The following is a 71,289-nucleotide window of genomic DNA, read 5'->3' on the forward strand; positions in this document are numbered from 1 at the left end:
CCCCTTTCGCTACTGGAATGGATATGTGCAGTCAGGATGGTGAACGTCTCTGGTTTTAAGATCTATCGTGCTCGACAGGTATTTTAAATGAACGGCGGGACTGAGTGAGATTGTGTGTGCGTGTCTGAACCGTGTTGTGGGACTGTGTAAGTTTGTGTGTGGCTTTGCAGCGTGTTGTGGGACGGTGTGAGTTTAATGTGTCTCTGAACGGTGTTCTAGGACTGTGTGAGTTTGTCTGCGGGTTTCTGAACCGTTTTGTCGGACTGTGTGAGTTTGTGTGCATGTTTCTGAACCGTGTTGTGGCATTGTGTGAGTTTATGTGTACTTTCTGCTTATTTATTGCTCTCTTACTTTGCTTTGACACATAGAAAAATGTATACACAACACAGATACACACAAATACATTGAGAAGTAACACACGCACACACACACACAAATTTATTCAGAATGATCACACTGATACACCCATAATACTCAAGTGCACAATATTTATATATTTAGAACCTGATATATATTATCAAAATAAAAGGAGATTTACAACTGACACACTCACAATGCATCGCCCTCATAACATCAAGACTCTCAGTTTCGGTAGAACCATCACAGCCACAGCCACAGACACACACACACGCTTTATATTGCCATATGGTCCAGTTTGAAGTTTTAAGAAAAGTCTGCACAACAAAAATTGAAAGAGTTTTCACAAGTTGCCCGTCCTGTTGAGTATTTGCAGCGAATTCCCACTCTCACAGCAGTGATTCTGAGTCACGATGTGTGGAATTGGATTTGAAAACTGAAGAAAATTCAGCGCTTGGTGCTCAGCTGTCACGAGCAATTCCACACCTGCTTTGATCAGCTGTCAGCAGTGGACTGGAACAATGTCAGCCAGGGACTTTTAGTGTACATCAATAAAAGTGAACTTATTTGATGCAGGTAAAATATCATTAAAATGGTCCACCGCATTCAACTTGTTTTCCCTAATCCCAGCGGTGGAACAGTCCCAGATTGTGCAGCCATTGAATGAATTTGCATTGCTTTTTTCGAAGCCCGACCGTCCTTAATATATGGGTTCGACGTCTGTGCATGGTTTTTGCTCATTTCATTGAAAATTGCTTATCATGAATGCATGGAAACAGTCAGGTAATGGATCAGAGCAGCGTTGTTAAATAATCAGGAAAACAAGACACCAATGCAAACACAGAGAGTAGAACAAGCACGTCCAGGGGCGCTAAGTAAAACGCTCAATAATGGCCGACGTCCCTGGGTGGGTTTGAACCACCAACTTTTCAATTAACAGCCGAACGCGCGAGCCAATTCCGCCACAGAGACGACCACAGCAAAATCTCCCAAGACACTGCAAACCAGTGTTTCAATGAATTCGAGTCTCAAGTCGTGTGAGCTGGAGAATCCTGCCAGTCATCAGCTTTTCCAGATCGACGCTGCGGGATGGTATCTGTTTATCTCTGCCATCTGGTGGTACAAATCAAAATTTCTCCCCAGCACTTTTTCCGTCAGTCGGAGAACCATTTCACAAGGGGACAATGTCAAAACGGTTGCGGCAATTCAACAATTGTACGAAGCACAAAACAGAGCTCATTTAACAATGTCACACTGTTCTGCTGCGGAAATCTTTCCCCTGACAGACAAACTCTCCAGGCCACAGTTCCACCCTATCCCACACCTTGCCCCTTCGCCTTTCCCTCTGCCTCTGCACTCGCTTTATACCTGTTCAATCTCTAACCTTTATCCAGTTGTGAAGAAAGGCTACCCACCAGAAAGTCTAACACTGTTTGTCTTTCCAGATGTGCTGCCTGAGTTGCTGCGCATTTCCTGCATTTTCTCTTTTCATTTCAGATTTCCAGCATCCAGCATTCGTTTGCTTTTGCACTCACAATGTTGACGGTTCGTCTCCAGGTAGCTACCGTTAGACCCGGTTTCCCAGGCAAAGAGGCTTTTTTTGAGGATACTGCCACATGGCAAAAGGCCAATCTGCCCCCATGCCCTTTTAACCGACAGACTAAGCTTGGAATCTCCCACACCTGAGGGGCAGGTTCTGACACACAGTAAACTGCGACCTGGTAGGTGACTCAATCTGGGATGGGTGGAGCATGACTTGATTGACAAGCCTCGTGCTATATCAGAACTGGCCGGAGCCAGTGCTCCCCCTTTCGCTACTGGAATGGATATGTGCAGTCAGGATGGTGAACGTCTCTGGTTTTAAGATCTATCGTGCTCGACAGGTATTTTAAATGAACGGCGGGACTGAGTGAGATTGTGTGTGCGTGTCTGAACCGTGTTGTGGGACTGTGTAAGTTTGTGTATGTCTCTGAACCGTGCTGTGGGACCGTGTGAGTTTGTGTGTGGCTTTGCAGCGTGTTGTGGGACGGTGTGAGTTTAATGTGTCTCTGAACGGTGTTCTAGGACTGTGTGAGTTTGTCTGCGGGTTTCTGAACCGTTTTGTCGGACTGTGTGAGTTTGTGTGCATGTTTCTGAACCGTGTTGTGGCATTGTGTGAGTTTATGTGTACTTTCTGCTTATTTATTGCTCTCTTACTTTGCTTTGACACATAGAAAAATGTATACACAACACAGATACACACAAATACATTGAGAAGTAACACACACACACACACACACATTTATTCAGAATGAGCACACTGATACACCCATAATACTCAAGTGCACAATATTTATATATTTAGAACCTGATATATATTATCAAAATAAAAGGAGATTTACAACTGACACACTCACAATGCATCGCCCTCATAACATCAAGACTCTCAGTTTCGATAGAACCATCACAGCCACAGCCACAGACACACACACACGCTTTATATTGCCATATGGTCCAGTTTGAAGTTTTAAGAAAAGTCTGGACAACAAAAATTGAAAGAGTTTTCACAAGTTGCCCGTCCTGTTGAGTATTTGCAGCGATTTCCCACTCTCACAGCAGTGATTCTGAGTCACGATGTGTGGAATTGGATTTGAAAACTGAAGAAAATTCAGCGCTTGGTGCTCAGCTGTCACGAGCAATTCCACACCTGCTTTGATCAGCTGTTAGCAGTGGACTGGAACAATGTCAGCCAGGGACTTTTAGTGTACATCAATAAAAGTGAACTTATTTGATGCAGGTAAAATATCATTAAAATGGTCCACCGCATTCAACTTGTTTTCCCTAATCCCAGCGGTGGAACAGTCCCAGATTGTGCAGCCATTGAATGAATTTGCATTGCTTTTTTCGAAGCCCGACCGACCTTAATCTCTGGGTTCGACGTCTGTGCATAGTTTTTGCTCATTTCATTGAAAATTGCTTATCATGAATGCATGGAAACAGTCAGGAAATGGATCAGAGCAGCGTTGTTAAATAATCAGGAAAAGCAGACACCAATGCAAACACAGAGAGTAGAACAAGCACGTCCAGGGCCGCTAAGTGAAACGCTCAATAAGGGCCGACGTCCCTGGGTGGGCTTGCACCACCAACTTTTCGGTTAATAGCCAAACGCGCTAGCCAATTGCGCCACAGAGATGACCACAGCAAAATCACGCAAGACACTGCAAACCAGTGTTTCAATGAATTCGAGTCTCAGGTCGTGTGAGCTGGAGAATCCTGCCAGTCATCAGCTTTTCCAGATCGACGCTGCGGGATGGTATCTGTTTATCTCTGCCATCTGGTGGTACAAATCAAAATTTCTCCCCAGCACTTTTTCCGTCAGTCGGAGAACCATTTCACAAGGGGACAATGTCAAAACGGTTGCGGCAATTCAACAATTGTACGAAGCACAAAACAGAGCTCATTTAACAATGTCACACTGTTCTGCTGCGGAAATCTTTCCCCTGACAGACAAACTCTCCAGGCCACAGTTCCACCCTATCCCACACCTTGCCCCTTCGCCTTTCCCTCTGCCTCTGCACTCGCTTTATACCTGTTCAATCTCTAACCTTTATCCAGTTGTGAAGAAAGGCTACCCACCAGAAAGTCTAACACTGTTTGTCTTTCCAGATGTGCTGCCTGAGTTGCTGCGCATTTTCTGCATTTTCTCTTTTCATTTCAGATTTCCAGCATCCACCATTCGTTTGCTTTTGCACTCACAATGTTGACGGTTCGTCTCCAGGTAGCTACCGTTAGACCCGGTTTCCCAGGCAAAGAGGCTTTTATTGAGGATACTGCCACATGGCAAAAGGCCAATCAACCCCCATGCCCTTTTAACCGACAGACTAAGCTTGGAATCTCCCACACCTGAGGGGCAGGTACTGACACACAGTAAACTGCGACCTGGTAGGTGACTCAATCTGGGCTGGGTGGAGCATGACTTGATTGACAAGCCTCGTGCTATATCAGAACTGGCCGGAGCCAGTGCTCCCCCTTTCGCGACTGGAATGGATATGTGCAGTCAGGATGGTGAACGTCTCTGGTTTTAAGATCTATCGTGCTCGATAGGTATTTTAAATGAACGGCGGGACTGAGTGAGATTGTGTGTGCGTGTCTGAACCGTGTTGTGGGACTGTGTAAGTTTGTGTATGTCTCTGAACCGTGCTGTGGGACCGTGTGAGTTTGTGTGTGGCTTTCAGCGTGTTGTGGGACGGTGTGAGTTTAATGTGTCTCTGAACGGTGTTCTAGGACTGTGTGAGTTTGTCTGCGGGTTTCTGAACCGTTTTGTCGGACTGTGTGAGTTTGTGTGCATGTTTCTGAACCGTGTTGTGGCATTGTGTGAGTTTATGTGTACTTTCTGCTTATTTATTGCTCTCTTACTTTGCTTTGACACATAGAAAAATGTATACACAACACAGATACACACAAATACATTGAGAAGTAAGACACGCACACACACACATTTATTCAGAATGAGCACACTGATACACCCATAATACTCAAGTGCACAATATTTATATATTTAGAACCTGATATATATTATCAAAATAAAAGGAGATTTACAACTGACACACTCACAATGCATCGCCCTCATAACATCAAGACTCTCAGTTTCGATAGAACCATGACAGCCACAGCCACAGACACACACACACGCTTTATATTGCCATATGGTCCAGTTTGAAGTTTTAAGAAAAGTCTGTACAACAAAAATTGAAAGAGTTTTCACAGGTTGCCCGTCCTGTTGAGTATTTGCAGCGATTTCCCACTCTCACAGCAGTGATTCTGAGTCACGATGTGTGGAATTGGATTTGAAAACTGATGAAAATTCAGCGCTTGGTGCTCAGCTGTCACGAGTAATTCCACACCTGCTTTGATCAGCTGTTAGCAGTGGACTGCAACAATGTCAGCCAGGGACTTTTAGTGTACATCAATAAAAGTGAACTTATTTGATGCAGGTAAAATATCATTAAAATGGTCCACCGCATTCAACTTGTTTTCCCTAATCCCAGCGGTGGAACAGTCCCAGATTGTGCAGCCATTGATTGAATTTGCATTGCTTTTTTCGAAGCCCGACCGTCCTTAATATATGGGTTCGACGTCTGTGCATGGTTTTTGCTCATTTCATTGAAAATTGCTTATCATGAATGCATGGAAACAGTCAGGTAATGGATCAGAGCAGCGTTGTTAAATAATCAGGAAAAGAAGACACCAATGCAAACACAGAGAGTAGAACAAGCACGTCCAGGGGCGCTAAGTAAAACGCTCAATAAGGGTCGACGTCCGTGGGGGGTCTTGAACCACCAACGTTTCGGTTAACAGCCGAACGCGCTAGCCAATTGCGCCACAGAGACGACCACAGCAAAATCACCCAAGACACTGCAAACCAGTGTTTCAATGAATTCGAGTCTCAGGTCGTGTGAGCTGGAGAATCCTGCCAGTCATCAGCTTTTCCAGATCGACGCTGCGGGATGGTATCTGTTTATCTCTGCCATCTGGTGGTACAAATCAAAATTTCTCCCCAGCACTTTTTCCGTCAGTCGGAGAACCATTTCACAAGGGGACAATGTCAAAACGGTTGCGGCAATTCAACAATTGTACGAAGCACAAAACAGAGCTCATTTAACAATGTCACACTGTTCTGCTGCGGAAATCTTTCCCCTGACAGACAAACTCTCCAGGCCACAGTTCCACCCTATCCCAGTCCTAGCCCCTTCGCCTTTCCCTCTGCCTCTGCACTCGCTTTATACCTGTTCAATCTCTAACCTTTATCCAGTTGTGAAGAAAGGCTACCCACCAGAAAGTCTAACACTGTTTGTCTTTCCAGATGTGCTGCCTGAGTTGCTGCGCATTTCCTGCATTTTCTCTTTTCATTTCAGATTTCCAGCATCCACCATTCGTTTGCTTTTGCACTCACAATGTTGACGGTTCGTCTCCAGGTAGCTACCGTTAGACCCGGTTTCCCAGGAAAAGAGGCTTTTATTGAGGATACTGCCACATGGCAAAAGGCCAATCTGCCCCCATGCCCTTTTAACCGACAGACTAAGCTTGGAATCTCCCACACCTGAGGGGCAGGTTCTGACACACAGTAAACTGCGACCTGGCAGGTGACTCAATCTGGGCTGGGTGGAGCATGACTTGATTGACAAGCCTCGTGCTCGATCAGAACTGGCCGGAGCCAGTGCTCCCCCTTTCGCTACTGGAATGGATATGTGCAGTCAGGATGGTGAACGTCTCTGGTTTTAAGATCTATCGTGCTCGACAGGTATTTTAAATGAACGGCGGGACTGAGTGAGATTGTGTGTGCGTGTCTGAACCGTGTTGTGGGACTGTGTAAGTTTGTGTATGTCTCTGAACCGTGCTGTGGGACCGTGTGAGTTTGTATGTGGCTTTGCAGCGTGTTGTGGGACGGTGTGAGTTTAATGTGTCTCTGAAGGGTGTTCTAGGACTGTGTGAGTTTGTCTGCGGGTTTCTGAACCGTTTTGTCGGACTGTGTGAGTTTGTGTGCATGTTTCTGAACCGTGTTGTGGCATTGTGTGAGTTTATGTGTACTTTCTGCTTATTTATTGCTCTCTTACTTTGCTTTGACACATAGAAAAATGTATACACAACACAGATACACACAAATACATTGAGAAGTAACACACGCACACACACACACAAATTTATTCAGAATGATCACACTGATACACCCATAATACTCAAGTGCACAATATTTATATATTTAGAACCTGATATATATTATCAAAATAAAAGGAGATTTACAACTGACACACTCACAATGCATCGCCCTCATAACATCAAGACTCTCAGTTTCGGTAGAACCATCACAGCCACAGCCACAGACACACACACACGCTTTATATTGCCATATGGTCCAGTTTGAAGTTTTAAGAAAAGTCTGCACAACAAAAATTGAAAGAGTTTTCACAAGTTGCCCGTCCTGTTGAGTATTTGCAGCGATTTCCCACTCTCACAGCAGTGATTCTGAGTCACGATGTGTGGAATTGGATTTGAAAACTGAAGAAAATTCAGCGCTTGGTGCTCAGCTGTCACGAGCAATTCCACACCTGCTTTGATCAGCTGTCAGCAGTGGACTGGAACAATGTCAGCCAGGGACTTTTAGTGTACATCAATAAAAGTGAACTTATTTGATGCAGGTAAAATATCATTAAAATGGTCCACCGCATTCAACTTGTTTTCCCTAATCCCAGCGGTGGAACAGTCCCAGATTGTGCAGCCATTGAATGAATTTGCATTGCTTTTTTCGAAGCCCGACCGTCCTTAAGATATGGGTTCGACGTCTGTGCATGGTTTTTGCTCATTTCATTGAAAATTGCTTATCATGAATGCATGGAAACAGTCAGGTAATGGATCAGAGCAGCGTTGTTAAATAATCAGGAAAAGAAGACACCAATGCAAACACAGAGAGTAGAACAAGCACGTCCAGGGGCGCTAAGAGAAACGCTCAATAAGGGCCGACGTCCCTGGGTGGGCTTGAACCACCAACCTTTCGATTAACAGCCGAACGCGCTAGCCAATTGCGCCACAGAGACGACCACAGCAAAATCACGCAAGACACTGCAAACCAGTGTTTCAATGAATTCGAGTCTCAGGTCGTGTGAGCTGGAGAATCCTCCAGTCATCAGCTTTTCCAGATCGACGCTGCGGGATGGTATCTGTTTATCTCTGCCATCTGGTGGTACAAATCAAAATTTCTCCCCAGCACTTTTTCCGTCAGTCGGAGAACCATTTCACAAGGGGACAATGTCAAAACGGTTGCGGCAATTCAACAATTGTACGAAGCACAAAACAGAGCTCATTTAACAATGTCACACTGTTCTGCTGCGGAAATCTTTCCCCTGACAGACAAACTCTCCAGGCCACAGTTCCACCCTATCCCACACCTTGCCCCTTCGCCTTTCCCTCTGCCTCTGCACTCGCTTTATACCTGTTCAATCTCTAACCTTTATCCAGTTGTGAAGAAAGGCTACCCACCAGAAAGTCTAACACTGTTTGTCTTTCCAGATGTGCTGCCTGAGTTGCTGCGCATTTCCTGCATTTTCTCTTTTCATTTCAGATTTCCAGCATCCACCATTCGTTTGCTTTTGCACTCACAATGTTGACGGTTCGTCTCCAGGTAGCTACCGTTAGACCCGGTTTCCCAGGCAAAGAGGCTTTTATTGAGGATACTGCCACATGGCAAAAGGCCAATCTGCCCCCATGCCCTTTTAACCGACAGACTAAGCTTGGAATCTCCCACACCTGAGGGGCAGGTACTGACACACAGTAAACTGCGACCTGGTAGGTGACTCAATCTGGGCTGGGTGGAGCATGACTTGATTGACAAGCCTCGTGCTATATCAGAACTGGCCGGAGGCAGTGCTCCCCCTTTAGCTACTGGAATGGATATGTGCAGTCAGGATGGTGAACGTCTCTGGTTTTAAGATCTATCGTGCTCGATAGGTATTTTCAATGAACGGCGGGACTGAGTGAGATTGTGTGTGCGTGTCTGAACCGTGTTGTGGGACTGTGTAAGTTTGTGTATGTCTCTGAACCGTGCTGTGGGACCGTGTGAGTTTGTGTGTGGCTTTGCAGCGTGTTGTGGGACGGTGTGAGTTTAATGTGTCTCTGAACGGTGTTCTTGGACTGTGTGAGTTTGTCTGAGGGTTTCTGAACCGTTTTGTCGGACTGTGTGAGTTTGTGTGCATGTTTCTGAACCGTGTTGTGGCATTGTGTGAGTTTATGTGTACTTTCTGCTTATTTATTGCTCTCTTACTTTGCTTTGACACATAGAAAAATGTATACACAACACAGATACACACAAATACATTGAGAAGGAACACACGCACACACACACACACATTTATTCAGAATGAGCACACTGATACACCCATAATACTCAAGTGCACAATATTTATATATTTAGAACCTGATATATATTATCAAAATAAAAGGAGATTTACAACTGACACACTCACAATGCATCGCCATCATAACATCAAGACTCTCAGTTTCGATAGAACCATCACAGCCACAGCCACAGACACACACACACGCGTTATATTGCCGTATGGTCCAGTTTGAAGTTTTAAGAAAAGTCTGGACAACAAAAATTGAAAGCGTTTTCACAGGTTGCCCGTCCTGTTGAGTATTTGCAGCGATTTCCCACTCTCACAGCAGTGATTCTGAGTCACGATGTGTGGAATTGGATTTGAAAACTGAAGAAAATTCAGCGCTTGGTGCTCAGCTGTCACGAGTAATTCCACACCTGCTTTGATCAGCTGTTAGCAGTGGACTGCAACAATGTCAGCCAGGGACTTTTAGTGTACATCAATAAAAGTGAACTTATTTGATGCAGGTAAAATATCATTAAAATGGTCCACCGCATTCAACTTGTTTTCCCTAATCCCAGCGGTGGAACAGTCCCAGATTGTGCAGCCATTGAATGAATTTGCATTGCTTTTTTCGAAGCCCGACCGACCTTAATATATGGGTTCGACGTCTGTGCATGGTTTTTGCTCATTTCATTGAAAATTGCTTATCATGAATGCATGGAAACAGTCAGGTAATGGATCAGAGCAGCGTTGTTAAATAATCAGGAAAAGAAGACACCAATGCAAACACAGAGAGTAGAACAAGCACGTCCAGGGGCGCTAAGTAAAACGCTCAATAATGGCCGACGTCCCTGGGTGGGTTTGAACCACCAACTTTTCAATTAACTGCCGAACGCGCGAGCCAATTCCGCCACAGAGACGACCACAGCAAAATCTCCCAAGACACTGCAAACCAGTGTTTCAATGAATTCGAGTCTCAGGTCGTGTGAGCTGGAGAATCCTGCCAGTCATCAGCTTTTCCAGATCGACGCTGCGGGATGGTATCTGTTTATCTCTGCCATCTGGTGGTACAAATCAAAATTTCTCCCCAGCACTTTTTCCGTCAGTCGGAGAACCATTTCACAAGGGGACAATGTCAAAACGGTTGAGGCAATTCAACAATTGTACGAAGCACAAAACAGAGCTCATTTAACAATGTCACACTGTTCTGTTGGGGAAATCTTTCCCCTGACAGACAAACTCTCCAGGCCACAGTTCCACCCTATCCCACACCTTGCCCCTTCGCCTTTCCCTCTGCCTCTGCACTCGCTTTATACCTGTTCAATCTCTAACCTTTATCCAGTTGTGAAGAAAGGCTACCCACCAGAAAGTCTAACACTGTTTGTCTTTCCAGATGTGCTGCCTGAGTTGCTGCGCATTTCCTGCATTTTCTCTTTTCATTTCAGATTTCCAGCATCCAGCATTCGTTTGCTTTTGCACTCACAATGTTGACGGTTCGTCTCCAGGTAGCTACCGTTAGACCCGGTTTCCCAGGCAAAGAGGCTTTTTTTGAGGATACTGCCACATGGCAAAAGGCCAATCTGCCCCCATGCCCTTTTAACCGACAGACTAAGCTTGGAATCTCCCACACCTGAGGGGCAGGTTCTGACACACAGTAAACTGCGACCTGGTAGGTGACTCAATCTGGGATGGGTGGAGCATGACTTGATTGACAAGCCTCGTGCTATATCAGAACTGGCCGGAGCCAGTGCTCCCCCTTTCGCTACTGGAATGGATATGTGCAGTCAGGATGGTGAACGTCTCTGGTTTTAAGATCTATCGTGCTCGACAGGTATTTTAAATGAACGGCGGGACTGAGTGAGATTGTGTGTGCGTGTCTGAACCGTGTTGTGGGACTGTGTAAGTTTGTGTATGTCTCTGAACCGTGCTGTGGGACCGTGTGAGTTTGTGTGTGGCTTTGCAGCGTGTTGTGGGACGGTGTGAGTTTAATGTGTCTCTGAACGGTGTTCTAGGACTGTGTGAGTTTGTCTGCGGGTTTCTGAACCGTTTTGTCGGACTGTGTGAGTTTGTGTGCATGTTTCTGAACCGTGTTGTGGCATTGTGTGAGTTTATGTGTACTTTCTGCTTATTTATTGCTCTCTTACTTTGCTTTGACACATAGAAAAATGTATACACAACACAGATACACACAAATACATTGAGAAGTAACACACGCACACACACACACACATTTATTCAGAATGAGCACACTGATACACCCATAATACTCAAGTGCACAATATTTATATATTTAGAACCTGATATATATTATCAAAATAAAAGGAGATTTACAACTGACACACTCACAATGCATCGCCCTCATAACATCAAGACTCTCAGTTTCGATAGAACCATCACAGCCACAGCCACAGACACACACACACGCTTTATATTGCCATATGGTCCAGTTTGAAGTTTTAAGAAAAGTCTAGACAACAAAAATTGAAAGAGTTTTCACAAGTTGCCCGTCCTGTTGAGTATTTGCAGCGATTTCCCACTCTCACAGCAGTGATTCTGAGTCACGATGTGTGGAATTGGATTTGAAAACTGAAGAAAATTCAGCGCTTGGTGCTCAGCTGTCACGAGCAATTCCACACCTGCTTTGATCAGCTGTTAGCAGTGGACTGGAACAATGTCAGCCAGGGACTTTTAGTGTACATCAATAAAAGTGAACTTATTTGATGCAGGTAAAATATCATTAAAATGGTCCACCGCATTCAACTTGTTTTCCCTAATCCCAGCGGTGGAACAGTCCCAGATTGTGCAGCCATTGAATGAATTTGCATTGCTTTTTTCGAAGCCCGACCGACCTTAATCTCTGGGTTCGACGTCTGTGCATAGTTTTTGCTCATTTCATTGAAAATTGCTTATCATGAATGCATGGAAACAGTCAGGAAATGGATCAGAGCAGCGTTGTTAAATAATCAGGAAAAGCAGACACCAATGCAAACACAGAGAGTAGAACAAGCACGTCCAGGGGCGCTAAGTGAAACGCTCAATAAGGGCCGACGTCCCTGGGTGGGCTTGAACCACCAACTTTTCGGTTAATAGCCAAACGCGCTAGCCAATTGAGCCACAGAGATGACCACAGCAAAATCACGCAAGACACTGCAAACCAGTGTTTCAATGAATTCGAGTCTCAGGTCGTGTGAGCTGGAGAATCCTGCCAGTCATCAGCTTTTCCAGATCGACGCTGCGGGATGGTATCTGTTTATCTCTGCCATCTGGTGGTACAAATCAAAATTTCTCCCCAGCACTTTTTCCGTCAGTCGGAGAACCATTTCACAAGGGGACAATGTCAAAACGGTTGCGGCAATTCAACAATTGTACGAAGCACAAAACAGAGCTCATTTAACAATGTCACACTGTTCTGCTGCGGAAATCTTTCCCCTGACAGACAAACTCTCCAGGCCACAGTTCCACCCTATCCCAGACCTTGCCCCTTCGCCTTTCCCTCTGCCTCTGCACTCGCTTTATACCTGTTCAATCTCTAACCTTTATCCAGTTGTGAAGAAAGGCTACCCACCAGAAAGTCTAACACTGTTTGTCTTTCCAGATGTGCTGCCTGAGTTGCTGCGCATTTCCTGCATTTTCTCTTTTCATTTCAGATTTCCAGCATCCACCATTCGTTTGCTTTTGCACTCACAATGTTGACGGTTCGTCTCCAGGTAGCTACCGTTAGACCCGGTTTCCCAGGCAAAGAGGCTTTTATTGAGGATACTGCCACATGGCAAAAGGCCAATCAACCCCCATGCCCTTTTAACCGACAGACTAAGCTTGGAATCTCCCACACCTGAGGGGCAGGTACTGACACACAGTAAACTGCGACCTGGTAGGTGACTCAATCTGGGCTGGGTGGAGCATGACTTGATTGACAAGCCTCGTGCTATATCAGAACTGGCCGGAGCCAGTGCTCCCCCTTTCGCTACTGGAATGGATATGTGCAGTCAGGATGGTGAACGTCTCTGGTTTTAAGATCTATCGTGCTCGATAGGTATTTTAAATGAACGGCGGGACTGAGTGAGATTGTGTGTGCGTGTCTGAACCGTGTTGTGGGACTGTGTAAGTTTGTGTATGTCTCTGAACCGTGCTGTGGGACCGTGTGAGTTTGTGTGTGGCTTTCAGCGTGTTGTGGGACGGTGTGAGTTTAATGTGTCTCTGAACGGTGTTCTAGGACTGTGTGAGTTTGTCTGCGGGTTTCTGAACCGTTTTGTCGGACTGTGTGAGTTTGTGTGCATGTTTCTGAACCGTGTTGTGGCATTGTGTGAGTTTATGTGTACTTTCTGCTTATTTATTGCTCTCTTACTTTGCTTTGACACATAGAAAAATGTATACACAACACAGATACACACAAATACATTGAGAAGTAAGACACGCACACACACACACACATTTATTCAGAATGAGCACACTGATACACCCATAATACTCAAGTGCACAATATTTATATATTTAGAACCTGATATATATTATCAAAATAAAAGGAGATTTACAACTGACACACTCACAATGCATCGCCCTCATAACATCAAGACTCTCAGTTTCGATAGAACCATCACAGCCACAGCCACAGACACACACACACGCTTTATATTGCCATATGGTCCAGTTTGAAGTTTTAAGAAAAGTCTGTACAACAAAAATTGAAAGAGTTTTCACAGGTTGCCCGTCCTGTTGAGTATTTGCAGCGATTTCCCACTCTCACAGCAGTGATTCTGAGTCACGATGTGTGGAATTGGATTTGAAAACTGATGAAAATTCAGCGCTTGGTGCTCAGCTGTCACGAGTAATTCCACACCTGCTTTGATCAGCTGTTAGCAGTGGACTGCAACAATGTCAGCCAGGGACTTTTATTGTACATCAATAAAAGTGAACTTATTTGATGCAGGTAAAATATCATTAAAATGGTCCACCGCATTCAACTTGTTTTCCCTAATCCCAGCGGTGGAACAGTCCCAGATTGTGCAGCCATTGATTGAATTTGCATTGCTTTTTTCAAAGCCCGACCGTCCTTAATATATGGGTTCGACGTCTGTGCATGGTTTTTGCTCATTTCATTGAAAATTGCTTATCATGAATGCATGGAAACAGTCAGGTAATGGATCAGAGCAGCGTTGTTAAATAATCAGGAAACGAAGACACCAATGCAAACACAGAGAGTAGAACAAGCACGTCCAGGGGCGCTAAGTAAAACGCTCAATAAGGGCCGACGTCCGTGGGGGGTCTTGAACCACCAACCTTTCGGTTAACAGCCGAACGCGCTAGCCAATTGCGCCACAGAGACGACCACAGCAAAATCACCCAAGACACTGCAAACCAGTGTTTCAATGAATTCGAGTCTCAGGTCGTGTGAGCTGGAGAATCCTGCCTGTCATCAGCTTTTCCAGATCGACGCTGCGGGATGGTATCTGTTTATCTCTGCCATCTGGTGGTACAAATCAAAATTTCTCCCCAGCACTTTTTCCGTCAGTCGGAGAACCATTTCACAAGGGGACAATGTCAAAACGGTTGCGGCAATTCAACAATTGTACGAAGCACAAAACAGAGCTCATTTAACAATGTCACACTGTTCTGCTGCGGAAATCTTTCCCCTGACAGACAAACTCTCCAGGCCACAGTTCCACCCTATCCCAGTCCTAGCCCCTTCGCCTTTCCCTCTGCCTCTGCACTCGCTTTATACCTGTTCAATCTCTAACCTTTATCCAGTTGTGAAGAAAGGCTACCCACCAGAAAGTCTAACACTGTTTGTCTTTCCAGATGTGCTGCCTGAGTTGCTGCGCATTTCCTGCATTTTCTCTTTTCATTTCAGATTTCCAGCATCCACCATTCGTTTGCTTTTGCACTCACAATGTTGACGGTTCGTCTCCAGGTAGCTACCGTTAGACCCGGTTTCCCAGGAAAAGAGGCTTTTATTGAGGATACTGCCACATGGCAAAAGGCCAATCTGCCCCCATGCCCTTTTAACCGACAGACTAAGCTTGGAATCTCCCACACCTGAGGGGCAGGTTCTGACACACAGTAAACTGCGACCTGGCAGGTGACTCAATCTGGGCTGGGTGGAGCATGACTTGATTGACAAGCCTCGTGCTCGATCAGAACTGGCCGGAGCCAGTGCTCCCCCTTTCGCTACTGGAATGGATATGTGCAGTCAGGATGGTGAACGTCTCTGGTTTTAAGATCTATCGTGCTCGACAGGTATTTTAAATGAACGGCGGGACTGAGTGAGATTGTGTGTGCGTGTCTGAACCGTGTTGTGGGACTGTGTAAGTTTGTGTATGTCTCTGAACCGTGCTGTGGGACCGTGTGAGTTTGTATGTGGCTTTGCAGCGTGTTGTGGGACGGTGTGAGTTTAATGTGTCTCTGAAGGGTGTTCTAGGACTGTGTGAGTTTGTCTGCGGGTTTCTGAACCGTTTTGTCGGACTGTGTGAGTTTGTGTGCATGTTTCTGAACCGTGTTGTGGCATTGTGTGAGTTTATGTGTACTTTCTGCTTATTTATTGCTCTCTTACTTTGCTTTGACACATAGAAAAATGTATACACAACACAGATACACACAAATACATTGAGAAGTAACACACGCACACACACACACAAATTTATTCAGAATGATCACACTGATACACCCATAATACTCAAGTGCACAATATTTATATATTTAGAACCTGATATATATTATCAAAATAAAAGGAGATTTACAACTGACACACTCACAATGCATCGCCCTCATAACATCAAGACTCTCAGTTTCGGTAGAACCATCACAGCCACAGCCACAGACACACACACACGCTTTATATTGCCATATGGTCCAGTTTGAAGTTTTAAGAAAAGTCTGCACAACAAAAATTGAAAGAGTTTTCACAAGTTGCCCGTCCTGTTGAGTATTTGCAGCGATTTCCCACTCTCACAGCAGTGATTCTGAGTCACGATGTGTGGAATTGGATTTGAAAACTGAAGAAAATTCAGCGCTTGGTGCTCAGCTGTCACGAGCAATTCCACACCTGCTTTGATCAGCTGTCAGCAGTGGACTGGAACAATGTCAGCCAGGGACTTTTAGTGTACATCAATAAAAGTGAACTTATTTGATGCAGGTAAAATATCATTAAAATGGTCCACCGCATTCAACTTGTTTTCCCTAATCCCAGCGGTGGAACAGTCCCAGATTGTGCAGCCATTGAATGAATTTGCATTGCTTTTTTCGAAGCCCGACCGTCCTTAAGATATGGGTTCGACGTCTGTGCATGGTTTTTGCTCATTTCATTGAAAATTGCTTATCATGAATGCATGGAAACAGTCAGGTAATGGATCAGAGCAGCGTTGTTAAATAATCAGGAAAAGAAGACACCAATGCAAACACAGAGAGTAGAACAAGCACGTCCAGGGGCGCTAAGTAAAACGCTCAATAATGGCCGACGTCCCTGGGTGGGTTTGAACCACCAACCTTTCAATTAACAGCCGAACGCGCGAGCCAATTCCGCCACAGAGACGACCACAGCAAAATCTCCCAAGACACTGCAAACCAGTGTTTCAATGAATTCGAGTCTCAGGTCGTGTGAGCTGGAGAATCCTGCCAGTCATCAGCTTTTCCAGATCGACGCTGCGGGATGGTATCTGTTTATCTCTGCCATCTGGTGGTACAAATCAAAATTTCTCCCCAGCACTTTTTCCGTCAGTCGGAGAACCATTTCACAAGGGGACAATGTCAAAACGGTTGAGGCAATTCAACAATTGTACGAAGCACAAAACAGAGCTCATTTAACAATGTCACACTGTTCTGTTGGGGAAATCTTTCCCCTGACAGACAAACTCTCCAGGCCACAGTTCCACCCTATCCCAGACCTTGCCCCTTCGCCTTTCCCTCTGCCTCTGCACTCGCTTTATACCTGTTCAATCTCTAACCTTTATCCAGTTGTGAAGAAAGGCTACCCACCAGAAAGTCTAACACTGTTTGTCTTTCCAGATGTGCTGCCTGAGTTGCTGCGCATTTCCTGCATTTTCTCTTTTCATTTCAGATTTCCAGCATCCAGCATTCGTTTGCTTTTGCACTCACAATGTTGACGGTTCGTCTCCAGGTAGCTACCGTTAGACCCGGTTTCCCAGGCAAAGAGGCTTTTTTTGAGGATACTGCCACATGGCAAAAGGCCAATCTGCCCCCATGCCCTTTTAACCGACAGACTAAGCTTGGAATCTCCCACACCTGAGGGGCAGGTTCTGACACACAGTAAACTGCGACCTGGTAGATGACTCAATCTGGGCTGGGTGGAGCATGACTTGATTGACAAGCCTCGTGCGATATCAGAACTGGCCGGAGCCAGTGCTCCCCCTTTCGCGACTGGAATGGATATGTGCAGTCAGGATGGTGAACGTCTCTGGTTTTAAGATCTATCGTGCTCGACAGGTATTTTAAATGAACGGCGGGACTGAGTGAGATTGTGTGTGCGTGTCTGAACCGTGCTGTGGGACTGTGTAAGTTTGTGTATGTCTCTGAACCGTGCTGTGGGACCGTGTGAGTTTGTGTGTGGCTTTGCAGCGTGTTGTGGGACGGTGTGAGTTTAATGTGTCTCTGAACGGTGTTCTAGGACTGTGTGAGTTTGTCTGCGGGTTTCTGAACCGTTTTGTCGGACTGTGTGAGTTTGTGTGCATGTTTCTGAACCGTGTTGTGGCATTGTGTGAGTTTATGTGTACTTTCTGCTTATTTATTGCTCTCTTACTTTGCTTTGACACATAGAAAAATGTATACACAACACAGATACACACAAATACATTGAGAAGTAACACACGCACACACACACACACATTTATTCAGAATGAGCACACTGATACACCCATAATACTCAAGTGCACAATATTTATATATTTAGAACCTGATATATATTATCAAAATAAAAGGAGATTTACAACTGACACACACAATGCATCGCCCTCATAACATCAAGACTCTCAGTTTCGATAGAACCATCACAGCCACAGCCACAGACACACACACACGCTTTATATTGCCATATGGTCCAGTTTGAAGTTTTAAGAAAAGTCTGGACAACAAAAATTGAAAGAGTTTTCACAAGTTGCCCGTCCTGTTGAGTATTTGCAGCGATTTCCCACTCTCACAGCAGTGATTCTGAGTCACGATGTGTGGAATTGGATTTGAAAACTGAAGAAAATTCAGCGCTTGGTGCTCAGCTGTCACGAGCAATTCCACACCTGCTTTGATCAGCTGTTAGCAGTGGACTGGAACAATGTCAGCCAGGGACTTTTAGTGTACATCAATAAAAGTGAACTTATTTGATGCAGGTAAAATATCATTAAAATGGTCCACCGCATTCAACTTGTTTTCCCTAATCCCAGCGGTGGAACAGTCCCAGATTGTGCAGCCATTGAATGAATTTGCATTGCTTTTTTCGAAGCCCGACCGACCTTAATATATGGGTTCGACGTCTGTGCATAGTTTTTGCTCATTTCATTGAAAATTGCTTATCATGAATGCATGGAAACAGTCAGGAAATGGATCAGAGCAGCGTTGTTAAATAATCAGGAAAAGCAGACACCAATGCAAACATAGAGAGTGGAACAAGCACGTCCAGGGGCGCTAAGTGAAACGCTCAATAAGGGCCGACGTCCCTGGGTGGGCTTGAACCACCAACCTTTCGGTTAACAGCCGAACGCGCTAGCCAATTGCGCCACAGAGACGACCACAGCAAAATCACGCAAGACACTGCAAACCAGTGTTTCAATGAATTCGAGTCTCAGGTCGTGTGAGCTGGAGAATCCTCCAGTCATCAGCTTTTCCAGATCGACGCTGCGGGATGGTATCTGTTTATCTCTGCCATCTGGTGGTACAAATCAAAATTTCTCCCCAGCACTTTTTCCGTCAGTCGGAGAACCATTTCACAAGGGGACAATGTCAAAACGGTTGCGGCAATTCAACAATTGTACGAAGCACAAAACAGAGCTCATTTAACAATGTCACACTGTTCTGCTGCGGAAATCTTTCCCCTGACAGACAAACACTCCAGGCCACAGTTCCACCCTATCCCACACCTTGCCCCTTCGCCTTTCCCTCTGCCTCTGCACTCGCTTTATACCTGTTCAATCTCTAACCTTTATCCAGTTGTGAAGAAAGGCTACCCACCAGAAAGTCTAACACTGTTTGTCTTTCCAGATGTGCTGCCTGAGTTGCTGCGCATTTCCTGCATTTTCTCTTTTCATTTCAGATTTCCAGCATCCACCATTCGTTTGCTTTTGCACTCACAATGTTGACGGTTCGTCTCCAGGTAGCTACCGTTAGACCCGGTTTCCCAGGCAAAGAGGCTTTTATTGAGGATACTGCCACATGGCAAAAGGCCAATCTGCCCCCATGCCCTTTTAACCGACAGACTAAGCTTGGAATCTCCCACACCTGAGGGGCAGGTACTGACACACAGTAAACTGCGACCTGGTAGGTGACTCAATCTGGGCTGGGTGGAGCATGACTTGATTGACAAGCCTCGTGCTATATCAGAACTGGCCGGAGGCAGTGCTCCCCCTTTAGCTACTGGAATGGATATGTGCAGTCAGGATGGTGAACGTCTCTGGTTTTAAGATCTATCGTGCTCGATAGGTATTTTCAATGAACGGCGGGACTGAGTGAGATTGTGTGTGCGTGTCTGAACCGTGTTGTGGGACTGTGTAAGTTTGTGTATGTCTCTGAACCGTGCTGTGGGACCGTGTGAGTTTGTGTGTGGCTTTGCAGCGTGTTGTGGGACGGTGTGAGTTTAATGTGTCTCTGAACGGTGTTCTAGGACTGTGTGAGTTTGTCTGCGGGTTTCTGAACCGATTTGTCGGACTGTGTGAGTTTGTGTGCATGTTTCTGAACCGTGTTGTGGCATTGTGTGAGTTTATGTGTACTTTCTGCTTATTTATTGCTCTCTTACTTTGCTTTGACACATAGAAAAATGTATACACAACACAGATACACACAAATACATTGAGAAGGAACACACGCACACACACACACACATTTATTCAGAATGAGCACACTGATACACCCATAATACTCAAGTGCACAATATTTATATATTTAGAACCTGATATATATTATCAAAATAAAAGGAGATTTACAACTGACACACTCACAATGCATCGCCCTCATAACATCAAGACTCTCAGTTTCGATAGAACCATCACAGCCACAGCCACAGACACACACACACGCTTTATATTGCCATATGGTCCAGTTTGAAGTTTTAAGAAAAGTCTGGACAACAAAAATTGAAAGCGTTTTCACAGGTTGCCCGTCCTGTTGAGTATTTGCAGCGATTTCCCACTCTCACAGCAGTGATTCTGAGTCACGATGTGTGGAATTGGATTTGAAAACTGAAGAAAATTCAGCGCTTGGTGCTCAGCTGTCACGAGCAATTCCACACCTGCTTTGATCAGCTGTCAGCAGTGGACTGGAACAATGTCAGCCAGGGACTTTCAGTGTACATCAATAAAAGTGAACATATTTGATGCAGGTAAAATTTCATTAAAATGGTCCCCCGCATTCAACTTGTTTTCCCTCATCCCAGCGGTGGAACAGTCCCAGATTGTGCAGCCATTGAATGAATTTGCATTGCTTTTTTCGAAGCCCGACCGACCTTAATATATTTAGCATGGGTTCGACGTCTGTGCATGGTTTTTGCTCATTTCATTGAAAATTGCTTATCATGAATGCATGGAAACAGTCAGGTAATGGATCAGAGCAGCGTTGTTAAATAATCAGGAAAAGAAGACACCAATGCAAACACAGAGAGTGGAACAAGCACGTCCAGGGGCGCTAAGTAAAACGCTCAATAATAGCCGACGTCCCTGGGTGGGCTTGAACCACCAACCTTTCGGTTAACAGCCGAACGCGCTTGCCAATTGCGCCACAGAGACGACCACAGCCAAATCACGCAAGACACTGCAAACCAGTGTTTCAATGAATTCGAGTCTCAGGTCGTGTGAGCTGGAGAATCCTGCCAGTCATCAGCTTTTCCAGATCGACGCTGCGGGATGGTATCTGTTTATCTCTGCCATCTGGTGGTACAAATCAAAATTTCTCCCCAGCACTTTTTCCGTCAGTCGGAGAACCATTTCACAAGGGGACAATGTCAAAACGGTTGCGGCAATTCAACAATTGTACGAAGCACAAAACAGAGCTCATTTAACAATGTCACACTGTTCTGCTGCGGAAATCTTTCCCCTGACAGACAAACTCTCCAGGCCACAGTTCCACCCTATCCCACACCTTGCCCCTTCGCCTTTCCCTCTTCCTCTGCACTCGCTTTATACCTGTTCAATCTCTAACCTTTATCCAGTTGTGAAGAAAGGCTACCCACCAGAAAGTCGAACACTGTTTGTCTTTCCAGATGTGCTGCCTGAGTTGCTGCGCATTTCCTGCATTTTCTCTTTTCATTTCAGATTTCCAGCATCCACCATTCGTTTGCTTTTGCACTCACAATGTTGACGGTTCGTCTCCAGGTAGCTACCGTTAGACCCGGTTTCCCAGGCAAAGAGGCTTTTATTGAGGATACTGCCACATGGCAAAAGGCCAATCTGCCCCCATGCCCTTTTAACCGACAGACTAAGCTTGGAATCTCCCACACCTGAGGGGCAGGTTCTGACACACAGCAAACTGCGACCTGGTAGGTGACTCAATCTGGGCTGGGTGGAGCATGACTTGATTGACAAGCCTCGTGCTATATCAGAACTGGCCGGAGCCAGTGCTCCCCCTTTCGCTACTGGAATGGATATGTGCAGTCAGGATGGTGAACGTCTCTGGTTTTAAGATCTATCGTGCTCGACAGGTATTTTAAATGAACAGCGAGACTGAGTGAGATTGTGTGTGCGTGTCTGAACCGTGTTGTGGGACTGTGTAAGTTTGTGTATGTCTCTGAACCGTGCTGTGGGACCGTGTGAGTTTGTGTGTGGCTTTGCAGCGTGTTGTGGGACGCTGTGAGTTTAATGTGTCTCTCAACGGTGTTCTAGGACTGTGTGAGTTTGTCTGCGGGTTTCTGAACCGTTTTGTCGGACTGTGTGAGTTTGTGTGCGTGTTTCTGAACCGTCTTGTGGCATTGTGTGAGTTTATGTGTACTTTCTGCTTATTTATTGCTCTCTTACTTTGCTTTGACACATAGAAAAATGTATACACAACACAGATACACACAAATACATTGAGAAGTAACACACGCACACACACACACATTTATTCAGAATGAGCACACTGATACACCCATAATACTCAAGTGCACAATATTTATATATTTAGAACCTGATATATATTATCAAAATAAAAGGAGATTTACAACTGACACACTCACAATGCATCGCCCTCATCACATCAAGACTCACAGTTTCGATAGAACCATGACAGCCACAGCCACAGACACACACACACGCTTTATATTGCCATATGGTCCAGTTTGAAGTTTTAAGAAAAGTCTGTACAACAAATATTGAAAGAGTTTTCACAAGTTGCCCGTCCTGTTGAGTATTTGCAGCGATATCCCACCCTCACAGCAGTGATTCTGAGTCACGATTTGTGGAATTGGATTTGAAAACTGAAGAAAATTCAGCGCTTGGTGCTCAGCTGTCCCGAGCAATTCCACACCTGCTTTGATCAGCTGTTAGCAGTGGACTGGAACAATGTCAGCCAGGGACTTTTAGTGTACATCAATAAAAGTGAACTTATTTGATGCAGGTAAAATATCATTAAAATGGTCCACCGCATTCAATTTGTTTTCCCTAATCCCAGCGGTGGAACAGTCCCAGATTGTGCAGCCATTGAATGAATTTGCATTGCTTTTTTCGAAGCCCGACCGACCTCAATATATTTAGCATGGGTCCGACGTCTGTGCATGGTTTTTGCTCATTTCATTGAAAATTGCTTATCATGAATGCATGGAAACAGTCAGGTAATGGATCAGAGCAGCGTTGTTAAATAATCAGGAAAAGAAGGCACCAATGCAAACACAGAGAGCAGAACAAGCACGTCCAGAGGCGCTAAGTGAAACGCTCCACAAGGGCCGACGTTCCTGGGTGGGTTTGAACCACCAACCTTTCAATTAACAGCCGAACGCGCTAGCCAATTGCGCCACAGAGACAACCACAGCAAAATCACGCAAGACACTGCAAACCAGTGTTTCAATGAATTCGAGTCTCAGGTCGTGTGAGCTGGAGAATCCTGCCAGTCATCAGCTTTTCCAGATCGACGCTGCGGGATGGTATCTGTTTATCTCTGCCATCTGGTGGTACAAATCAAAATTTCTCCCCAGCACTTTTTCCGTCAGTCGGAGAACCATTTCACAAGGGGACAATGTCAAAACGGTTGCGGCGATTCAACAATTGTACGAAGCACAAAACAGAGCTCATTTAACAATGTCACACTGTTCTGCTGCGGAAATCTTTCCCCTGACAGACAAACTCTCCAGGCCACAGTTCCACCCTATCCCTGACCTTGCCCCTTCGCCTTTCCCTCTGCCTCTGCACTCGCTTTATACCTGTTCAATCTCTAACCTTTATCCAGTTGTGAAGAAAGGCTACCCACCAGAAAGTCGAACACTGTTTGTCTTTCCAGATGTGCTGCCTGAGTTGCTGCGCATTTCCTGCATTTTCTCTTTTCATTTCAGATTTCCAGCATCCACCATTCGTTTGCTTTTGCACTCACAATGTTGACGGTTCGTCTCCAGGTAGCTACCGTTAGACCCGGTTTCCCAGGCAAAGAGGCTTTTATTGAGGATACTGCCACATGGCAAAAGGCCAATCTGCCCCCATGCCCTTTTAACCGACAGACTAAGCTTGGAATCTCCCACACCTGAGGGGCAGGTTCTGACACACAGCAAACTGCGACCTGGTAGGTGACTCAATCTGGGCTGGGTGGAGCATGACTTGATTGACAAGCCTCGTGCTATATCAGAACTGGCCGGAGCCAGTGCTCCCCCTTTCGCTACTGGAATGGATATGTGCAGTCAGGATGGTGAACGTCTCTGGTTTTAAGATCTATCGTGCTCGACAGGTATTTTAAATGAACAGCGGGACTGAGTGAGATTGTGTGTGCGTGTCTGAACCGTGTTGTGGGACTGTGTAAGTTTGTGTATGTCTCTGAACCGTGCTGTGGGACCGTGTGAGTTTGTGTGTGGCTTTGCAGCGTGTTGTGGGACGCTGTGAGTTTAATGTGTCTCTCAGCGGTGTTCTAGGACTGTGTGAGTTTGTCTGCGGGTTTCTGAACCGTTTTGTCGGACTGTGTGAGTTTGTGTGCGTGTTTCTGAACCGTCTTGTGGCATTGTGTGAGTTTATGTGTACTTTCTGCTTATTTATTGCTCTCTTACTTTGCTTTGACACATAGAAAAATGTATACACAACACAGATACACACAAATACATTGAGAAGTAACACACGCACACACACACACATTTATTCAGAATGAGCACACTGATACACCCATAATACTCAAGTGCACAATATTTATATATTTAGAACCTGATATATATTATCAAAATAAAAGGAGATTTACAACTGACACACTCACAATGCATCGCCCTCATCACATCAAGACTCACAGTTTCGATAGAACCATGACAGCCACAGCCACAGACACACACACACGCTTTATATTGCCATATGGTCCAGTTTGAAGTTTTAAGAAAAGTCTGTACAACAAAAATTGAAAGAGTTTTCACAAGTTGCCCGTCCTGTTGAGTATTTGCAGCGATATCCCACCCTCACAGCAGTGATTCTGAGTCACGATTTGTGGAATTGGATTTGAAAACTGAAGAAAATTCAGCGCTTGGTGCTCAGCTGTCCCGAGCAATTCCACACCTGCTTTGATCAGCTGTTAGCAGTGGACTGGAACAATGTCAGCCAGGGACTTTTAGTGTACATCAATAAAAGTGAACTTATTTGATGCAGGTAAAATATCATTAAAATGGTCCACCGCATTCAATTTGTTTTCCCTAATCCCAGCGGTGGAACAGTCCCAGATTGTGCAGCCATTGAATGAATTTGCATTGCTTTTTTCGAAGCCCGACCGACCTCAATATATTTAGCATGGGTCCGACGTCTGTGCATGGTTTTTGCTCATTTCATTGAAAATTGCTTATCATGAATGCATGGAAACAGTCAGGTAATGGATCAGAGCAGCGTTGTTAAATAATCAGGAAAAGAAGGCACCAATGCAAACACAGAGAGCAGAACAAGCACGTCCAGAGGCGCTAAGTGAAACGCTCCACAAGGGCCGACGTTCCTGGGTGGGCTCAAACCACCAACCTTTCAATTAACAGCCGAACGCGCTAGCCAATTGCGCCACAGAGACAACCACAGCAAAATCACGCAAGACACTGCAAACCAGTGTTTCAATGAATTCGAGTCTCAGGTCGTGTGAGCTGGAGAATCCTGCCAGTCATCAGCTTTTCCAGATCGACGCTGCGGGATGGTATCTGTTTATCTCTGCCATCTGGTGGTACAAATCAAAATTTCTCCCCAGCACTTTTTCCGTCAGTCGGAGAACCATTTCACAAGGGGACAATGTCAAAACGGTTGCGGCGATTCAACAATTGTACGAAGCACAAAACAGAGCTCATTTAACAATGTCACACTGTTCTGCTGCGGAAATCTTTCCCCTGACAGACAAACTCTCCAGGCCACAGTTCCACCCTATCCCTGACCTTGCCCCTTCGCCTTTCCCTCTGCCTCTGCACTCGCTTTATACCTGTTCAATCTCTAACCTTTATCCAGTTGTGAAGAAAGGCTACCCACCAGAAAGTCGAACACTGTTTGTCTTTCCAGATGTGCTGCCTGAGTTGCTGCGCATTTCCTGCATTTTCTCTTTTCATTTCAGATTTCCAGCATCCGCCATTCGTTTGCTTTTGCACTCACAATGTTGACTGTTCGTCTCCAGGTAGCTACCGTTAGACCCGGTTTCCCAGGCAAAGAGGCTTTTATTGAGGATACTGCCACATGGCAAAAGGCCAATCTGCCCCCATGCCCTTTTAACCGACAGACTAAGCTTGGAATCTTCCACACCTGAGGGGCAGGTTCTGACACACAGCAAACTGCGACCTGGTAGGTGACTCAATCTGGGCTGGGTGGAGCATGACTTGATTGACAAGCCTCGTGCTATATCAGAACTGGCCGGAGCCAGTGCTCCCCCTTTCGCTACTGGAATGGATATGTGCAGTCAGGATGGTGAACGTCTCTGGTTTTAAGATCTATCGTGCTCGACAGGTATTTTAAATGAACAGCGGGACTGAGTGAGATTGTGTGTGCGTGTCTGAACCGTGTTGTGGGACTGTGTAAGTTTGTGTATGTCTCTGAACCGTGCTGTGGGACCGTGTGAGTTTGTGTGTGGCTTTGCAGCGTGTTGTGGGACGCTGTGAGTTTAATGTGTCTCTCAGCGGTGTTCTAGGACTGTGTGAGTTTGTCTGCGGGTTTCTGAACCGTTTTGTCGGACTGTGTGAGTTTGTGTGCGTGTTTCTGAACCGTCTTGTGGCATTGTGTGAGTTTATGTGTACTTTCTGCTTATTTATTGCTCTCTTACTTTGCTTTGACACATAGAAAAATGTATACACAACACAGATACACACAAATACATTGAGAAGTAACACACGCACACACACACACATTTATTCAGAATGAGCACACTGATACACCCATAATACTCAAGTGCACAATATTTATATATTTAGAACCTGATATATATTATCAAAATAAAAGGAGATTTACAACTGACACACTCACAATGCATCGCCCTCATCACATCAAGACTCACAGTTTCGATAGAACCATGACAGCCACAGCCACAGACACACACACACGCTTTATATTGCCATATGGTCCAGTTTGAAGTTTTAAGAAAAGTCTGTACAACAAAAATTGAAAGAGTTTTCACAAGTTGCCCGTCCTGTTGAGTATTTGCAGCGATATCCCACCCTCACAGCAGTGATTCTGAGTCACGATTTGTGGAATTGGATTTGAAAACTGAAGAAAATTCAGCGCTTGGTGCTCAGCTGTCCCGAGCAATTCCACACCTGCTTTGATCAGCTGTTAGCAGTGGACTGGAACAATGTCAGCCAGGGACTTTTAGTGTACATCAATAAAAGTGAACTTATTTGATGCAGGTAAAATATCATTAAAATGGTCCACCGCATTCAATTTGTTTTCCCTAATCCCAGCGGTGGAACAGTCCCAGATTGTGCAGCCATTGAATGAATTTGCATTGCTTTTTTCGAAGCCCGACCGACCTCAATATATTTAGCATGGGTCCGACGTCTGTGCATGGTTTTTGCTCATTTCATTGAAAATTGCTTATCATGAATGCATGGAAACAGTCAGGTAATGGATCAGAGCAGCGTTGTTAAATAATCAGGAAAAGAAGGCACCAATGCAAACACAGAGAGCAGAACAAGCACGTCCAGAGGCGCTAAGTGAAACGCTCCACAAGGGCCGACGTTCCTGGGTGGGCTCAAACCACCAACCTTTCAATTAACAGCCGAACGCGCTAGCCAATTGCGCCACAGAGACAACCACAGCAAAATCACGCAAGACACTGCAAACCAGTGTTTCAATGAATTCGAGTCTCAGGTCGTGTGAGCTGGAGAATCCTGCCAGTCATCAGCTTTTCCAGATCGACGCTGCGGGATGGTATCTGTTTATCTCTGCCATCTGGTGGTACAAATCAAAATTTCTCCCCAGCACTTTTTCCGTCAGTCGGAGAACCATTTCACAAGGGGACAATGTCAAAACGGTTGCGGCGATTCAACAATTGTACGAAGCACAAAACAGAGCTCATTTAACAATGTCACACTGTTCTGCTGCGGAAATCTTTCCCCTGACAGACAAACTCTCCAGGCCACAGTTCCACCCTATCCCTGACCTTGCCCCTTCGCCTTTCCCTCTGCCTCTGCACTCGCTTTATACCTGTTCAATCTCTAACCTTTATCCAGTTGTGAAGAAAGGCTACCCACCAGAAAGTCGAACACTGTTTGTCTTTCCAGATGTGCTGCCTGAGTTGCTGCGCATTTCCTGCATTTTCTCTTTTCATTTCAGATTTCCAGCATCCGCCATTCGTTTGCTTTTGCACTCACAATGTTGACTGTTCGTCTCCAGGTAGCTACCGTTAGACCCGGTTTCCCAGGCAAAGAGGCTTTTATTGAGGATACTGCCACATGGCAAAAGGCCAATCTGCCCCCATGCCCTTTTAACCGACAGACTAAGCTTGGAATCTTCCACACCTGAGGGGCAGGTTCTGACACACAGTAAACTGCGACCTGGTCGGTGACTCAATCTGGGCTGGGTGGAGCATGACTTGATTGACAAGCCTCGTGCTATATTAGAACTGGCCGGAGCCAGTGCTCCCCCTTTCGCTACTGGAATGGATATGTGCAGTCAGGATGGTGAACCTCTCTGGTATTAAGATCTATCGTGCTCGACAGGTATTTTAAATGAACGGCGGGACTGAGTGAGATTGTGTGTGCGTGTCTGAACCGTGTTGTGGGACTGTGTAAGTTTGTGTATGTCTCTGAACCGTGCTGTGGGACCGTGTGAGTTTGTGTGTGGCTTTGCAGCGTGTTGTGGGACGCTGTGAGTTTAATGTGTCTCTGAACGGTGTTCTAGGACTGTGTGAGTTTGTCTGCGGGTTTCTGAACCGTTTTGTCGGACTGTGTGAGTTTGTGTGCGTGTTTCTGAACCGTGTTGTGGCATTGTGTGAGTTTATGTGTACTTTCTGCTTATTTATTGCTCTCTTACTTTGCTTTGACACATAGAAAAATGTATACACAACACAGATACACACAAATACATTGAGAAGTAACACACGCACACACACACACACATTTATTCAGAATGAGCACACTGATACACCCATAATACTCAAGTGCACAATATTTATATATTTAGAACCTGATATATATTATCAAAATAAAAGGAGATTTACAACTGACACACTCACAATGCATCGCCCTCATCACATCAAGACTCACAGTTTCGATAGAACCATGACAGCCACAGCCACAGACACACACACACGCTTTATATTGCCATATGGTCCAGTTTGAAGTTTTAAGAAAAGTCTGTACAACAAAAATTGAAAGAGTTTTCACAAGTTGCCCGTCCTGTTGAGTATTTGCAGCGATATCCCACCCTCACAGCAGTGATTCTGAGTCACGATTTGTGGAATTGGATTTGAAAACTGAAGAAAATTCAGCGCTTGGTGCTCAGCTGTCCCGAGCAATTCCACACCTGCTTTGATCAGCTGTTAGCAGTGGACTGGAACAATGTCAGCCAGGGACTTTTAGTGTACATCAATAAAAGTGAACTTATTTGATGCAGGTAAAATATCATTAAAATGGTCCACCGCATTCAATTTGTTTTCCCTAATCCCAGCGGTGGAACAGTCCCAGATTGTGCAGCCATTGAATGAATTTGCATTGCTTTTTTCGAAGCCCGACCGACCTCAATATATTTAGCATGGGTCCGACGTCTGTGCATGGTTTTTGCTCATTTCATTGAAAATTGCTTATCATGAATGCATGGAAACAGTCAGGTAATGGATCAGAGCAGCGTTGTTAAATAATCAGGAAAAGAAGGCACCAATGCAAACACAGAGAGCAGAACAAGCACGTCCAGAGGCGCTAAGTGAAACGCTCCACAAGGGCCGACGTTCCTGGGTGGGCTCAAACCACCAACCTTTCAATTAACAGCCGAACGCGCTAGCCAATTGCGCCACAGAGACAACCACAGCAAAATCACGCAAGACACTGCAAACCAGTGTTTCAATGAATTCGAGTCTCAGGTCGTGTGAGCTGGAGAATCCTGCCAGTCATCAGCTTTTCCAGATCGACGCTGCGGGATGGTATCTGTTTATCTCTGCCATCTGGTGGTACAAATCAAAATTTCTCCCCAGCACTTTTTCCGTCAGTCGGAGAACCATTTCACAAGGGGACAATGTCAAAACGGTTGCGGCGATTCAACAATTGTACGAAGCACAAAACAGAGCTCATTTAACAATGTCACACTGTTCTGCTGCGGAAATCTTTCCCCTGACAGACAAACTCTCCAGGCCACAGTTCCACCCTATCCCTGACCTTGCCCCTTCGCCTTTCCCTCTGCCTCTGCACTCGCTTTATACCTGTTCAATCTCTAACCTTTATCCAGTTGTGAAGAAAGGCTACCCACCAGAAAGTCGAACACTGTTTGTCTTTCCAGATGTGCTGCCTGAGTTGCTGCGCATTTCCTGCATTTTCTCTTTTCATTTCAGATTTCCAGCATCCACCATTCGTTTGCTTTTGCACTCACAATGTTGACGGTTCGTCTCCAGGTAGCTACCGTTAGACCCGGTTTCCCAGGCAAAGAGGCTTTTATTGAGGATACTGCCACATGGCAAAAGGCCAATCTGCCCCCATGCCCTTTTAACCGACAGACTAAGCTTGGAATCTCCCACACCTGAGGGGCAGGTTCTGACACACAGCAAACTGCGACCTGGTAGGTGACTCAATCTGGGCTGGGTGGAGCATGACTTGATTGACAAGCCTCGTGCTATATCAGAACTGGCCGGAGCCAGTGCTCCCCCTTTCGCTACTGGAATGGATATGTGCAGTCAGGATGGTGAACGTCTCTGGTTTTAAGATCTATCGTGCTCGACAGGTATTTTAAATGAACAGCGGGACTGAGTGAGATTGTGTGTGCGTGTCTGAACCGTGTTGTGGGACTGTGTAAGTTTGTGTATGTCTCTGAACCGTGCTGTGGGACCGTGTGAGTTTGTGTGTGGCTTTGCAGCGTGTTGTGGGACGCTGTGAGTTTAATGTGTCTCTCAGCGGTGTTCTAGGACTGTGTGAGTTTGTCTGCGGGTTTCTGAACCGTTTTGTCGGACTGTGTGAGTTTGTGTGCGTGTTTCTGAACCGTCTTGTGGCATTGTGTGAGTTTATGTGTACTTTCTGCTTATTTATTGCTCTCTTACTTTGCTTTGACACATAGAAAAATGTATACACAACACAGATACACACAAATACATTGAGAAGTAACACACGCACACACACACACATTTATTCAGAATGAGCACACTGATACACCCATAATACTCAAGTGCACAATATTTATATATTTAGAACCTGATATATATTATCAAAATAAAAGGAGATTTACAACTGACACACTCACAATGCATCGCCCTCATCACATCAAGACTCACAGTTTCGATAGAACCATGACAGCCACAGCCACAGACACACACACACGCTTTATATTGCCATATGGTCCAGTTTGAAGTTTTAAGAAAAGTCTGTACAACAAAAATTGAAAGAGTTTTCACAAGTTGCCCGTCCTGTTGAGTATTTGCAGCGATATCCCACCCTCACAGCAGTGATTCTGAGTCACGATTTGTGGAATTGGATTTGAAAACTGAAGAAAATTCAGCGCTTGGTGCTCAGCTGTCCCGAGCAATTCCACACCTGCTTTGATCAGCTGTTAGCAGTGGACTGGAACAATGTCAGCCAGGGACTTTTAGTGTACATCAATAAAAGTGAACTTATTTGATGCAGGTAAAATATCATTAAAATGGTCCACCGCATTCAATTTGTTTTCCCTAATCCCAGCGGTGGAACAGTCCCAGATTGTGCAGCCATTGAATGAATTTGCATTGCTTTTTTCGAAGCCCGACCGACCTCAATATATTTAGCATGGGTCCGACGTCTGTGCATGGTTTTTGCTCATTTCATTGAAAATTGCTTATCATGAATGCATGGAAACAGTCAGGTAATGGATCAGAGCAGCGTTGTTAAATAATCAGGAAAAGAAGGCACCAATGCAAACACAGAGAGCAGAACAAGCACGTCCAGAGGCGCTAAGTGAAACGCTCCACAAGGGCCGACGTTCCTGGGTGGGCTCAAACCACCAACCTTTCAATTAACAGCCGAACGCGCTAGCCAATTGCGCCACAGAGACAACCACAGCAAAATCACGCAAGACACTGCAAACCAGTGTTTCAATGAATTCGAGTCTCAGGTCGTGTGAGCTGGAGAATCCTGCCAGTCATCAGCTTTTCCAGATCGACGCTGCGGGATGGTATCTGTTTATCTCTGCCATCTGGTGGTACAAATCAAAATTTCTCCCCAGCACTTTTTCCGTCAGTCGGAGAACCATTTCACAAGGGGACAATGTCAAAACGGTTGCGGCGATTCAACAATTGTACGAAGCACAAAACAGAGCTCATTTAACAATGTCACACTGTTCTGCTGCGGAAATCTTTCCCCTGACAGACAAACTCTCCAGGCCACAGTTCCACCCTATCCCTGACCTTGCCCCTTCGCCTTTCCCTCTGCCTCTGCACTCGCTTTATACCTGTTCAATCTCTAACCTTTATCCAGTTGTGAAGAAAGGCTACCCACCAGAAAGTCGAACACTGTTTGTCTTTCCAGATGTGCTGCCTGAGTTGCTGCGCATTTCCTGCATTTTCTCTTTTCATTTCAGATTTCCAGCATCCGCCATTCGTTTGCTTTTGCACTCACAATGTTGACTGTTCGTCTCCAGGTAGCTACCGTTAGACCCGGTTTCCCAGGCAAAGAGGCTTTTATTGAGGATACTGCCACATGGCAAAAGGCCAATCTGCCCCCATGCCCTTTTAACCGACAGACTAAGCTTGGAATCTTCCACACCTGAGGGGCAGGTTCTGACACACAGCAAACTGCGACCTGGTAGGTGACTCAATCTGGGCTGGGTGGAGCATGACTTGATTGACAAGCCTCGTGCTATATCAGAACTGGCCGGAGCCAGTGCTCCCCCTTTCGCTACTGGAATGGATATGTGCAGTCAGGATGGTGAACGTCTCTGGTTTTAAGATCTATCGTGCTCGACAGGTATTTTAAATGAACAGCGGGACTGAGTGAGATTGTGTGTGCGTGTCTGAACCGTGTTGTGGGACTGTGTAAGTTTGTGTATGTCTCTGAACCGTGCTGTGGGACCGTGTGAGTTTGTGTGTGGCTTTGCAGCGTGTTGTGGGACGCTGTGAGTTTAATGTGTCTCTCAGCGGTGTTCTAGGACTGTGTGAGTTTGTCTGCGGGTTTCTGAACCGTTTTGTCGGACTGTGTGAGTTTGTGTGCGTGTTTCTGAACCGTCTTGTGGCATTGTGTGAGTTTATGTGTACTTTCTGCTTATTTATTGCTCTCTTACTTTGCTTTGACACATAGAAAAATGTATACACAACACAGATACACACAAATACATTGAGAAGTAACACACGCACACACACACACATTTATTCAGAATGAGCACACTGATACACCCATAATACTCAAGTGCACAATATTTATATATTTAGAACCTGATATATATTATCAAAATAAAAGGAGATTTACAACTGACACACTCACAATGCATCGCCCTCATCACATCAAGACTCACAGTTTCGATAGAACCATGACAGCCACAGCCACAGACACACACACACGCTTTATATTGCCATATGGTCCAGTTTGAAGTTTTAAGAAAAGTCTGTACAACAAAAATTGAAAGAGTTTTCACAAGTTGCCCGTCCTGTTGAGTATTTGCAGCGATATCCCACCCTCACAGCAGTGATTCTGAGTCACGATTTGTGGAATTGGATTTGAAAACTGAAGAAAATTCAGCGCTTGGTGCTCAGCTGTCCCGAGCAATTCCACACCTGCTTTGATCAGCTGTTAGCAGTGGACTGGAACAATGTCAGCCAGGGACTTTTAGTGTACATCAATAAAAGTGAACTTATTTGATGCAGGTAAAATATCATTAAAATGGTCCACCGCATTCAATTTGTTTTCCCTAATCCCAGCGGTGGAACAGTCCCAGATTGTGCAGCCATTGAATGAATTTGCATTGCTTTTTTCGAAGCCCGACCGACCTCAATATATTTAGCATGGGTCCGACGTCTGTGCATGGTTTTTGCTCATTTCATTGAAAATTGCTTATCATGAATGCATGGAAACAGTCAGGTAATGGATCAGAGCAGCGTTGTTAAATAATCAGGAAAAGAAGGCACCAATGCAAACACAGAGAGCAGAACAAGCACGTCCAGAGGCGCTAAGTGAAACGCTCCACAAGGGCCGACGTTCCTGGGTGGGCTCAAACCACCAACCTTTCAATTAACAGCCGAACGCGCTAGCCAATTGCGCCACAGAGACAACCACAGCAAAATCACGCAAGACACTGCAAACCAGTGTTTCAATGAATTCGAGTCTCAGGTCGTGTGAGCTGGAGAATCCTGCCAGTCATCAGCTTTTCCAGATCGACGCTGCGGGATGGTATCTGTTTATCTCTGCCATCTGGTGGTACAAATCAAAATTTCTCCCCAGCACTTTTTCCGTCAGTCGGAGAACCATTTCACAAGGGGACAATGTCAAAACGGTTGCGGCGATTCAACAATTGTACGAAGCACAAAACAGAGCTCATTTAACAATGTCACACTGTTCTGCTGCGGAAATCTTTCCCCTGACAGACAAACTCTCCAGGCCACAGTTCCACCCTATCCCTGACCTTGCCCCTTCGCCTTTCCCTCTGCCTCTGCACTCGCTTTATACCTGTTCAATCTCTAACCTTTATCCAGTTGTGAAGAAAGGCTACCCACCAGAAAGTCTAACACTGTTTGTCTTTCCAGATGTGCTGCCTGAGTTGCTGCGCATTTCCTGCATTTTCTCTTTTCATTTCAGATTTCCAGCATCCGCCATTCGTTTGCTTTTGCACTCACAATGTTGACTGTTCGTCTCCAGGTAGCTACCGTTAGACCCGGTTTCCCAGGCAAAGAGGCTTTTATTGAGGATACTGCCACATGGCAAAAGGCCAATCTGCCCCCATGCCCTTTTAACCGACAGACTAAGCTTGGAATCTTCCACACCTGAGGGGCAGGTTCTGACACACAGTAAACTGCGACCTGGTCGGTGACTCAATCTGGGCTGGGTGGAGCATGACTTGATTGACAAGCCTCGTGCTATATTAGAACTGGCCGGAGCCAGTGCTCCCCCTTTCGCTACTGGAATGGATATGTGCAGTCAGGATGGTGAACCTCTCTGGTATTAAGATCTATCGTGCTCGACAGGTATTTTAAATGAACGGCGGGACTGAGTGAGATTGTGTGTGCGTGTCTGAACCGTGTTGTGGGACTGTGTAAGTTTGTGTATGTCTCTGAACCGTGCTGTGGGACCGTGTGAGTTTGTGTGTGGCTTTGCAGCGTGTTGTGGGACGCTGTGAGTTTAATGTGTCTCTGAACGGTGTTCTAGGACTGTGTGAGTTTGTCTGCGGGTTTCTGAACCGTTTTGTCGGACTGTGTGAGTTTGTGTGCGTGTTTCTGAACCGTGTTGTGGCATTGTGTGAGTTTATGTGTACTTTCTGCTTATTTATTGCTCTCTTACTTTGCTTTGACACATAGAAAAATGTATACACAACACAGATACACACAAATACATTGAGAAGTAACACACGCACACACACACACACATTTATTCAGAATGAGCACACTGATACACCCATAATACTCAAGTGCACAATATTTATATATTTAGAACCTGATGTATATTATCAAAATAAAAGGAGATTTACAACTGACACTCTCACAATGCATCGCCCTCATAACATCAAGACTCACAGTTTCGATAGAACCATGACAGCCACAGCCACAGACACACACACACGCTTTATATTGCCATATGGTCCAGTTTGAAGTTTTAAGAAAAGTCTGTACAACAAAAATTGAAAGAGTTTTCACAAGTTGCCCGTCCTGTTGAGTATTTGCAGCGATTTCCCACTCTCACAGCAATGATTCTGAGTCACGATGTGTGGAATTGGATTTGAAAACTGAAGAAAATTCAGCGCTTGGTGCTCAGCTGTCACGAGCAATTCCACACCTGCTTTGATCAGCTGTTAGCAGTGGACTGGAACAATGTCAGCCAGGGACTTTTAGTGTACATCAATAAAAGTGAACTTATTTGATGCAGGTAAAATATCATTAAAATGGTCCACCGCATTCAACTTGTTTTCCCTAATCCCAGCGGTGGAACAGTCCCAGATTGTGCAGCCATTGAATGAATTTGCATTGCTTTTTTCGAAGCCCGACCGACCTTAATATATGGGTTCGACGTCTGTGCATGGTTTTTGCTCATTTCATTGAAAATTGCTTATCATGAATGCATGGAAACATTCAGGTAATGGATCAGAGCAGCGTTGTTAAATAATCAGGAAAAGTAGACACCAATGCAAACACAGAGAGTAGAACAAGCACGTCCAGCGGCGCTAAGTGAAATGCTCAATAAGGGCCGACGTCCCGGGGTGGGCTTGAACCACCAACCTTTCGGTTAACAGCCGAACGCGCTAGCCAATTGCGCCACAGAGACGACCACGGCAAAGTCACGCAAGACACTGCAAACCAGTGTTTCAATGAATTCGAGTCTCAGGTCGTGTGAGCTGGAGAATCCTGCCAGTCATCAGCTTTTCCAGATCGACGCTGCGGGATGGTATCTGTTTATCTCTGCCATCTGGTGGTACAAATCAAAATTTCTCCCCAGCACTTTTTCCGTCAGTCGGAGAACCATTTCACAAGGGGACAATGTCAAAACGGTTGCGGCAATTCAACAATTGTACGAAGCACAAAACAGAGCTCATTTAACAATGTCACACTGTTCTGCTGCGGAAATCTTTCCCCTGACAGACAAACTCTCCAGGCCACAGTTCAACCCTATCCCACACCTTGCCCCTTCGCCTTTCCCTCTGCCTCTGCACTCGCTTTATACCTGTTCAATCTCTAACCTTTATCAAGTTGTGAAGAAAGGCTACCCACCAGAAAGTCTAACTCTGTTTGTCTTTCCAGATGTGCTGCCTGAGTTGCTGCGCATTTCCTGCATTTTCTCTTTTCATTTCAGATTTCCAGCATCCACCATTCGTTTGCTTTTGCACTCACAATGTTGACGGTTCGTCTCCAGGTAGCTACCGTTAGACCCGGTTTCCCAGGCAAAGAGGCTTCTATTGAGGATACTGCCACATGGCAAAAGGCCAATCTGCCCCCATGCCCTTTTAACCGACAGACTAAGCTTGGAATCTCCCACACCTGAGGGGCAGGTTCTGACACACAGTAAACTGCGACCTGGTAGGTGACTCAATCTGGGCTGGGTGGAGCATGACTTGATTGACAAGCCTCGTGCTGTATCAGAACTGGCCGGAGCCAGTGCTCCCCCTTTCGCTACTGGAATGGATATGTGCAGTCAGGATGGTGAACGTCTCTGGTTTTAAGATCTATCGTGCTCGACAGGTATTTTAAATGAACGGCGGGACTGAGTGAGATTGTGTGTGCGTGTCTGAACCGTGTTGTGGGACTGTGTAAGTTTGTGTATGTCTCTGAACCGTGCTGTGGGACCGTGTGAGTTTGTGTGTGGCTTTGCAGCGTGTTGTGGGACGCTGTGAGTTTCATGTGTCTCTGAACGGTGTTCGAGGACTGAGTGAGTTTGTCTGCGGGTTTCTGAACCGTTTTGTCGGACTGTGTGAGTTTGTGTGCTTGTTTCTGAACCGTGTTGTGGCATTGTGTGAGTTTATGCGTACTTTCTGCTTATTTATTGCTCTCTTACTTTGCTTTGACACATCGAAAAATGTATACACAACACAGATACACACAAATACATTGAGAAGTAACACACGCACACACAAACACACATTTATTCAGAATGAGCACACTGATACACCCATAATACTCAAGTGCACAATATTTATATATTTAGAACCTGATATATATTATCAAAATAAAAGGAGATTTACAACTGACACACTCACAATGCATCGCCCTCATAACATCAAGACTCTCAGTTTCGATAGAACCATCACAGCCACAGCCACAGACACACACACACACGCTTTATATTGCCATATGGTCCAGTTTGAAGTTTTAAGAAAAGTCTGTACAACAAAAATTGAAAGAGTTTTCACAAGTTGCCCGTCCTGTTGAGTATTTGCAGCGATTTCCCACTCTCACAGCAGTGATTCTGATTCACGATGTGTGGAATTGGATTTGAAAACTGAAGAAAATTCAGCGCTTGGTGCTCAGCTGTCACGAGCAATTCCACACCTGCTTTGATCAGCTGTTAGCAGTGGACTGGAACAATGTCAGCCAGGGACATTTAGTGTACATCAATAAAAGTGAACTTATTTGATGCAGGTAAAATATCATTAAAATGGTCCACCGCATTCAACTTGTTTTCCCTAATCCCAGCGGTGGAACAGTCCCAGATTGTGCAGACAATGAATGAATTTGCATTGCTTTTTTCGAAGCCCGACCGACCTTAATATATTTAGCATGCGTTCGACGTCTGTGCATGGTTTTTGCTCATTTCATTGAAAATTGCTTATCATGAATGCATGGAAACAGTCAGTTAATGGATCAGAGAAGCGTTGTTAAATAATCAGGAAAAGAAGACACCAATGCAAACACAGAGAGTAGAACAAGCACGTCCAGGGGCGCTAAGTGAAACGCTCAATAATGGCCGACGTCCCTGGGTGGGCTTGCACCACCAACGTTTCGGTTAACAGCCGAACGCGCGAGCCAATTGCGCCACAGAGACGACCACAGCAAAATCACGCAAGACACTGCAAACCAGTGTTTCAATGAAATCGAGTCTCAGGTCGTGTGAGCTGGAGAATCCTGCCTGTCATCAGCTTTTCCAGATCGACGCTGCGGGATGGTATCTGTTTATCTCTGCCATCTGGTGGTACAAATCAAAATTTCTCCCCAGCACTTTTTCCGTCAGTCGGAGAACCATTTCACAAGGGGACAATGTCAAAACGGTTGCGGCAATTCAACAATTGTACGAAGCACAAAACAGAGCTCATTTAACAATGTCACACTGTTCTGCTGCGGAAATCTTTCCCCTGACAGACAAACTCTCCAGGCCACAGTTCCACCCTATCCCACACCTTGCCCCTTCGCCTTGCCCTCTGCCTCTGCACTCGCTTTATACCTGTTCAATCTCTAACCTTTATCCAGTTGTGAAGATAGGCTACCCACCAGAAAGTCTAACACTGTTTGTCTTTCCAGATGTGCTGCCTGAGTTGCTGCGCATTTCCTGCATTTTCTCTTTTCATTTCAGATTTCCAGCATCCACCATTCGTTTGCTTTTGCACTCACAATGTTGACGGTTCGTCTCCAGGTAGCTACCGTTAGACCCGGTTTCCCAGGCAAAGAGGCTTTTATTGAGGATACTGCCACATGGCAAAAGGCCAATCTGCCCCCATGCCCTTTTAACCGACAGACTAAGCTTGGAATCTCCCACACCTGAGGGGCAGGTTCTGACACACAGTAAACTGCGACCTGGTAGGTGACTCAATCTTGGCTGGGTGGAGCATGACTTGATTGACAAGCCTCGTGCTATATCAGAACTGGCCGGAGCCAGTGCTCCCCCTTTCGCTCCTGGAATGGATATGTGCAGTCAGGATGGTGAACGTCTCTGGTTTTAAGATCTATCGTGCTCGACAGGTAATTTAAATGAACGGCGGGACTGAGTGAGATTGTGTGTGCGTGTCTGAACCGTTTTGTGGGACTGTGTAAGTTTGTGTATGTCTCTGAACCGTGCTGTGGGACCGTGTGAGTTTGTGTGTGGCTTTGCAGCGTGTTGTGGGACGCTGTGAGTTTAATGTGTCTCTGAACGGTGTTCTAGGACTGTGTGAGTTTGTGTGCGGGTTTCTGAACCGTTTTGTCGGACTGTGTGAGTTTGTGTGCGTGTTTCTGAACCGTGTTGTGGCATTGTGTGAGTTTATGTGTACTTTCTGCTTATTTATTGCTCTCTTACTTTGCTTTGACACATTGAAAAATGTATACACAACACAGATACACACAAATACATTGAGAAGTCACACACGCGCACACACACACACATTTATTCAGAATGAGCACACTGATACACCCATAATACTCAAGTGCACAATATTTATATATTTAGAACCTGATATATATTATCAAAATAAAAGGAGATTTACAACTGACACACTCACAATGCATCGCCCTCATAACATCAAGACTCACAGTTTCGATAGAACCATGACAGCCACAGCCACAGACACACACACACGCTTTATATTGCCATATGGTCCAGTTTGAAGTTTTAAGAAAAGTCTGTACAACAAAAATGGAAAGAGTTTTCACAAGTTGCCCCTCCTGTTGAGTATTTGCAGCGATTTCCCACTCTCACAGCAGTGATTCTGATTCACGATGTGTGGAATTGGATTTGAAAACTGATGAAAATTCAGCGCTTGGTGCTCAGCTGTCACGAGCAATTCCACACCTGCTTTGATCAGCTGTTAGCAATGGACTGGAACAATGTCAGCCAGGGACTTTTAGTGTACATCAATAAAAGTGAACTTATTTGATGCAGGTAAAATATCATTAAAATGGTCCACCGCATTCAACTTGTTTTCCCTAATCCCAGCGGTGGAACAGTCCCAGATTGTGCAGCCATTGAATGAATTTGCATTGCTTTTTTCGAAGCGCGACCGACCTTAATATATTTAGCATGGGTTCGACGTCTGTGCATGGTTTTTGCTCATTTCATTGAAAATTGCTTATCATGAATGCATGGAAACAGTCAGGTAATGGATCAGAGAAGCGTTGTTAAATAATCAGGAAAAGTAGACACCAATGCAAACACAGAGAGTAGAACAAGCACGTCCAGCGGCTCTAAGTGAAATGCTCAATAAGGGCCGACGTCCCTGGGTGGGCTTGAACCACCAACCTTTCGGTTAACAGCCGAACGCGCTAGCCAATTGCGCCACAGAGACGACCACGGCAAAATCACGCAAGACACTGCAAACCAGTGTTTCAATGAAATCGAGTCTCAGGTCGTGTGAGCTGGAGAATCCTGCCAGTCATCAGCTTTTCCAGATCGACGCTGCGGGATGGTATCTGTTTATCTCTGCCATCTGGTGGTACAAATCAAACTTTCTCCCCAGCACTTTTTCCGTCAGTCGGAGAACCATTTCACAAGGGGACAATGTCAAAACGGTTGCGGCAATTCAACAATTGTACGAAGCACAAAACAGAGCTCATTTAACAATGTCACACTGTTCTGCTGCGGAAATCTTTCCCCTGACAGACAAACTCTCCAGGCCACAGTTCAACCCTATCCCAGACCTTGCCCCTTCGCCTTTCCCTCTGCCTCTGCACTCGCTTTATACCTGTTCAATCTCTAACCTTTATCAAGTTGTGAAGAAAGGCTACCCACCAGAAAGTCTAACACTGTTTGTCTTTCCAGATGTGCTGCCTGAGTTGCTGCGCATTTCCTGCATTTTCTCTTTTCATTTCAGATTTCCAGCATCCACCATTCGTTTGCTTTTGCACTCACAATGTTGACGGTTCGTCTCCAGGTAGCTACCGTTAGACCCGGTTTCCCAGGCAAAGAGGCTTTTATTGAGGATACTGCCACATGGCAAAAGGCCAATCTGCCCCCATGCCCTTTTAACCGACAGACTAAGCTTGGAATCTCCCACACCTGAGGGGCAGGTTCTGACACACAGTAAACTGCGACCTGGTAGGTGACTCAATCTGGGCTGGGTGGAGCATGACTTGATTGACAAGCCTCGTGCTATATCAGAACTGGCCGGAGCCAGTGCTCCCCCTTTCGCTACTGGAATGGATATGTGCAGTCAGGATGGTGAACGTCTCTGGTTTTAAGATCTATCGTGCTCGACAGGTATTTTAAATGAACGGCGGGACTGAGTGAGATTGTGTGTGCGTGTCTGAACCGTGTTGTGGGACTGTGTAAGTTTGTGTATGTCTCTGAACCGTGCTGTGGGACCGTGTGAGTTTGTGTGTGGCTTTGCAGCGTGTTGTGGGACGCTGTGAGTTTCATGTGTCTCTGAACGGTGTTCGAGGACTGAGTGAGTTTGTCTGCGGGTTTCTGAACCGTTTTGTCGGACTGTGTGAGTTTGTGTGCTTGTTTCTGAACCGTGTTGTGGCATTGTGTGAGTTTATGCGTACTTTCTGCTTATTTATTGCTCTCTTACTTTGCTTTGACACATCGAAAAATGTATACACAACACAGATACACACAAATACATTGAGAAGTAACACACGCACACACAAACACACATTTATTCAGAATGAGCACACTGATACACCCATAATACTCAAGTGCACAATATTTATATATTTAGAACCTGATATATATTATCAAAATAAAAGGAGATTTACAACTGACACACTCACAATGCATCGCCCTCATAACATCAAGACTCTCAGTTTCGATAGAACCATCACAGCCACAGCCACAGACACACACACACACGCTTTATATTGCCATATGGTCCAGTTTGAAGTTTTAAGAAAAGTCTGTACAACAAAAATTGAAAGAGTTTTCACAAGTTGCCCGTCCTGTTGAGTATTTGCAGCGATTTCCCACTCTCACAGCAGTGATTCTGATTCACGATGTGTGGGATTGGATTTGAAAACTGAAGAAAATTCAGCGCTTGGTGCTCAGCTGTCACGAGCAATTCCACACCTGCTTTGATCAGCTGTTAGCAGTGGACTGGAACAATGTCAGCCAGGGACATTTAGTGTACATCAATAAAAGTGAACTTATTTGATGCAGGTAAAATATCATTAAAATGGTCCACCGCATTCAACTTGTTTTCCCTAATCCCAGCGGTGGAACAGTCCCAGATTGTGCAGACAATGAATGAATTTGCATTGCTTTTTTCGAAGCCCGACCGACCTTAATATATTTAGCATGCGTTCGACGTCTGTGCATGGTTTTTGCTCATTTCATTGAAAATTGCTTATCATGAATGCATGGAAACAGTCAGTTAATGGATCAGAGAAGCGTTGTTAAATAATCAGGAAAAGAAGAAACCAATGCAAACACAGAGAGTAGAACAAGCACGTCCAGGGGCGCTAAGTGAAACGCTCAATAATGGCCGACGTCCCTGGGTGGGCTTGCACCACCAACGTTTCGGTTAACAGCCGAACGCGCGAGCCAATTGCGCCACAGAGACGACCACAGCAAAATCACGCAAGACACTGCAAACCAGTGTTTCAATGAAATCGAGTCTCAGGTCGTGTGAGCTGGAGAATCCTGCCTGTCATCAGCTTTTCCAGATCGACGCTGCGGGATGGTATCTGTTTATCTCTGCCATCTGGTGGTACAAATCAAAATTTCTCCCCAGCACTTTTTCCGTCAGTCGGAGAACCATTTCACAAGGGGACAATGTCAAAACGGTTGCGGCAATTCAACAATTGTACGAAGCACAAAACAGAGCTCATTTAACAATGTCACACTGTTCTGCTGCGGAAATCTTTCCCCTGACAGACAAACTCTCCAGGCCACAGTTCCACCCTATCCCACACCTTGCCCCTTCGCCTTTCCCTCTGCCTCTGCACTCGCTTTATACCTGTTCAATCTCTAACCTTTATCCAGTTGTGAAGAAAGGCTACCCACCAGAAAGTCTAACACTGTTTGTCTTTCCAGATGTGCTGCCTGAGTTGCTGCGCATTTCCTGCATTTTCTCTTTTCATTTCAGATTTCCAGCATCCACCATTCGTTTGCTTTTGCACTCACAATGTTGACGGTTCGTCTCCAGGTAGCTACCGTTAGACCCGGTTTCCCAGGCAAAGAGGCTTTTATTGAGGATACTGCCACATGGCAAAAGGCCAATCTGCCCCCATGCCCTTTTAACCGACAGACTAAGCTTGGAATCTCCCACACCTGAGGGGCAGGTTCTGACACACAGTAAACTGCGACCTGGTAGGTGACTCAATCTTGGCTGGGTGGAGCATGACTTGATTGACAAGCCTCGTGCTATATCAGAACTGGCCGGAGCCAGTGCTCCCCCTTTCGCTCCTGGAATGGATATGTGCAGTCAGGATGGTGAACGTCTCTGGTTTTAAGATCTATCGTGCTCGACAGGTAATTTAAATGAACGGCGGGACTGAGTGAGATTGTGTGTGCGTGTCTGAACCGTTTTGTGGGACTGTGTAAGTTTGTGTATGTCTCTGAACCGTGCTGTGGGACCGTGTGAGTTTGTGTGTGGCTTTGCAGCGTGTTGTGGGACGCTGTGAGTTTAATGTGTCTCTGAACGGTGTTCGAGGACTGTGTGAGTTTGTCTGCGGGTTTCTGAACCGTTTTGTCGGACTGTGTGAGTTTGTGTGCGTGTTTCTGAACCGTGTTGTGGCATTGTGTGAGTTTATGTGTACTTTCTGCTTATTTATTGCTCTCTTACTTTGCTTTGACACATTGAAAAATGTATACACAACACAGATACACACAAATACATTGAGAAGTCACACACGCGCACACACACACACATTTATTCAGAATGAGCACACTGATACACCCATAATACTCAAGTGCACAATATTTATATATTTAGAACCTGATATATATTATCAAAATAAAAGGAGATTTACAACTGACACACTCACAATGCATCGCCCTCATAACATCAAGACTCACAGTTTCGATAGAACCATGACAGCCACAGCCACAGACACACACACACGCTTTATATTGCCATATGGTCCAGTTTGAAGTTTTAAGAAAAGTCTGTACAACAAAAATGGAAAGAGTTTTCACAAGTTGCCCCTCCTGTTGAGTATTTGCAGCGATTTCCCACTCTCACAGCAGTGATTCTGATTCACGATGTGTGGAATTGGATTTGAAAACTGATGAAAATTCAGCGCTTGGTGCTCAGCTGTCACGAGCAATTCCACACCTGCTTTGATCAGCTGTTAGCAATGGACTGGAACAATGTCAGCCAGGGACTTTTAGTGTACATCAATAAAAGTGAACTTATTTGATGCAGGTAAAATATCATTAAAATGGTCCACCGCATTCAACTTGTTTTCCCTCATCCCAGCGGTGGAACAGTCCCAGATTGTGCAGCCATTGAATGAATTTGCATTGCTTTTTTCGAAGCGCGACCGACCTTAATATATTTAGCATGGGTTCGACGTCTGTGCATGGTTTTTGCTCATTTCATTGAAAATTGCTTATCATGAATGCATGGAAACAGTCAGGTAATGGATCAGAGAAGCGTTGTTAAATAATCAGGAGAAGAAGACACCAATGCAAACAGAGAGTAGAACAAGCACGTTCAGGGACGCTAAGTGAGACGCTCAATACGGGCCGACGTCCCTGGATGGGTTTGAACCACCAACCTTTCGGTTAACAGCCGAACGCGCTAGCCAATTGCGCCACAGAAACAACCACAGCAAAATCACGCAAGACACTGCAAACCAGTGTTTCAATGAATTCGAGTCTCAGGTCGTGTGAGCTGGAGAATCCTGCCAGTCATCAGCTTTTCCAGATCGACGCTGCGGGATGGTATCTGTTTATCTCTGCCATCTGGTGGTACAAATCAAAATTTCTCCCCAGCACTTTTTCCGTCAGTCGGAGAACCATTTCACAAGGGGACAATGTCAAAACGGTTGCGGCAATTCAACAATTGTACGAAGCACAAAACAGAGCTCATTTAACAATGTCACACTGATCTGCTGCGGAAATCTTTCCCCTGACAGACAAACTGTCCAGGCCACAGTTCCACCCTATCCCACACCTTGCCCCTTCGCCTTTCCCTCTGCCTCTGCACTCGCTTTATACCTGTTCAATCTCTAACCTTTATCCAGTTGTGAAGAAAGGCTACCCACCAGAAAGTCTAACACTGTTTGTCTTTCCAGATGTGCTGCCTGAGTTGCTGCGCATTTCCTGCCTTTTCATTTCAGATTTCCAGCATCCACCATTCGTTTGCTTTTGCACTCACAATGTTGACGGTTCGTCTCCAGGTAGCTACCGTTAGACCCGGTTTCCCAGGCAAAGAGGCTTTTATTGAGGATACTGCCACATGGCAAAAGGCCAATCTGCCCCCATGCCCTTTTAACCGACAGACTAAGCTTGGAATCTCCCACACCTGAGGGGCAGGTTCTGACACACAGTAAACTGCGACCTGGTCGGTGACTCAATCTGGGCTGGGTGGAGCATGACTTGATTGACAAGCCTCGTGCTGTATCAGAACTGGCCGGAGCCAGTGCTCCCCCTTTCGCTACTGGAATGGATATGTGCAGTCAGGATGGTGAACGTCTCTGGTTTTAAGATCTATCGTGCTCGACAGGTATTTTAAATGAACGGCGGGACTGAGTGAGATTGTGTGTGCGTGTCTGAACCGTGTTGTGGGACTGTGTAAGTTTGTTTATGTCTCTGAACCGTGCTGTGGGACCGTGTGAGTTTGTGTGTGGCTTTGCAGCGTGTTGTGGGACGCTGTGAGTTTAATGTGTCTCTGAACGGTGTTCTAGGACTGTGTGAGTTTGTCTGCGGGTTTCTGAACCGTTTTGTCGGACTGTGTGAGTTTGTGTGCGTGTTTCTGAACCGTGTTGTGGCATTGTGTGAGTTTATGTGTACTTTCTGCTTATTTATTGCTCTCTTACTTTGCTTTGACACATAGAAAAATGTATACACAACACAGATACACACAAATACATTGAGAAGTAACACACGCACATATTTATTCAGAATGAGCACACTGATACACCCATAATACTCAAGTGCACAATATTTATATATTTAGAACCTGATATATGTTATCAAAATAAAAGGAGATTTACAACTGACACACTCACAATGCATCGCCCTCATAACATCAAGACTCACAGTTTCGATAGAACCATCACAGCCACAGACACACACACGCGCTTTATATTGCCATATGGTCCAGTTTGAAGTTTTAAGAAAAGTCTGTACAACAAAAATTGAAAGAGTTTTCACAAGTTGCCCGTCCTGTTGAGTATTTGCAGCGATTTCCCACTCTCAGAGCAGTGATTCTGAGTCACGATGTGTGGAATTGGATTTGAAAACTGAAGAAAATTCAGCGCTTGGTGCTCAGCTGTCACGAGTAATTCTTCACCTGCTTTGATCAGCTGTTAGCAGTGGACTGCAACAATGTCAGCCAGGGACTTTTAGTGTACATCAATAAAAGTGAACTTATTTGATGCAGGTCAAATATCATTAAAATGGTCCACCGCATTCAACTTGTTTTCCCTAATCCCAGCGGTGGAACAGTCCCAGATTGTGCACATCTACTCCTCCTACTAAAGTGGATATCCTCACATTTTTCCACATTATGTTCCATCTGCCACGTTCTTGCCCACTCACTAAGTCTGTCCAAATCCCCTTGAAGGTGCTTTGCATCTTCCTCACAACACACATTCCCACCTAGTTTTGTGTCATCCATGAACTTGGAAATACAACATTTGTTCCCCACATCCAAATCATTGATATATATTGTGAACAGCTGGGGCCCAAGCACTGATTGCTGCAGTACCCCACTAGTCACAGCCTGCCAATGCAAGAATCACCCATTTATTCCTACTCGCTGCTTTCTGCCTGTTAACCAATACTTAATCCATGCCAGTACCTTACCTAAAATAAAAACAAGAAATGCTGGAACCACTCAGCAGGTCTGGCAGCATCTGTGGAAAGAGAAGCAGAGTTAACGTTTCGGGTCAGTGACCCTTCATCAGTACTGACAAATATTAGAAAAGTCACAGGTTATAAGCAAGTGAGGTGGGGGTGGGGCAAGAGATAACAAAGGAGGTCTAGATTGGACCAGGCCACATAGCTGACCAAAAGGTCACGGAGCAAAGGGAAACAATATGTTAATGGTGTGTTGAAAGACAAAGCATTAGTACAGATTAGGTGTTAATACACTGAATATTGAACAGCAGCAAGTGCAAACCTGAAAAAAAACAGTGGGTAAGCAAACTGAACAAACTAAGATGAAATGAAATAAATGCAGAAAAAAGGATTGTAAAAAAGAATGTAAAAAAAAAGGAAGAGAAAATAACTAAACATGAAAGTAAAATGGGGGGCTGTCAAGCCCTGAAATGATTGAACTCAATGTTCAGTCCGGCAGGCTGTAGTGTGCCTAATCGGTAAATGAGATGCTGTTCCTCGAGCTTGCGTTGATGTTCACTGGAACACTGCAGCAATCCCAGGACAGAGATGAGAGCAGGGGGGGGGTGTTGAAATGGCAAGCAACCGGAATCTCAGGGTCCTGCTTGCGGACTGAGCGGAGATGTTCCGCAAAGCGATCACCCAGTCTGCGTTTGGTCTCCCCAATGTAGAGGAGACCACACTGTGAGCAGCGAATACAGTATACTAAATTGAAAGAAGTACAAGTAAATCGCTGCTTCTCCTGAAAGGAGTGTTTGGGGCCTGGGATAGTGAGGAGAGAGGAGGTAAATGGGCAGGTATTACACCTCCTGCGATTGCAGGGGAAGGTGCCCTGGGATGGGGACGAGGTAGTGGGGGTAATGGAGGAGTGGACCAGGGTGTCACGGAGGGAATGATCCCTTCGGAATGCTGACAGGGGAAGGGAGGGGAAGATGCGAATGGTAGTGGCATCACGCTGGAGGTGGCGGAAATGGTGGAGGATGATCCTTTGGATATGGAGGCTGGTGGGGTGAAAAGTGAGGACAAGGGGAGCCCTGTCACAGTTCTTGGAGGGAGGGGAAGGGATGAGGGTAGAGGTGCGGGGAATGGGTCGGACACAGTTGAGGGCCCTGTCAACCACAGTGGGGGGAAATCCTCGGTTGAGGAAAAAGGAGGTCATATCAGAAGCACCGTCATGGAAGGTAGCATCATCAGAGCAGATGCGTCGGAGACAGAGAAACTGGGAGAATGGAATGGAGTCCTTACAGGAGGTAGGGTGTGACGAAGTGTAGTCGAGGTAGCTGTGGGAGTCGGTGGGCTTATAATGGATATTAGTAGACAACCTATCCCCAGAGATGGAGACAGAGAAGTCGAGGAAGGGAAAGGAAGTGTCAGAGATGGACCATGTAAAGGTGAGAGAAGGGTGGAAATTGGAAGCAAAGTTGATAACGTTTTCCAGTTCGGGGCGGGAGCAGGAAACGGCACCGATACAGTCATCAATGTACCGGAAAAAGAGTTGGGGGAGGGGGCCTGAGTAGGACTGGAACAAAGAATGCTCGACATATCCCACAAAAAGACAGGCATAACTAGGACCCATGCGGGTACCCATAGCGACACCTTTTACTTAAGGAAGTGCGTGGAGTTGAAGGAGTTGTTGTTCAATGTGAGAACAAGTTCAGCCAGGCGGAGGAGGGTGGTGGTGGATGGGGACTGGTTGGGCCTCTGTTCCAGGAAGAAGCGGACAGCCCTCAAACCATCCTGGTGGGGGATGGAGGTGTAGAGCGATTGGACGTCCATAGTGAAGAGGAGGCGGTTGGGACCGGGAAACTGGAAATTGTCAAAATGACGTTGGGAGTCAGAAGAGTCACGGATGTAGGTGAGAAGAGACTTGACCAGCGGAGAAAAGATAGAGTCTAGATAGGAAGAAGTGGGGCAGGAGCAGGCTGACACAATGGGTCTGCCGGGACAGTCCCGTTTGTGGATTTTGGGAAGGAGGTAGAAGCGGGCTGTCCGGGATTGTGGGACTGTGAGGCTGGAAGCTGTAGAGGGAAGATCTCCATAGGAGATGAGGTCAGTGACAGTCCTTTGGACGGTGGCTTGATGTTCGGTGGTGGGGTCATGGTCCAGAGGGAGGTAGGAAGAAGTGTCCATGAGTTGGCGTTGAGTTTCTGCAAGGTAGAGGTCAGTACGCCATACGACAACAGCACCACCCTTGTCTGCAGGTTTGATGACCATGTCGGGGTTAGACGTGAGAGAACGGAGTGCCTCAAGTTCAGAGGGGGACAGGTTAGAGTGAGTGAGGGGGGCAGAGAAATTGAGATGACCAGTACCTTACCTCCTATCCCAGGTGCTTTAATTTTACTAACCAACCTCCTGTGGTGAACTTTATCAAAAGCCTTCTGAAAATCCAAGGATACCACATCCACTGACTCCCCTTTATCAATTCTGTTAGTAACATGCCCTAAAAACTCCAACAGGTTCATCAAACATGATTTCCCATTCATAAATCCATGTTGACTATGCCCAGTCAGATCATTATTATCCGAGTATCCATTTATCACATCCTATAGAATAGATTCTAGCATTTTCCCAATGACTGATGTAAGGCTGACAGGTCTGTAATTCCCGGTTTTCTCTCTCCCTCCCTTTTTAAATAGTGGGCTAACATTTGCGACCTTCCAATCTGCAGGAACTGCTCCAGAATCTATAAAATTTTGGAAGATGATCACCATTGCATCCACTATCTCCATAGCTACCTCTTTCAACACCCTGTAATGTAGAATATCAGGTCCTGGGGACTTATCAACCTTCACCCCCATTAATTTCTCCAATACAACCTTCTTACTGATACTAATTTCCTTCACTTCCTCATTCTCCCTAATCCCTTGGATCTCTAATTCTGGGTGATTTCTTGTATCTTCCTCAGTGAAGACAGACACAAAGTAATCATTTAGCTTCTCTGCCATTTCTCTATTCCCCAGTATAAATTCTCTTGACTCTGCCTGTAATGAACCCACATTTGTCTTAGCCAAAAGTTTCATTTTTACATACCTGTAGAAGCTTTTTACAGTCCTTTTATTATTTTTTGTTAGCTTACATTCAGATTCTATTTTCCCTTTCTTTATCAGTTTCTTCGTCCTCCTTTACTGGATTCTAAAATCCTCCAAATCCTCAGGTTTACTACTATTTCTGGCAATTTTATAGGTCTTTTCTTTTAATCTCATATAATCCTTAACTTACTTTGTTATCCAAGGTTGACTGCCTTTACTTTTGGGGGTTTTGTGCCTTGAAGGAATGTATAGCAGCTGTAAACTATGTAGTATTTCTTTAAAGACTTTCCATTGCCTATGTACTGTCATTTTAATGTATTTTCCCAATCCACCTCAGCCAATTTGCCCCTCATACTTTCATAATTGCCTTTGTTCAAATTTAACACCCTGGCTTCAGATTGAACTACCTTGCTTTCAAACATAATGTAAAATTCTATCATATTATAGTCCTTCATCCCTAAAGGTTCTTTTACAATAAGATTAATTAGCCCTTTCTCATTACATAAAACTAGATCTAAAATAGTCTGTTCTCTGGTTGGTTCTTCAACATACTGCTCTGGAAAACCAACCCTAACACACTCCATAAACTCCTCCTCCACAGCATTAGTGCTCATTAGGTTTACCCAGTCTATATGCAGATTGAAATCACCCATGATTACTGTATTACCCATGCCACATGCTTCTCTAATCTCCTGATTAATAGCATGCCCCACACTGCCTCTACTGTTTGGTGGCCTATAAATAACTCCTACCAATGTTTGCTGCCCAGCGAAAACCCACACGGCAACAGGGAGAAGTTGCAAACTCCGCACAGGCAGTACCCAGTATTGAACTGTGAGGCTGCGCTGCTAACCACCGCGCCACTGTGCTGCCCTTATTTATGAGAGTTGTTTGAGGATGTAAAGCACAGAATGGATAAAGGGAAATCAGTTTTTGCATTTCCAAAGGCATTCGAAAAGGTGCCACATAAAAGGTTACTACACAAGGTAGGAGTTCATGGTGTTGGGAGTAATATATTAACATGAATAGAGGATTGGCTAACTAACAGGAGACAGAGAGTCACGATAAATGGGGCATTAGCAGGTAGGTAAACTGTAACTAATGGAATGCCATAGGGATCAGTGCTGGCGTCTCAACTATTCATGGTCTTTTAATGACATAGATGAAGGGACCGATTTTATTGTAGCCAAGTTTTCTGACAATACAAAGATTAGTAGGAAAGCAAGTTGTGAGGAGGACACAAAGAGTCTGCAAAGAGATATAGACAGGTTAAGTGAGTGGGCAAAAATTTGGCAGATGGAGTTTAATGTGGGAAAATGAAAACTTTGGTGGGAAGAATAGAAAAGCAGAATATTATTTGAATAGGGAGAGGCTGCAGAATGTTGCGGTACAAAGGGATCTGGGTGTCCTTGTACAGGAATCCTAAAAGCTAATTTGAAGGTACATCTAGTAACTAGTAAATAGAATAAAATGTTGCCATACAGGGCACTGGTGAGACGGCACCTAGAGTACTGTACACAGTTTTGGTTTCTTTACTGAAGGAGGGATATAGTTGCATTGGAAGCAGTTCAGAGAAGGTTCACTAGACCGATTCCTGGGATGAGGGAGCTGTCTTATAAGGAAAGGTTGAGCAGGTTGGGCCTATACTCATTGGAGTTTAGAAGAATGAGAGGTGATCTTATTGAAACATATAAGATTCTGAGGGGGCTTGACAGGGTAGATGTTGAGAGGATGGTTTCTCCTTGTGTAGAAATCTGGAACTGGGGGCACAGTTTAAAAATAAGGGGTCTCCCATTTAAGATGGAGATGAGGAGGAATTTCTTCTCTCAGAGAGTCATTAACCCTTGGAATTCTCTCCTCCAGAGAGCAGTGGAGGCCAGGTCATTGAATATATTCAAGGCTGAGTGTTACGAGATTACTGCTATTTCTTTTTAAAATATGTTGAGAACTTATAGATGAATCATGGACAGTGATTCATCTGGAATCTTGAAGAAGCTGAACTTTGTGGGGGGGGGGGTTTAAAGGAAGGTCACCAGAAGGTTTGGACTGAGAGTGGAAATGTAAACAGTTATTGGAAGGCATCTGTTTTCAAATAAAGAGCCAGCAGGGGTTTTTTGGTTTGGAGAGATGCTTGCAGGGAATTGACAAGCCATGATTTATAGATGTCATAAATATGAACTTTTGAAACCTTTGTTGCTGCATTTCTGCTGTAAGACCTGACTGAAACCTTCTATAGTTGCATCTCTTGGAAAGCCTACCCAAACATCACCTGGAAAGAACTGTTCTAGGAAGATCCAATTGACAGCTGCCTATTTGCCTTTGGGACACTTCACCGAAACAAAAGACATCTTTCCATATCTTCTTTCCGCCCAAGTGTTTTTTTTTTCTTCCTTTTATTTCTTTGTAATAACTGTAAATAAAAATCCCTTTTTTTCCCTGTAAACCTGTTATATATATATATATGTGTGTGTGCATGCATGAGGGCTAGGATACATAAGGAGCTTTACTATTTCAATTTGTGAGTATGTTTTAACTCAGTATTGGTTAAAGCTTGGTTTCTCATAAACTGATAATTTTGTTGTTTATTAAAGAAACCTGGCTGCTGTGCTTCATTCTGGGGAATATGATTGACTGTTGCGGTAAGTGGGAAAAATGTAAATATACATTGTGACCTGTGGAGAAGTGGGACTGAATTAACAGTGCACTCCTCCCACCATGGTTGTAACAATATTTAGACAGATATTTGAACTACAAGGGAGTTAAGGGTTATGAGGAGGCAGGCGGCAGGTAAGTGGAATTAAGGCCACAATCAGATCAGCTCTGAACTTATATGGCAGACCCAGCTCAAGGGATCGAATGGCCTACTCCTGCTCCTATTTTTTATGATCTTTATGATATTCACAGAGCTCAGGAGTGGATTAATTCTCAGGTTTACAGGGCTCAGGGTGGATTAATGAAAGGTCTAACTCCCATGTTTTGGGCTATGCCCCAGTACTAGATTCCCCAACCAGCAGAAATAGTTTCTCTCTATCTACCCTATCAGTTCCAATTGATATCTTGAAAACTTTGATCAAATCTCCCCTTAATCTTCTAAATTCAAGGGATTACAACTCTCATAATGAGGTGATGCATTCTGGCAGAAGGAATAGAGAAAGGCAGTATATATTTAATGGTACAATTCTAAAGAGTGCGCAAGGAGAGAAGGACCTGGGGGTTCATGTGCATAGATCATTGAAGGTGGCAGGACATATTGGGAGAGTATTCGGCAAAGCATTTGGGACCTTGGGATTCATAAATAGAGGTATTGAATGCAAAAGCAGGGAAGTTATGCTGAACCTTTATAAAGCTCTGGTTAGGCCATAACTAGAGTATTGCATTCTGTCGTGGTCACAACACTTTAGGAAGAGAGTGAAGGTTAGAGTGTAGAGGAGATTTACCAGAATGGTTCCAGGGAAGAGGGAATTTAGCTACAATGTTAGGCTGGAGAAGCTGGTGTTGTTCTCCTTGGAGCAAATGAGATGGAAGGAAGATTTGATAGAGGTAAACAAGATTATGAAAGGTTTAGATAAAATAGACAAAGAAAAGCAGTTCCCATTAGCTGATGGACTAGGGGACACTGATTAAGATTTTGGGCAAGAGATACAGGAGGGAATATGAGGAAGAACTTCTTTTACACAGCGAGTGGTAATGACCTGGAACTCGGTGCCGACGAGGGTGGTGGAAGTGGAGATGATAAATTATTTCAAAGGGAAATCAGATGGGCACCTGAGGGAAATAAACCTGCAGGACTATGGGGATAGAGCAGGGAATGGGTCTGACTGGATTGCTCTACAGAGAGCTGGCATGGAATCAAAAAACTGAATGTCCTCCTTCTGTGCCGTAATGACTCTAAGACTGATTTGTATAATCTCTCCTCATAATTTAACCCTTGGAGTCCAGGTATTAGTCAGGTAAATCTGCGCTGTACTTCCTCCAAAACCAATATATCCTTCCTAAGATATGCTGTCCAGAACTGAACACAATGCTCCAGGTGCGGTCTAACCAGGTCTTTCTGTATCTCAGTGCTTTTCCAGTCACACTGATACCAGAAATATTTTCCCACAGACAGAATAAACAAACCTTGTTGCTTCCATATTCAAAGGCCGTTGATATTCAGGTCCTGATGAATCGAGTGACTCTGTCAGATCTAGCCCCTGTAAAAGGAATTTACAAAATCCATCAATGTCAGTCCAGGATAGAAATTCACAACTTTCTCTCATCCTGCTTCCTGGCCCAGGATTGCAGCACGTGATCCCTGCTGCACATTGCCCTGAGGAGGGGCAATATAGTCCAACACTCAGAGCAACCTACATTCCACCTACATTACTGGGATAGAGAGACAGAGTTTAGAAACACTGACTATCACAACTCCAGGAAATCATCCCAGGAGGAAAAGGGGGAATAGTGTGTAATAGATATCACATGCCCTGATATCCCCCCAGGCCTGTCAGGCCAACCCCCATTCCTCCCAATCCACAGCCTAGCAGCTTCCTGTACCTTGAGCCAGCCCTGCCCAGGTGTGTCCCAGTCCAAGGGCAGTCTTTGTGGAACCAGGGAATGGGGACCTCCTGCCCTGTGCTGTGTCCCAAATGGTTCCTCCCTCCGTCCCCCCATCCCCTCCCCCAGGCCCCTTTATAACTGAGCTAAGTTTCCTTTAAAGTTTTGACCATTGATGTTAGTTTATTAATCCTTACTTCCTCCAAAAGAGGCCGTTAACCTGGGCCTGTCACCAGGAGAAGCCCTGCAGCTGCCACCCGCTTGGTGTAATCGTGGGACCGGAAACTTCTTATTGAGGGTGTTTCTGAAGTCTCCCCGTCCACCCACCAGCTCCATTACGCTCCTGCACTCAGCAGTTTCTCACCCATTGTGGATCCAACACAATGGACCCCGTCCTTCTCCAGCATCCACACTGGCATGCTCTCATCGCAGCCTGACACCGCACCTGCACAAGGGGTGGGGGAGGGAGGGGGGGCTCCTGTAATAAGGATAGGGCACATTCTGACACGCGGTGAATGCTGGGTATCAGCTCCGCCATCGTAATATCATATTGGTGAATAAGAAATTATGTTTTATGATCCGACTGAGATTGAAGCCAGGCGGCCATGATGTAACATTAATAATCAATTAATAGAGCAACCAAGTGATGACCTTCGTAAACACTTTTACGGGGAGGATTACAAGGGTGGGAATGTACAATTCCCATCAAACCCTCCCGTGACAGGTACAGCTCAGAGTTGTTGACACGTTTGGACCATTTCCTGTCTGCCAACAGGCGAAGCAACTGAACCGATAGCAAGCTGGTGGGAGCAGCAACTGCTGAGCAAAGAGGAGAGTGTTGCATGTTGCAAGTGTGGGTTTGGACTGTTGAGGAGGGGGAATTTCCGGAAGATCCAGAGGTGTTTTGTATCTGCCCTTGTGTTCTTTTCTTTCATCTGCACAAAGGAAGCTCCCACCCCAGCCCAACTGCGTACTCAGGATGGCTGGAGCTGCCCAGGTGAAGAAAGTCTTTGTGCAAAAGCAGGAAAAGGAACCAGATGGCTCCAGTCGACCCAGGCAAAGAAGCCTCCCCGACTGGAAAACTGTGGACTTTGGACTCTCTGCAGTAAGGTGCTCCAACCACCTATTTAAGAGAACATCTGTGCAGCCTTTCTCTCCCTTCCACCACTCGGCCACCTATCCTCTTCTTTTCCTTTTCATTTCTACCCCTATCCTTCTCCACTTACACACCATTTTGTTTAAAGTTTTAAAAGAAAATACGAACATATGAATTAGGAGCAGGAGTAGGCCACTCGGCCCCTCGAGTCTGCTCCACCATTCAATAAGATCATGGCTGATCTGATTGTAACCTCATTCATGCCTACCCTCATAACCTTTCATCCCCTTGCTTATCAAGAATCTATCTACCTCTGCCTTAAAAATATTCAAAGACTCTGCTTCCACCGCCTTTTGAGGAAGAGAGTTCCAAAGACTTACAATCTGGCCAATGTTACTTTATCTTATGGGTGCGCGTGAATCCATGACAAGCCGTTCATCACTGGTGGCGAGGCCCTCTTACATGTATGCTGTTGCAGTAGCTGCAGCTGCTCCTGTTTCCCCATCACTATTGGAACTAATAACATCAAAGCATGGGGTCAAGAGCTACGTCCACCCAAACATGATAATAGAGGCATGTGTCAAAGCAATGGCCGAAGTTGGCGGCCCCTCTTCCATTGTCACTGCCTCTAAAATGCATGGGAAGGCTGTGTTTTTCCTGAAAACCGAGAAGGCAGTTTCCCTGGCCCTGAGCAAGGGACTCACCATGGGTGGGACATTTCTGCCAGTGGACCCCCTGGAGGCCACTGCGCAATGGGTCAACTTGTCAAATGTCTCATCTATCATTCCCAGTGAGCTCCTCCGCCCCTATCTGCACTATCTGGGGGAGGTAAAGATGGGGCTCACCCCAGTCCCTCTTGGTCTTAGGGAGCATGGCCTCCAGCATGTCTACTCCTTCCACCGCCAGCTTTTTATACAGCTGGTGTGGGAAGAGGTAACAGAGGGCCACTTTAATGTGGAGTACCAGGGGGCAGTCTTTCATGTCCTCCGGACCTCGGACAGGGCATGGTGCCATGCCTGTAAGGGGGTGGGGCATGTTTGTAAAAGCTGCCCCAACCTCTGGACCGCCAACCCACCTCCGCAGTCCAGGGTGGTGCCTCTGCACCTCCCCCTACACCTGTAACAGCCACCACTCAGTTGGTTGTGGAGGCAGTGGTTTTCACGGCCTCCAGTTGAGTGGGGGAGACCTCTTCTACTCCCTTCTTCTACTCACTGGAAAAATGGCAGGGGATCCGTAAGCAGCTCACTGAGCTGCTGGCCGATGACGGGTCCTCTGTCACGGATCCGGGGGGAATGGGCCTCTTGGTCTGTATCTATTATGGCATGTTGTTCTCTCTGGGATCCGTCCAGCGAGGACATGTGCAAAGTTTTGTTGAAGGACCTGCTGAAGTTCAGCCGTTAGGGTGCCGAAGTACTGGAGGCTTTGCTAACATTGACTGCGCTGACTTGCACCCTCCACCAGCTCTCGAGGGGCAAATCCCTGGGGCTGACCGTGGAGTTCCTCAGGGCGTCCTGGGGGGCGATTATGCGTGGGTCTTGGGGGAATGCCTGGTGACCCCTCTCATGGCACAGGGAAGTCATCATCCTGCTGCCAAAGAGGGGTGATCTCCACTTGCTTAAGAACTAGCATCTGGTCTCCCTCCTCAGCAAGGATTATAAGATCTTTGCCCAGGATATGTCTACCTACCTGGCCTCCGTGCTGGCCCACAAGATCCACCTTGACCAGTCCTATACGGTCCCAGGCTGGTCCATCCAGGACAACATCCACCTGGTCCAGGACCCGATCCATCATTCCCAGAGGACTGGTCTGTCAGTCGCCTTTCTCTTTCGATCAGGAGGTTGACAGGGTGGATCATGAATATTTTTGGGGGATTCTGCGTGCTTTCGGACTCGGGCCACATTTTATGACCACGGTTAGACTTTTTTTTTTAAGGTGCTGCAGAGGGTCTGGTCAAAGCTAACGGGTCCTTGACAGTGACCCTTTGCTTTGGAAGTAGTAGTAGTCAGGGATGCCCCATGTCCTGCCTATTATATACCATCTGCATGGAGCCATTCATGTGCCTGCTTTGTAGAAGGTTGGCAGGTTTGGCTCTGCATGGGCTGGGCATGGGGGTCATCCTCTTGGCTTATGCCAATGACTTGCTCCTCACGGTCTGATCCCGTTGACTTGCAGAGGATACACAAATGCCAGATGTTTTCTGCTGCATTCTCTGCAAGCATTGAGAGAAATGTTCCGGTCTCCTGGCAGGTGGACTCCCTGCCGGAGGAGTTAATGCCTTTTTCATCGTGCCTCATGCACCTCCTCAGTCTGGGAGTCTGCCTGATCCCTGCTGAGGAAGACTGGCCGGAAAACTGGCAGGAGTTAGAAACTAGGGTGCTGGACAGGGTTGCTCCAAGTGCTTTCCTACAGGGGCCGAGCGCTGCTTATGAACCAACTGGTGATCTCAATGCTGCGGTACCGGTATAAGTCCATACCCAGGCTGCGACTCTCCGCCTTCAGATCCTGCAGATACCTGTACATTGAGCGTCCTCCGAGATGGCTAGCGGCGTATTTTTTCCACCAGAGGCACTGCCTTCAGGATGACACGCAGCTCCTGGCAGCAGCTGTTAGCCACAACTCTCTGAGGGAGTTGCCTGTCTTTTACCGGGATCTATTCAGAGTCTGAAACATGGTCACCTCCGTTCAGGGCACTCCCCTGCCGGGGAAGAGTGGGCTCTGGGGATGGACTGACAGGTGGATTAGCCAAAGCCTCCGGGATGTTCCTAACTGTGGGTGTCGAGGGGTCTCAGGTGTGTGGAGCACTCCCCTTGAGCTGTCCCCCGCTCGGCCGGAACTGCTCGATGGACGCAAGCCCTGAAACCTTCCTCAGGAGCCGGTCCCACACAACCTGAGCCGCCTCTCAGAAATGTCCTCCGTGCCATTCCACACCACATGGACAGGTTTCCTGTTTCGGCTGCTCCTGCACAGACTCCACTTTCTTGTCTGCCAACCGAACACGTCGTGGTCCATGTTGCCATCTGGCGACAAGGGGAATCCCCGGTGGAGGTCTCTCTACAGAGGAGTCCTCCCGCTTTACATCAGGGATCTGGAGTGGAGGGTGCTGAACAGGGCAGTCCCATGCCTTTGACTTTGAAGTAGGTTCACGAATTCCCAGGCAGCCTGCAATTTCTGTGGTCTGGACAAGTCCATGTTCCATGTTTATATGGAGCGTGCGAGGTTGCAGCCCCTCTTGAGTATTTAAGGGGGATGCTCAAGTTTTAGCTGCACTTCAGCCCCACGCTGCTGATCTTTGGGCACCTAGGGTGGGGGTTAGTAGGGTGCTGGGAAGAGGATCTCCTCAATGGTCTGCTCCTGGGCCTGGTCAAGGTAGTAATTCATAGGTCCTGGTAGCAGGCTGTCAGGGGTCCCGTCCACCCAGATTGCCTCCTCTTCTGAGGTTATGTTCACGCCCAGTTGGCCCTGGAGAGGAAGCATGCAGTGTCCACCAGTTCACTTGAGGCCGGTGGGCATCGCAGGTGCTGGAATGCATCTCAGATGCCGAAAACAGTATTTTAAATTTGGGATTTGTTTTAGTTATCTGTTTTTAATAAAGTTATTTATGCAAAATGCACATAAAGGAGGCTTGAGGAATGAAGGCCCCCTCGACAAAAGGGTCCTGGTGTATAAAGGCCACCTATAAAAAAAAGGGTTAGATAAAGCGTAAAGCTCCTTCTACATTATTGCATCAAATACAGGACTGTTACCAATACCTGCCCTGGATACCAAGACTAGGAGACACACTCTGGAATGGATGGAGAGCTGGGACTTGTCCATGAGAATATCTGAAGGTCTGAGAACTGAAATAATATAGAGTAATGATGAGATGTTCTTCGTGGCTCAGTGCTTACATTCGCATCTGAATCAGTAGGTTGTGGGTTCAAATTCACATCCAGAGAATTGAGCACAAAATCTCAGCTGATACGCCGATGCAGTACTTAGGGGGTGCTACACTGTCAGAGGTCCCATATTTCACATGACACCTTCAACCAAGACCACATCAGTTCTTTCAATGGACACAAACAATCCCATTAAGTTACTTTCAATAGCAGGGGTATTCTCCCTGGTGCTACCAATATTTATCCCTAAACCACCATCGCTAAAAAAGATTATGTGGTGTTGTGTATTGTGTAAAAACAACCGCTCAAGTCAAAGCCTCCAATCAAAAATGTACAATTCTGATTGTGGTGGAAGAAACGCACTGTTAATTCAATCCTGTCCCTCCACAGATCGCCGAACATATTTTAAACTTTCCAAATTAAAGACCAGCCAAATTGTACCATCTATTAACCCCCGAATGAGGCTAACCAAACCAGGTGTCTTTAAATCAACAAATTAACTGATTAATTAGAAAAACTAAATTCTTAAACACTACAATGATATAATCAACATTTAAAATAGAATGTTTAGAATCCTTGCAAATTTACACTCCTACCGGAGGTGAAAAAGTCCGAGGTTACTGGAGGTCTTCAAAGCCGTCCGATGAGGAGGAAAAAGGTTCTTCAACAGTAGAACGGTCCGCAGTCTAATTCCAGCAGTAAGTGATGCTTTCCTTCTCCAGCGATGGCCACAGTAAATCAACAATTCCTAATCATTTTCATTAGAATCAATCTGGCTTTAGAATTTTTGAGGGATAAAAGATTGTCACAGTCTAACTTCCCTTCCTTCAGTTTAAATTATCAGAAATCTCAGTTTTGGCTTGACATTTTAGAATTTTAAGAGAGAATAATAAACAAACTAAATTCACTTCCTTCAGATTAAATGGGCTGAGAGCTCTTCTTTCATGTGCTAACACACAGCTGTATGTCTGTGTCCTCTCTTAGAATAGTCTGTTTGCACTATAAGCCAGTTCAAAATTAAATTGTAACAAATGTATCTCTCGATGCGCAGTCCAAGTGGCTGTATCCAAAGCGACAAGAATGAACCCTTTGAATTGCAGTCTCCGAATGGCTGCATCCAAGGCAACGAGAATGCATTCTTTGACTCAGTGTTTGGAGCTTGCTGGCTTAAAGCAGTACAGCTCTTTTCCAGCCTTAAAGGCACATTGCATTATTCCTGGAAAAAAACTACAGGATCATAACAGTAGTCATAGCCACCTTTCTGTTTATGGTGCATTTTTTGCACAACTTTCCTCCTGTATTTCCAACATTAATAGGACTCGCATTTATATAGCACCTTTTATGACCTCAGGATGTTCTAAAGCATTTTATAGCCAATGGAGTATTTTTGAAGTATTGTCACTGTTGTAATGTAAGAAACACAGCAGCCAATTTGAACACAGCAAGCTCCTACAAACAGCAATGTCATAATGACCAGATCATCTGTTTTACTGATGTTGATAAAGGAATAAATGTTGACCGGGACACCAAGGATAACTCCCCTGCTCATCTTTGAAATAGTGCCACAGGATCTTTTACATCCACCCAAAGGGCAAGACAAGAGCCTCAGTTTAACCTTCGATCTGAAAGACGGCACCTCTGACACTGAGTGTCAGCCTTGATTTTTGTGCTCAAGTCCTGGAGAAAACTTGAACCCGTAATTTCCTGACTCAGAGGTGAGAGTGCTACCCACTGAGTCACAGCTGCCAACAGCACTGAGTACACATCAAAATAACTTCATTAGCTGCAATACACCATAGGACATCCTGAAGTTGTGAAAGGCACAATACAAATACAAGTCTTCCATTAACAAAGGAGAAAAGGCCCAAAAATGGAACAGTCAGTAACAGAACATCAGTTTCCTATCTTAGAGAAACCAAGGACTCAAACATTGCGTGTTTGATGCAAAGCGGATTTATTTAACATATCCGAAATATTAAACTCCAGCCTAGTTACAGGGATTATCAACTGAAATAAACCCCACTGTCAGAATGAACATTGTTCAGTCCTGGATGTGATTAACAGCAGCAATAACAGCAGAATCCAACCCCTGCAGTCACTTGTGAACTCGCTGATGTCTCAGCAGGGCAGATGACTGAGTGAATCCCTTCCCACACTCGGAGCAGGTGAACACCCTCTCCCCAGTGTGAAGTCGCTGGTGTGTCAGCAGGTTGGATGACCGAGTGAAACCCTTCCCACATTCGGGGCAGGTGAATGGCCTCTCCCCTGTATGAACTTGCTGGTGTGTCAGCAGTTGGGATGACTGAGTGAATCTCTTCCCACACACGGAGCAGGTGAACGGCCTCTCCCCAGTGTGAATGCGCTGGTGTGTCAGCAGGTTGGATGCCTGAGGGAATCCCTTCCCACACACGGAGCAGGTGAATGGCCTCTCCCCTGTATGAATTCGCTGGTGTGTCAGCAGGTTGGATAAGCAAGTAAATCCCTTCCCACACACGGAGCAGGTGAATGGCCTCTCCCCATTGTGAACTCGCTGGTGTGTCAGCAAGTTGGTTAAGCAAGTGAATCCCTTCCCACATACAGAGCAGATGAACGGTCTCTCCCCAGTGTGTACTCGCTGATGTGTCTGCAGGAGTGATGGCCGAGTGAATCCCTTCCCACATACGGAGCAAGTAAATGGTCTCTCCCCAGTGTGAACTTGCTGGTGTCTCAGCAGGACTGATGCCCGGGTGAATCCCTTCCCACAGTCAGAGCAGGTGAATGGTCTCTCCCCAGTGTGAGCACGCCGATGAATTTCCAACTTAGATAGATAATTGAATCCCTTCCCACAGTCGGGGCAGGTGAACGGCCTCTCCCCAGTGTGAGTGCGGCGATGAATTTCCAGCTTGGATGGGTAACTGAATCCTTTCCCACAGTCCTGACATTTCCACAGTTTCTCCATGGTGCGGGTATCCTTGTGTCTCTCCTGGTTGGACAATCAGTTGAAGCCTCGGCAACACACAGAACACATGTAAGGTTTCTCTTGGCTGTGAACGGGGCAATGTTTTTTCAGGCTGTGCAACTGGTTAAAGCTCTTTCTGCAGTCAGTGAACTGTAACACTCTCACTTGGCTGTGTGTGTCTCGGTCACTGATGTTTGAAATCTTTTCCCACAGACAGAACTGACAAGTACTTCTCCTTCCACATTCAAAGGTCAATGATGTTCAGGTCCTCATGAACTGAGCGACTCTGATCGATCTCGATGTGATTATTTTGAGTTTCCTTTCTGGTAACCTGTAAAAGGAGTTTCCAAAAGTCATCACTGTCAGTCCAGTATAGAAATTCAGAAGACAATTCTAGTTTCTATGGAACATTCTTTCCTCCCTTGTTCCCCGCAGACATTTTTTGTTATTCTTCCACGGAATGTGAGCATCACTGGCAAGGCCAGCATTTGTTGCCCATCACTACTTGCCCTTGACAACTGGGTAGCTTTCTAGGTTATTTCCGTGGGCAGTTAAGAGTCAACCACATTGCTGTGGGTCTGGAGTTACATGCAGGACAGATCTTCCCAAAATGACATTAATGAGCCATTCAAACTAAAAGAAGTCAAAATAAACAACAAAGTCCCAACAAAAGCATTCAGAACCTCTTCAACTAAACAAGAATGTTGTTCCCAGTGTCAATGAGACACTCCGTACCCTGAAGTGCCCATCAGTCGCAGAAGAGATCATGCATGCCCCCTCTCCAGGGCTACCCGGGCATGACCAAGACCACAGAAGAGAGGCTGGCAGCCAGAGTGACATCCCACCGCCCCCCACCATGGCCCTCGCACATCCTGGACCTGAACATTGCTGTCTTATCCAGGCCCAAGAGCAGGTCCAGAAGTTCCTCCGACTTACCCACCCCGCTCCACACCGAGCGACCAAAGATTAAGAGAGTGGGGCTAAAGTGAGGCTTTTGATAAGGTCCCGCATGCAGAATGGTCACGAAAGTAAAAGCCCATCGGATCCAAGGCAAAGTGGCTACTTGGTTCCAAAATGGGCTCAGAGGCAGGAAGCAAAGGGCAATGGTCAATGGGTGTTTTTGTGACTGGAAGTCTGTTTTCAGTGGGGTTCCGCAGGGCTCAGTACTTGGTCTCTTGCTTTTTGTGGTCCACATCAATAATTTGTACTTGACTGCAGGAGGTATGATTGCAGATGATACCAAGATTGACATTATGGTTGATACTGAAGAAGAAAGCTGTAGACTCCAGGAAGATATTGATGGACTAGTCAGGTGGGAAGAACAGTGGCAAATGGAGTTCAATCTAGAGAAGTATGAAGTAATGTATTTGGGGACAGCTAACAAGGCAAAGGAATACACAATAAATGACACGGAGAAGTTTAGAGGATCAGAGGTACCTTGGTTACTGTCCTCAGATCCCTGAAGGTGGCTGAGCAGGTAGATAAGGTGGTCAAGAAGGCATATGGGCTAATTGCCTTTTTCAGCCAAGACACAAATTATTGTAGGAAGGTTACGCTGGAACCGTATTAAAAAAAAAACTGGTTCGGCCACAGCTGGAACACTGAGTGCAGTTCTGGTCGTTGCACTATAGCAAAAATGTAACAGCATTAAAGGTGATACAGAGCAGAGTCATAGAGACAATTACAGCATAGGAGGAGGCCATTCGATCTATCAGATCCATGGTGGCTCTCCATGGAGCTATCCTGTCAGTCCCACTTCCCTGCTTGATACCTGTAGCCCAGCAAGTTTTTTTTTATTCATTCATGGGATGTGGTCGATGCTGGCCAGGCCAGCATTTATTGCCCATCCCTAATTGCTTGAGAAGGTGGTGGTGAGCTGCCTTCTTGAACCGCTGCAGTCCATTTGGGGTAACTATACCCACAGTGCTGTTAGGAAGGGAGTTCCAGGATTTTGACCCAGCGACAGTGAAGCAATGGCGATATAGTTCCAAGTCAGGACTTGGAGGGGAACTTGCAGGTGGTGGTGTTCCCATGCATTTGCTGCCCTTGTCCTTCTAGTTGGTAGAGGTCGCGGGTTTGAAAGGTGTTGTCGAAGGAGCCTTGGTGCATTGCCGCAGCACATCTTGTAGATGGTACACACTGCTGCCACTGTGCGTCGGTGGTGAAGGGAGTGAATGTTTGTAGATGGGGTGCCAATCAAGCGGGCTGCTTTGTCCTGGATGGTGTCGAGCTTCTTGAGTGTTGTTGGAGCTACACCCATCCAGGCAAGTGGAGAGTATTCCATCAGACTGCTGACTTGTGCCTTGCAGATGGTGGACAGGCTTTGGGGAGTCAGGAGGTGAGATACTCGCCGCAGGACTCCTAGCCTCTGACCTGCTCTTGTAGCCACGGTATTTATATGGCTACTCCAGTTCAGTTTCTGATCAATGGTAGCCCCCAGGATGTTGATAGTGGGGGATTCAGCTATTGTAATGCTGTTGAATGTCAAGGGGAGATAGTTAGATTCTCTCTTGTTGGAGATGGTCATTGCCTGACACTTGTGTGGCACAAATGTTACTTGCCACTTATCAGCCCAAGCCTGGATATTGTCCAGGTTTTGCTGCATTTCTACACTGACTGCTTCAGTATCTGAGGAGTCACGAATGGTGCAGAACATTGTGCAATCATCAGCAAACATCCCCACTTCTGACCTTATGATTGAAGGAAAGTCATTGATGAAGCAGCTGAAGATGGTTGGGCCTAGGACACTACCCTGAGGAACTCCTGCAGTGATGTCCTGGAGCTCAGATGATTGACCTCCAACAACCACAACCATCTTCCTTTGCGCTAGGTATGACTCCAGCCAGCGGAGGGCTTTCCCCGATTCCCATTGACCTCAGTTTTGCTAGGGCTCCTTGATGCCATACTCGGTCAAATGCTGCCTTGATGTCAAGGGCAGTCACTCTTACCTCACCTCTTGAGTTCAGCTCTTTTGTCCACGTTTGAACCAAGGCTGTAATGAGCTCAGGAATGAGTGGCCCTGGCAGAACCCAAACTGAGCGTCACTGAGCAGGTTATTGCTAAGCAAGTGCCGCTTGATGGCACTGTTGATGACACCTTCCATCACTTTACTGATGATTGAGAGTAGGCTGATGGGGCAGTAATTGGCCGGGTTGGACTTGTCCTGCGTTTTGTGTACAGGACATAGCTGGGCAATTTTCCACAGTGCAGGATAGATGCCAGTGTTGTAGCTGTACTGGAACAGCTTGGCTAGGGGCCTTTGTCGTGCTCACTTGAAGTGCAGCGATTGAAAATACAAGAACTCAAATTGAAGTTATAAAAATTGACTTTTTTTTTAAACAAGTGGACAATGTGCTGGAAAAAATGGGCACTGAAGGTCAAAAGACCTAGCCATGTATATTCAAACTGTCTTACTGTCTGGTACGAACAAAAGGATACATTCTAAGCTAAGAGATGTCAACTACACCCATCCTTAACTCAACCATTTTTGAATTGAATAGGTTCTTCTGAAACAAAAAAGGTGAATTAGCCACAACCTGGAACATTGCCAATCACCACAGCGAGGAAGATCTATGTCTCCAACAAAGGCAAGATGTGAGACCATTATGACCTTAAAAGTAGTTCTCTGGAGAGAGAGAGAGAGAGAGAGAGAGAGAGAGAGAGAGAGACAGCGAGACGCAGGAAAAACATCACAAAAGCTTGTCCAGCTGAGGGCTAAGAGAAAATCCTGCAAGACAAAAAGGTGCCCTGCTTGAGTTCTACACTTCAAGTTGTGCAGCAGGGAAGTGAAAGTGATCCTATCTCCAGGCTGAAATTTCAACCAGAGATATCTACAAACAACCCGGACCTACAACTTTAAAGAAGAAATTGACTGTCGAGTAGATTCAACAGGTAACCATGAACCCCAAAAAACCTACCTCACCTCAAACCCTTTACCCTCTTTCCCTATCTCGTGTGTGTGTGCACGCGCGTGAGTGAATGCGTGTACGGTTGCGACCATTTCAGGGGTGAATATTTGCTCAATAAGTAATCTTCTGTTTTAAACCTAAGAAAACCTGTTGCCGCCTGTTAATTTGACAAATAAGACAAAAGGGGTAAAAACCCAAGAAAGAAAAACACTTGTTGTAGTCAGTTGAGAGCTGAACAGCGGGAACAACCCACACCCCTCACCACGTGGCCGTAACACCTTCAAGTGGCCATTCAATTTTGTCTTGAAGTAATTGATTGACTCTGCTTCTCCCAGCCTTGTGGGCAGCGAGTTCAGATCATTACCACCCATTACGTAAAAAAGTGCTTCCACCTACTCCCCTGCAACTCTTGCCCAAAACCTCAATCTATGTCCCCTCATCCTTATCTTTTGGGCCTCCTTATCTCGAGAGACAATGGATACGCGCCTGGAGGTGGTCAGTGGTTTGTGAAGCAGCGCCTGGAGTGGCTATAAAGGCCAATTCTGGAGTGACAGGCTCTTCCACAGGTGCTGCAGAGAAATTTGTTTGTTGGGGCTGTTGCACAGTTGGCTCTCCCCTTGCGCCTCTGTCTTTTTTCCTGCCAACTACTAAGTCTCTTCGACTCGCCACAATTTAGCCCTGTCTTTATGGCTGCCCGCCAGCTCTGGCGAATGCTGGCAACTGACTCCCACGACTTGTGATCAATGTCACACGATTTCATGTCGCGTTTGCAGACGTCTTTATAACGGAGACATGGACGGCCGGTGGGTCTGATACCAGTGGCGAGCTCGCTGTACAATGTGTCTTTGGGGATCCTGCCATCTTCCATGCGGCTCACATGGCCAAGCCATCTCAAGCGCCGCTGACTCAGTAGTGTGTATAAGCTGGGGATGTTGGCCGCTTCAAGGACTTCTGTGTTGGAGATATAGTCCTGCCACCTGATGCCAAGTATTCTCCGAAGGCAGCGAAGATGGAATGAATTGAGACGTCGCTCTTGGCTGGCATACGTTGTCCAGGCCTCGCTGCCGTAGAGCAAGGTACTGAGGACACAGGCCTGATACACTCGGACTATTGTGTTCCGTGTCAGTGCGCCATTTTCCCACACTCTCTTGGCCAGTCTGAACATAGCAGTGGAAGCCTTACCCATGCGCTTGTTGATTTCTGCATCTAGAGACAGGTTACTGGTGATAGTTGAGCCTAGGTAGGTGAACTCTTGAACCACTTCCAGAGCGTGGTCGCCAATATTGATGGATGGAGCATTTCTGACATCCTGCCCCATGATGTTCGTTTTCTTGAGGCTGATGGTTAGGCCAAATTCATTGCAGGCAGACGCAAACCTGTCGATGAGACTCTGCAGGCATTCTTCAGTGTGAGATGTTAAAGCAGCATCGTCAGCAAAGAGGAGTTCTCTGATGAGGACTTTCCGTACTTTGGACTTCGCTCTTAGACGGGCAAGGTTGAACAACCTGCCCCCTGATCTTGTGTGGAGGAAAATTCCTTCTTCAGAGGATTTGAACGCATGTGAAAGCAGCAGGGAGAAGAAAATCCCAAAAAGTGTGGGTGCGAGAACACAGCCCTGTTTCACACCACTCATCCTTATACCATTAGTTAATGGGAACAGCTTTTCCTCAACAAACTCGGTTGGAGACTTGGGCAGAGAAATGGCAGATGGAGTTTAATCCGGATAAATGTGAGGTAATGCATTTTGAAAGGTCTAATGTAGGTGGGAAGTATACAGTAAATGGCAGAACCTTTAGGAGTATTGACAGGCAGAGAGATCTGGGTGTACAGGTCCACAGGTCACTGAAAGTGGCAATGCAGGTGGATAAGGTAGTCAAGAAGGCATAAGGCATGCTTGCCTTCATCAGTCAGGGCATAGAGTATAAAAATTGGCAAGTCATGCTGCAGCTGTACAGAACCTTAGTTAGGCCACACTTAGAATATTGCGTGCAATTCTGGTCACCACACTACCAGAAGGATGTGGAGGCTTTGGAGAGGGTACAGAAGAGGTTTACCAGGATGTTGCCTGGTCTGGACGGCATTAGCTATGAGGAGAGGTTGCATAAACTCGGATTTTTTTCACTGAAACGATGGAGGTGGAGGGGCGGCATGATAGAGGTTTACAACGTTATGAGCGGCATGGACAGAGTGGATAGTCAGAAGCTTTTTCCCAGGGTGAAAGAAAGAGTCAGTTACTAGGGGGCATAGGTTTAAGGTGAGAGGGGCAAAGTTTAGAGGGGATGTGCGAGGCAAGTTCTTTACACAGAGGGTAGTGAGTGCCTGGATCTTGCTGCCGGGGGAGGTGGTGGAAGCAGGTACGATAGTGACGTTTAAGAGGCATCTTGACAAATACATGAATAGGATGGGAATAGAGGGATACGGTCCCCAGAAGTGCAGAAGGTTTTAGTTTAGGCAGGCATCAAGATCGGCGCAGGCTTGGAGGGCCGAATGGCCTGTTGCTGTGCTGTTCTTTGCAAGTCTGTCATAATCTTGTGTATCTCTACTAAATCACGCCTCAATATCCTTTGCTCTAAAGAGAACACAGCTTTTCCAACCTAACCTTGTAACTAAAATTCCCCATCGCTGGAATCATTCTGGTAAATCTCCTCAGCACCTGCTAAAGGACCCTCACATCCTTCCTAAAATGTGGCAATCAGAACTGAATGCAATACTCCCATTGGGGCCTAACCAGAGCTTTAAAAGGTTCAGCATAAATACCCCCGGTTTTGTAGCAGCAACATGGATATGAAATTGGCTGAGTGACAGAAAACAGGGAGCAGTGGTTAATGGATGTTTTTCGGACTGGAGAAAGGTTTGTAGTGGTGTTCCCCAAGGGCTGCTGTTAGGACCTTGCTGTTCCTTATTTCTATTAATGACCTAGACCTTGGTATACAGGGCACCATTTTAAAATTTGCAGATGATACAAAACTTCAAAACGTTGTGAACTGTGGGGAGGATAGTGTAGGACCTCAGAAGGACATCGACAGTTCGGTGGAATGGATAGACAAGTGGCAGATGAAATTTAATGCAGAGAGGTGTGACGTAATTCATTTTGGTAGGAAGAATGTGGAACGACAATTTAAAATAAAGGGTACAATTCTAAAGGGGTGCAAGAACAGAGGGACCTGGGTGTAAACGTGCATAAATCATTGAAGGTGGCAGGACAGGGTAAGACAGCAGTTGGTAGAGCAAACAGCATCCTGGACTTCATGAACAGGGGCATAGAGTACAAAAGCAATGAATTTATGTTAAATTTGTATAGAACACTGGTTCAGCGTCAAATGCAGAATTGTGTCCAGTTCTGGGTGCCACACTTTAGGAAAGATGGTGAAGGCATTGGAGAGTGCAGAAAATGTGTCCAAGAACAGTTCCAGGGATGAGGAACTTCAGTTACATAGATAGGTTGAGAAAGTTGGAACTGTTTTCTTTGAAGAGAAGGTTGAAAGATTTGATAGAGGTATTCAAAATCATGAGGTGTCTGGACAGGGTAGCACGGGAAAAGCTATGCCTATTGGTTGAAGGATCAAGAACAAGAGGGCAGATTCAAATCGAGGTATTCAAGAGGGAATTGGATTGTTATCTGAACAGGAAGAATGTGCAAGGCTACAGGGAGAAGGCCAGGGTGTGACCCTAGGTAAATTGCTCTTTTAGAGAGTTGGCGCAAACAGGATGGGATGAACGTCCTTCTGTGCTGTAACAATTCTGTTATTGTTCTCAATGCCTCTATTTATGAAGCCCAAGATCCCAAATGCTTTACTAACTGCTCTCTCAATATGTCCTGCCACCTTCAAAGAAAAATGCACATGCACCCCAGATCCCTCCATGCTCCTATGCATTCTTTAGAAATGTGCCATTAATTATATATTGCCTCGCTATTCCTTCCGCCAAATGCATCACCCCACACTTGACAGTATTCGATTCCATCTGCCACCTCGCTGCCCATTCTGCTCGCCTATCTATGCCCTTTTGCAGGTAGTTCACATCATCCTCATGGTTTGTCAAACCTCCAAGTTTGGCGTCATGAGCAAATTTTGAAATTCTACTTTGTATTCCATGATATAAGTTACTTACATGTAACAAAAAAGGCACTGACCCTTAGGGAACACCACTGTCGACCGTCCTCCAGTCTGAAAAACAACCATTTACTATGACTTGCTCTTTTCTGTCCTTAAGCTAATTTTTAATCCAATTGGACATTGAC

At 45.7% G+C, this 71,289-nt stretch overlaps 1 protein-coding gene and 15 non-coding genes across 21 annotated transcripts in view; all 16 read right to left on the bottom strand.

The window, feature by feature from the left end:
* Positions 1 to 7,854: 7,854 nt before the first annotated feature.
* trnan-guu (transfer RNA asparagine (anticodon GUU)) lies at positions 7,855 to 7,928 on the bottom strand. The gene has a single exon. It is a non-coding gene; the product is annotated as a tRNA-Asn (tRNA).
* Positions 7,929 to 14,458: 6,530 nt separating this feature from the next.
* Positions 14,459 to 14,532, bottom strand: trnan-guu (transfer RNA asparagine (anticodon GUU)). The gene has a single exon. It is a non-coding gene; the product is annotated as a tRNA-Asn (tRNA).
* A 4,328-nt stretch (positions 14,533 to 18,860) lies between these two features.
* Positions 18,861 to 18,934, bottom strand: trnan-guu (transfer RNA asparagine (anticodon GUU)). Its single transcript has one exon. It is a non-coding gene; the product is annotated as a tRNA-Asn (tRNA).
* Positions 18,935 to 21,068: 2,134 nt separating this feature from the next.
* Positions 21,069 to 21,142, bottom strand: trnan-guu (transfer RNA asparagine (anticodon GUU)). The gene has a single exon. It is a non-coding gene; the product is annotated as a tRNA-Asn (tRNA).
* A 2,133-nt stretch (positions 21,143 to 23,275) lies between these two features.
* Positions 23,276 to 23,349, bottom strand: trnan-guu (transfer RNA asparagine (anticodon GUU)). The gene has a single exon. It is a non-coding gene; the product is annotated as a tRNA-Asn (tRNA).
* A 2,133-nt stretch (positions 23,350 to 25,482) lies between these two features.
* Positions 25,483 to 25,556, bottom strand: trnan-guu (transfer RNA asparagine (anticodon GUU)). The gene has a single exon. It is a non-coding gene; the product is annotated as a tRNA-Asn (tRNA).
* Positions 25,557 to 27,689: 2,133 nt separating this feature from the next.
* Positions 27,690 to 27,763, bottom strand: trnan-guu (transfer RNA asparagine (anticodon GUU)). Its single transcript has one exon. It is a non-coding gene; the product is annotated as a tRNA-Asn (tRNA).
* A 2,135-nt stretch (positions 27,764 to 29,898) lies between these two features.
* On the bottom strand, positions 29,899 to 29,972 carry trnan-guu (transfer RNA asparagine (anticodon GUU)). The gene has a single exon. It is a non-coding gene; the product is annotated as a tRNA-Asn (tRNA).
* Positions 29,973 to 32,105: 2,133 nt separating this feature from the next.
* trnan-guu (transfer RNA asparagine (anticodon GUU)) lies at positions 32,106 to 32,179 on the bottom strand. Its single transcript has one exon. It is a non-coding gene; the product is annotated as a tRNA-Asn (tRNA).
* Positions 32,180 to 34,312: 2,133 nt separating this feature from the next.
* trnan-guu (transfer RNA asparagine (anticodon GUU)) lies at positions 34,313 to 34,386 on the bottom strand. The gene has a single exon. It is a non-coding gene; the product is annotated as a tRNA-Asn (tRNA).
* A 2,128-nt stretch (positions 34,387 to 36,514) lies between these two features.
* Positions 36,515 to 36,588, bottom strand: trnan-guu (transfer RNA asparagine (anticodon GUU)). The gene has a single exon. It is a non-coding gene; the product is annotated as a tRNA-Asn (tRNA).
* Positions 36,589 to 38,725: 2,137 nt separating this feature from the next.
* trnan-guu (transfer RNA asparagine (anticodon GUU)) lies at positions 38,726 to 38,799 on the bottom strand. Its single transcript has one exon. It is a non-coding gene; the product is annotated as a tRNA-Asn (tRNA).
* Positions 38,800 to 40,934: 2,135 nt separating this feature from the next.
* On the bottom strand, positions 40,935 to 41,008 carry trnan-guu (transfer RNA asparagine (anticodon GUU)). Its single transcript has one exon. It is a non-coding gene; the product is annotated as a tRNA-Asn (tRNA).
* Positions 41,009 to 43,145: 2,137 nt separating this feature from the next.
* Positions 43,146 to 43,219, bottom strand: trnan-guu (transfer RNA asparagine (anticodon GUU)). The gene has a single exon. It is a non-coding gene; the product is annotated as a tRNA-Asn (tRNA).
* A 2,133-nt stretch (positions 43,220 to 45,352) lies between these two features.
* trnan-guu (transfer RNA asparagine (anticodon GUU)) lies at positions 45,353 to 45,426 on the bottom strand. Its single transcript has one exon. It is a non-coding gene; the product is annotated as a tRNA-Asn (tRNA).
* Positions 45,427 to 62,174: 16,748 nt separating this feature from the next.
* The window catches only part of LOC137381326 (zinc finger protein 45-like), a 14,679-nt gene continuing 5,564 nt past the window's right edge, over positions 62,175 to 71,289 (bottom strand). For 5 of the 6 annotated variants that reach the window (XM_068053733.1, XM_068053732.1, XM_068053731.1 and 2 more), the window contains exon 2: positions 62,175 to 63,472. In XM_068053733.1, coding sequence (XP_067909834.1) covers positions 62,299 to 63,141 — 843 coding nt within the window. In that variant the 5' untranslated portion in view covers positions 63,142 to 63,472 and the 3' untranslated portion in view covers positions 62,175 to 62,298. Of the gene's footprint in view, positions 63,473 to 71,159; positions 71,221 to 71,289 lie in introns of those variants that run through there. The other variant, XM_068053734.1, reaches the window with a different exon arrangement.

The sequence above is a fragment of the Heterodontus francisci genome, chromosome 22 (assembly GCF_036365525.1).
Source record: "Heterodontus francisci isolate sHetFra1 chromosome 22, sHetFra1.hap1, whole genome shotgun sequence".
Taxonomy (NCBI): domain Eukaryota; kingdom Metazoa; phylum Chordata; class Chondrichthyes; order Heterodontiformes; family Heterodontidae; genus Heterodontus; species Heterodontus francisci.